Source organism: Gossypium hirsutum, chromosome D11 (genome assembly GCF_007990345.1).
Source record: "Gossypium hirsutum isolate 1008001.06 chromosome D11, Gossypium_hirsutum_v2.1, whole genome shotgun sequence".
NCBI classification, from domain to species: domain Eukaryota; kingdom Viridiplantae; phylum Streptophyta; class Magnoliopsida; order Malvales; family Malvaceae; genus Gossypium; species Gossypium hirsutum.
Genome location: NC_053447.1, coordinates 51717516 through 51789604, shown reverse-complemented (window position 1 = coordinate 51789604; position 72089 = coordinate 51717516). Strand labels below are relative to the sequence as shown.

The window sequence follows — 72089 nt, the reverse complement described above, 5'->3', positions numbered from 1 at the left end:
GGTAAAAACTAACACAGTGTTCGTACCATTCTTGTCATCAACTGGCTGCCACCCATTAGGGCTCAGATCTATAAGGCAATGATGAAAAACATTTCTAGCAATTAACACCTCTTCAAACTGTAAGGTACGACCACAATGAAGTCTAGCAAATTGAGCCCAGCCTACTTCGGATGTGGTATCTCGCTTTCACAGGCACACACTCTTGCTAGGTATGGACCACTCAATTGAAAAATCAAAACCAGCTGCAAATTTATTCCTCACTCCCAAGTACTTACAACGATTCAGTCGAAGGTTCAAAGACTAGTTGGAAACAATCAACTCGCATCCTTCGTGAGGAGTAAAATAAAACAAACCCAAAGAACCTCATCGATTACAAGATTTGAGTTGGTACAAATTCTAGAAAATAGAAAGCAACGACGCCTTTTCTCGACGACTACACTCAATGAAATAGGCAACTGCGACCCACCATGAGAACCCAGATAACTGCCCTAGAGCTATCCGATACTCATCAAGAAGATGGCAGAAAAAAGGGTGTAGAGAAAGGTGAAAACCTACTTCTAGCATGTGCAATGGAAGTAAGAAGCCCCCTTTGGTATCGCCCAATTGCCTCAACCTTTGACAATTGAGAAGCCATGTGCAAAATTCAGCAGTTGAATACCCCGAATTGCCAAATGACAATTCATTTCTTTGGGCTTTTTCGTATAGGCATAAGATTTCGCCTCTACTGAGACACCAGCTTCCCGGTGCTGTGAGTGCTCACCCCTTGAACTACCGTGATTACCCTAACCATTACAACCACCTCCTCTTATCGTCACCATTATACCCAACTAAACCTAGAATGACTAGAATGAGTATTTGAAACTTTTAAGAAGTTTACCCCTGAATCACAACTGTTCTTAATGGCATCTCTTCCTCGAAAATTTCAAATCCAAACAGTTCATGATTTAGGGTTAAAACCATGTCCTTTTAAAGAAATTCAAAGTCTGATGATTAGTATGTTTAGGAACAAAAGCTCAATCTGCTCCATACAGTTGTACCTCCCCTTAACACTTGGTAAAATGTATACATCAATTTTGAAAGTTGTATACAGCAAGTTTCACTCTAAAAAATCCTCCACTTTGCTTAACCAAGTTCTTAGAAGAGTCACTTTATAACTCTTCCTCGAACTAGGTGGGGGACAAATTGTTATGGTGTTCGTCATTACGACCCGTTAACCGATTACTTGACTAGGACCAACTCGATCCGATAAGAATGTCCTCCATAGTTCACTTACATGGGTTCACACATGATAGATTTGCATTGTCACCATGAGTTCACATCACTATGCAAGCGAACTCACATTGAGAATACACTTGTTAATCTTAGAATAGGATACATGTTGGCATTCATAAGGATCTACCTAGAATATCACATCTAGAAATCGTATCATATAAATAGGAAAATTTGTCTCCCTTAAAAATATACACATAAAAATACTCAACACATATTATATTCTTTGCTAGGTTTTAATTATTTTTATTTATATAATAAAATCATTTTATACATTACCTGTACCGCTCAAACACTTTGATAATGACAATATAATTATTTTAATACGCCTTATTAGCTGTACAGCGTAATAGACAGTGATATTATATGCCCCACAATTACTTCCCACGAATTGGATGCACAACTACCCAATAGAAAGGAGGTGGCACAATTTAATTTGCTTTAAACGTTTTTAATTGAGGTTGAAATTTAATAAACTAAGAATATTATCAAATATTTAATTCAAATTAATTAACTAAATAAATGTAGAGGAGGTTTGATATAGGATTTATACATAATGGAATTTAGATTTGGACACTCAAAATTCAAATACCTACGTCAATTACGGTTCTTTAATAATACATGAGAATATCAATTCTATTTAGTTTATTTGTAAAAAAATTATAAGTAAATGTAATTTTTAATTATTTAATTTTTATAGAAATATTTTATAGTAAATTTTAGTAACAAAATTTTAGATTATTTAAGATGAAATTTAGTAATAAAATTTGGTTTATTTCCAAATTGGTCTCTAAAATATATCTTAATTTTTAAATTAGTATTTAACGTTTTTTTCATTAGAAATGATGTTTAAACTATTAATTTTGTTTATTTTTTTCAAAAAAGTTTACATTTAATAATAATGCCATGTGTGTTACGTTTTTATTGGTTAATATTATTCTTTAAATAAGTTCTGAAATTGGTAATTTAAGTATCATTTCTAATCAAAAATTCTTTAAAATCAAATTGACAATTTGGATATTGTTAAATGGTTAATGGAAGTAACTATGAAATTTTAGTCTTTTGAATTTGTTTCTAAGCTCATAAGATAATTTATAACAATTAAGCTAGTTAGCATTTACTAAAAATTAAAAATATATATTATACAATTTTTATGCTTCAAAAATGTAAGTTTTTTTTTGTGTGTGTAACTAAGGTATCCTCCATATCTGTTTTATGATTCATGAAGATTAGTCATTTTAGGGTTTTTGGTTGCCCCTCCTAATAATGTCATTTCCAAGATTTAAATTTGAACAACACTTGTTGATAACAAAATATTATTTATTTGAACTAAGTCATTTAAAATATATTAAATTCGAAAAGTAAAAATATTCTTAAGTTTTCCCCAATATACAAAAAAGTCAATTATTTAAAATTTCATAATATTTATAACGCCCCAAATTCTTTAATTTTTGGGTAATTATTTGTGTCATGTAATTTGATTTGTTTCAATGGTTAAGTGTTATGGTTGTGTGATTGAGGTTCTGTGTTTGATTCTAGTCTTTTGAAATTTTTGAGTACTTTTATCTCTACATTTAGTTGGTCACATGTGTGTTATCTTTAATTTTCGATAGGTTGTTGGCAAGAATGAGCTTGTTGGTTCAATGGTTAAGACCTAGCATCCATTTTGTTCCTAAGTTTAAATCTCGTTGTGCCCATGTCCCCCTCTTCCCCTCATTCTTCATTTTTTGTTTGTTGAGTTTTTCTCTTTGACGCTTTTCCTGTTGCCTTTTCCCTTTCTCTTTCATTTTGTCATATTTCTCCATTAACAAACCTTAGTGATTTTTCTTTCTTTGATCCTTCCTCTGTTGTCGTTCCTTTGCTACTATTTTATTGTTGCCCTTATCTCTATTGCATCGTCATTTCTATTGTGCTATCTTTTGTGTCGTATCTTGGAACAAGCAGTTAGTATCTTTGTCTCTATGTAAGTATTGTATGTACCTTTTCCCCGGTAGTAAGGTAAATTATATATTTTTCACTTGAAAGGTAGGAGGTTTTAGATTGATCAATAGTCTTCGCTTTTTGTTGTTTTTAGGTTCTTTTAGGTGAAGATTTTGCGATGATTACCCCTTCGGCGAGTTAAGTGTATCAGGAATCACTCTTTTCTTTGGGTAAGTGGCTGAATACCCTAGATTGGAGGCTGATTTGTGTAGGATTTGTAAGGGCCGAATGACTTAACTGTATGTTGGCCAAATACTCTAATTGAGCATGTAACACCCCAAACTTAGCCTAGGCGTTATGGTCGTAACTGGTAATGTCACACGATAGTGTTTTTGAAACCTCGTTATTACGTTGAAAACATTCCATGTTATTATCTTTAGTAAACCTTTGTTAGAACTTCGAAAGTCGTCTTTATTCATTTAAAACATTTGTTTTGAAACATCCCACGTTGCGGAAGCTTTAATAAAACAGTCTAAGTGATCATGCGTTTAGAATCTACTTTAACTTTTTGAAAATTGAATTTCCTACGACCAGTAGGTATAAATCCATAAAGTAAAATAAATAAATAAATAACCAAAATTTAAAACCAAAGTCCCAGAGGGTCTTTAAATTACAACCCAAATAATCAATAATAATTAAATCATAAAACGTAAATTGAAAACCATGAAGTCTAAAAATTTCTATGGTCACCGCTTAGTCCTCCGTCGCACTGATCCGTTTAAGTTTGGGGACTACCTGTGCACATTAAACAAAAAGGGTGAGTTTACGTAAACTCAGTGTGTAATCCCGCAGAAACAAAGAATCAGTATTCATAGTGCACAATTAAATAGTATTGGGCCTAAGCCCTTTTCAGTATCAATGACAGTTTGGGCCTTAGCCTATCTCAGTACAGTGTCAAAAATGCAGTAGGGCCTTGGCCCATCACAATACCAATAGTAGTAATAGTTATGCAGTAGCAAAATCCTACCCATCCAGCCTCTACACACCATCTCCGTCCAACCCTACATTCCATGTGGGGATATAATTAACCCACTCATCCCTACACTCCAAGTAGTACCGAATGCGGAACAAAACAGTAGTTTGCAGCTGAGCTACCAGTAAATTAGGCTTAAAGCCTTTCAGTACACTCCCTCCAATAACAACCCCCAACCCAATGCAATGCAACATACCATGGATGATATGCTATTATGCAATTTCAGTACATATATTCAGTTCAGATATTAACATGCTCGGTAAAGATATCATTCAGTCAATTTCACATATTTAGGGGTCCAAGTAGCGCTTACCGACCTTACAGTAGGTTCACAATCAACTTGGGTGACATGTGCAACCTTAGAAACATTTCGGTAAAAATGGGTCCATACGCCCGTGTGGGCCCATACGCCCGTGTGGCCCACTTAGCCCAAATTGACCTTGGCCATGTGATCCATTTTTAATGTAACCCATGCTAGCTAAATATTAATATATGTTTTTACTACTTAGTTATATGTTCATTCAAAGCTGTCTACTTGAGTCATTGTCACTAAATTCTTTATATCTTGAGCTACAAAATTCCAAATTAAGATCCACTTGATGTTTTCGAAACTTAACTCAAATACCTTTCTACCATAAAATTTTCAGAATTTATAGCTTATCAAATAAGTACAGTAAAATCTTCAAAGTTATCCCTATTCTACAGTTTGACAGCTTCAACCTTTCCTTACTAAAAATTATTTATCTCTTAGTACAAAATTTGGATGATGTTTCCATTTGTTTCTCTTGAAAATAGACTCATTAAGGATTTAAAAATATAAATTTAATCCCCTAATTATTTTTTTACAATTTTTGATGATTTTCCAAAGTCAGAATAGGGGAACCCGAAATCATTCTGACCATGTCTCACAAACTTTATTATATCTCATAATTTAAAATTCCATTGCTTACACTGTTTCTTCCATGAAAAACTAGACTCAATAAAATTTAATTTCATATTTTATTTACCTCTAACTCAATTTCCATTATTTTTGATGATTTTTCAAATTTAGACTACTGTTGCTGTCCAAAACTATTTTAGTGCAAAATGTTGATTTTCAAGTTTATAACACCCTTATTTCCTTTCTCTACAATTTTCTTCACATCATTTTCTCTTATTAATCGATAGCAAGAAATTTTAGCTTTTCACTGAATCCTGTTTTCTGCGTTTCGGGTACACACCTAGTATCGTTTCTGATGCGTAAGCACTCCTAATCCTCTAGAACCTAAAAATCAACCAACAAACCTCCAGATTAATCACTTAATTCGTTTCTAATCAACCAATTTTGGAAGGAACTCGACTAAAAACCTAACAAAACCCTTACATCGCTTGAGTAACCATGACTTCGCACAATCACAGCATCGATTCAAAACCACCAACCCCTTGATTAACTCCTAAACACCAAAAAGGAATCCCCTTTTCAGAGATTAACCAATAACGATTAATAATAGACAAAAACATTACTTATCGAACACACGCAACCAACGATGAACAACCAAATCAATTGGAAAATAAAGAAAGAAAATGAAGGGGAAAAATAATGGAAATTTCGGTAGCAACAAGGGGAAAGAATCGGCAGAGGAGGGAAAAAATAAGAAAAATAAAACGTCAAAAAAAGTTTGGGTAATTGGATAGAAAATCGAAACTCTACTTTTTTTTTAAAACAAAAAGATAATCAGATTATTTTTTGATAACCTCTCCCCTGTTATCTCCTAAAATCACTCCCTATTAACCCATTAAAACATAACTACTCAGAATTTTACCCCAACAAAACTCTTAGCTAAAATTGGAGCAAAAATACTGTCTCCATGCCATCACAGAGAATTGAACACAAGACCTCCCTCACACCAACACTCCATTTATCCACCAGACCAGCAGGCTCATTCTATTAATTATTTGTGAAATTTTACTTAAAAGCCTATTGACCAAAGATAGGGCTTATTCATAAAAAATACCAAAATTTACCCAAGTCCTGACTTGAACTTGGGACCTTTCACACACCCAGAACACTTAACCACTGAAGCAGATACACAGTTGTGTTACACCTTTGTAAAAATAGAAATAAAAATTTTAGGGCATTACAGAGTAAGGGCCAAATGCATGTTTGGTTTTGGAATCTGATTGTTTAATTGGTTAAGTGGATGTCGTGTGTAGGTTTCGGCTCACTGTGGTAGTAACGGCATCTTAGAAGCATTCAGGTGTGTGTTCTAACCCAGAAAAACTTTGAAAAAATCCTTGGAAATCTGAAAAATGTATGAAAAATCGAAGATGGCAGTCAACGCCACACGGTCGTGTGAGCCACACGATTTGGACATGTAGGGTGTGTAGGCCACACGGTTTAGTTAGGTAGGGCGTGTGGGCCTCTGTTGAACGGTTAATTGGTCATGCTCGGGTCGAATGTGAAAATTTTGGATTCTGATACTTAAGTAACATTATATGTAAGTATTCTATAAGCATGCTAGATCATGTAAACCCGAAGATTTGTATGTACATATATCAGCATAAGTATGTTTCTGATTAGTAAAACTCTGAGTAAGCTAATTAGTATGCTTTTGTTCTGTTATCTCTTACATATAAAAGGCATATTTTTATTTTTTATGAGTATATGTGTCATGTTAAGATTATTTTGCATGATCACATAGTATGACTTTGCTTATGCATTAGGGTGCGATATGGTTGTGTTATGGAGGAAGTTTGATTCTGGCAGTTAAACTGCAATAATTAAATCTGGTTGTATATTCGCAATATATCTAGCAACACAGCTGCATAACATTTGAGTGGCTTATGACCACAATTTGGTGTGTTGGATGGATGGGTTCTTGTAACCCTAATTGGTGTAACTGGATGGACGGAGTTGGTGTGTAGCGGATGGGGGTAAGATTGTTCTATATGATATTGCTATGTTAACCATATTATAATATATGACTTGTTTGTTCTAATACGTGCATATGTGCATGATTCCATAAATAATTTTCTGGTTGTGGGCCAAGGTACACATTGAGCTTTCTAGCTCACCCAATTATATTATTTTCTCAAATAATCCACGGACTTAGGATTAAGCAGCATTCGGGGGCATGGATTGATCATTCTCTCATAAGTCGATTTAATTTATTTTTAATTAAACTTGATGGACTTTTTATTTGGGACGTTTTATCAATTTTGGACATTATTAACGCTTTGGGTTTTTGATTGGTTTTATTAAACTAAAACTATATTCTAGATGATCTTCGTAAACTAAATCTGAATGTCCATTTTTTTTCAAATTAAACGAGTTAAGGATTTTTCCGCTAAAAATGTTTAATTAAGGAATCAAGTTTTTATTAAAGAAATAAATAAAGTGGATAACATGATTCTTTTCCTAAACTTGAGAATATATTAAAATGTTTTGGAAGACACTCTTTAACAACTGTCAAGTTTTCTTAAAAATAAAGTTAGACAATTTTTTTTTTGAAATTACTGATATAAGAATAAGATATGTTTAGAAAGCAAATGATCAAAATTTTGGGAAATTAATGTGACCTTCAAGATCCGGTCATAACATCTAGATCGGGTTTGGAGTGTTATAATATTTTTCAAATTTACAAAAAAAACTAATTATTTAAAATTTACTACCAAAAGAAAATTGAAATAGTATATTTATTAATGTGCTATTGAGTTGGAATTTTCCATCGTACTTCAATATAGTTTATTTTTGTCTCCTATTTATTTTTTGGCCTAAACCAATGTAAAGAAAATTTACATTAACATAATATTCTAAATTGTAACACCTCAAACCTGGCCTAGATGTTATGGCTAAATTTGGAGAGTTACAATAACCATTTTTGAAAAGTTCGACTTGTATTACTTAAAATTCAAATAGTTTAAAAGTCACTAAAACGAATAAAAACAAACCATGTAAATCCAATCTTTAGAACAACAATCCAAAAAGTTAGTACTAATATAAGTCCAGATAAACTAGTAAAATAACCAAGCTAAAAATGACTGAGCTCCTACTATGCCGACCCACCTAAGTTTAAGAGTTACTTGAAATTCAAACAAGCAGACAAAATGAGAAATAAGCTTAGTGTGTAACATATATAATCAATTATTCGGAGCAATATCAGACATACTTTCCGATTTTCTATATTCAAACAATTTTCATAATCAGAAACAGAAGCAAAGTATATCAGATACAGATTCAGATGCAGAGCATACCAGATACAGATTCAAAGTCCTACCCTCAACCGCTACACACCATCTCCGTCCACTCATTCACACCAGATAGGGTATCAAGTACCCTTCTATCCCTACACACCGCGTAGTGACTGTAAATCACATTTCAGAATAATTGTATACTAGCTGCCAGTTCAAAGTGCGATAAGTCACCAGAATCATATATATATGTGGCTTAGCCACCAAAATCAGTAGATGATTAACTGTTCACACTTCCTCCTTTTAACACAAATCCCACCCCAATGCAAATGTAGAACTAACAAATATCAGAGTCGTATATGCAGTGATACAAATTCAAATTATATCCAAACAATACAAACCATATTTTACTCAACAGATATTGTATCAGACATATGTACAGATAACATATTATACAATAACAAATCATCGTATATCAAGTTTTATAGCTTAATTCAAATCATACGGACCCTACGAAAGGCCTACCTTTGATCCGAACAATTTTTACGGCTCTAGGGCTTTATTTTAGAAATTTGGCCCACATGCCCGTGTGGATTCACATGGCCTACTAGGTTGGCCCATGCGGCTCACATGGCCTAGAACATGACTGTGTGGCTCATGTCAATGCCTTACACGGTTTGTCATATGGCCTAGCACACGACCGTGTGACTCAAGTCAGAGAGTTACACGGTCAGACACATGGCCTGACATACGCCCGTGTGACTCAAGTCAGAGAGTTACACTGTTTGGACACGGCTTAGCACGCACCCATGTGACTCAAGACAAAGAGTTACACGGTTTGACACACAGCCTGTCACAAGGTCGTGTAGTGTCAACAACCCCAATTTCGGCTTTCACCGATCATTGATTTCTCTAGTTTTCGTTACACACCTGATACGATTTTAATGTAAGAGAAACACTGACGATTCTGGAACCTAAAAATGACAACCAATTGTCCAATCAAATGATTTATTCACAACCAAAACGTTAAATTCACATCTAACACCGAACTACATCGAATAACTTCGACACAAAACCCCAACTTGAAAATCAGACACTCACCCTTGTACGTAACAATAATACACAGATCTAATTCGTTGTAGGAACGTTATCCTCAAGATCTTTGCCTAAAGAAAGTCAAATGAACACTTAAACAGATAAATCGAACAAAACCAACAAAAAAACCAATTTTGAAAAATAACAAACAAGAGCGAGCGTTAATAGAAATTCAACAACAGAACTTATGCGGTTAACCTTTTAGCTGAAAACAATGAAATACGCAATTCCCCCGACAGAACAACAGCAAAAATTAGCGGTAGGAAATAAAAGAAAAAGGTAAACAAAGAAGAAAAAGAAACGATAAGAAGAAAGATAAAAGAAGAAAAAATTGTAAAATGGAAGAGGGAAAAAGAAAAACAATTTAAATAATTTAAATAAACTAATTTTACGGAGTAGTATAAAAATATATTTCCTTATTGGATAAAGGTTTAGACAAAACAAATAGCAAATTTTTTCAAAAATGGGACTTAAATCTCAAATCTCAAGCACACAATTAAAGCTCTAAACCACTAAAATAGATACTTAATTTATGATAGAATTTAATAAACCAAGAGTTCAAAATTTGGGCGTTACATAAATATTTCAATTTTTATTTTTATCAAAAAAAAAGAAAATTAAAATACGAGACAATTTGTTTATTTTTAGATAAAAAAATTTAGTTGTTACTCGTTACTATCTTAATTTTGCAATTTTGATAATTGTAGCCTAATTCTAATGAATATAATAAACATTCTTTTAAATAATTTAAAAACAATGGACAATGGTGTTAAATTTTATAATTAAATTTAACTAAAAACTTTTTTAAGTTGTGATCGTATGCTAACCTAAACTTGTATATTAATATATAACCATCTAAGAAAATTTAAAATTTGTAATAAAAATATCAAAAAAATAATATTTTAAAAACTTTAATAAATTTTTTTAGACTAACATTATAGTTAAAAATTAATTCACCCTTACATGCCAGGTAATCACCAAATCTTTTGTCTAAAGGCAAAATATTAACACCATCATGACATAAAAGATGCATGAATTTGGAGGAGAAGGATTGAAACAATATGATTAAAGTTTTTAGTTAAAGTGCCTTTACTTTGATTATTTAAATAATATTTATTTTAAAATAAAAACCATTAATATATATGTAAAAACTTTGTTTAAACACCTGAAAGAAAATAAAAACAAAAGTTTGTTTTAAATTAATTGTAGTAAAAGAAGAAGAAGAAATGATTGTAAATGTACGCGTCACCTCAAATGACTGCTCAAGTAATGCCAAGGCTTATCATTTGGGCGTTCGGGTACTTGAACCCTGCTTCTAGCAAATAACTCAAATTCTGTATAGAAAGATACAATCTAAACCAGAGGAGATGGAAAACATAATCTGTATCTCAAGGAAGAGTTTATGTATAACACCAATAGAAACAGAAATAAAACACCATACTAATGATAAGTACCACAACCCTCTAGAAATAGCTCATCCATTTAGTCCTTTACCTGTAGATAATATGATTTTATTTTTTGAGATAAAGAATGAGTTTTAAAAGGATGAAAATCTTTGGGGTTTTAAAATTATAGGTTACTTTCATAATAAATAGATAATAAGTATGTAACACACCAAATTCAGCCTAAACGTTATGGTCAGATCCTAAGCTATTATACTTCCCGTTTGAAAACTCAAACTAAAATCTAGTTTTGGAAACCATGTGATCTGGAAATATTATTTTTGGCAATACTCTTACATGTTTTTTCTTTTACGAAAATCGCGTGCAAATCTTATTTATTTTACGGAAAAACAATTAATTTGATGCTTAGTTTTTGCAGTAGAAATTTCGAAGTTGATAATTGAAAACCGTGATTTCCATAAGTGAAAACGTACAATTTTGCCGATTGAACATATTCTGAAACTTTTGTTATTATCTTTTGTAAACTCATTTCAAATTTGCAACAGAAAAATCCTTAGCTTGTTTAATTTTGAAAACCAAGCATTTATTTTAATTGACAGAAATCATGCAAAAATCTTTAACTAAACAACAAAAACCCGAAACCAAAATTTAATCCAAAAATCAAAAGTCCAAAAATTTAATTATTAACAATTCAAACCATCATATGCGAGGAAATCGATCTGAGTTCCCAAACACCTACCACTCCTAATTCTGTCGATTACCTGAAATGGTGAAATGAAAGGGGTGAGCTATAAAGCTTAGTGTGTAACTTAACTCAATCAGAAGCATAGATAACAGATCAAACAACTCGGAATAATGTAGAGAATTCATCAAGTTCAAATGAGCAAAATTGTGCACACATGATTATGCCAATGCAGTATTTTCGGAAAACATAATGCAGATTTTTTTTCAAGAAAACTTCCTACCCAACTCCGCTACACACCAATTAGAATTCCCCAGAACTCGTCCAGCCTAAAACACACTAATAGATAATTATGGAAAAAGCCAGTTGCAGTTAAACTGCCAAATCAGATATATGTAGTCGAGCCAATATATTTGCAGTCAAGCTATCAGAACAGATATGTGGTTAAACCACCAGATAGTGCAGATCATTAAACTGTCAGAACTTCCTCCTTACAATATTATCTCAACCCCATACAATGTGACATGGCGTGCAAATTCAGAATCAAAATGGTAAGCATGTTGAACATGCAATTGTATATTTAACAGAAATCAGTAGGCATGAAATTTCATGCTTTGTAGAATAGATATATCCAATTTCAATAATAATAAATCAATTTACTTAGAATAGCCACAAGGTCACATGCCATGTGAATTGGAACAGAACATAACTAATCAATAATCGTATATACTTAGCTAATCAAAAACAGGCTAACGATGCTCATAGATTTACATATCAAAACCACAATTTATAAGCCTATAAACCTCTAGAACCTATGCAATCATATCAGAACAACAGTTTTCATTTAACAGACATCATACATATCGTTTATCAAGACCTATAAAATCATTGGCCTCAAAATGCACCTCAAGACACTGCCTTAACTAAATTTATAGAAAATGGGCCCACACGGTCTGATACACGGTCTGGCATATGGCCGTGTGGCTCACTCGTTTTGGCACACGGCCGTGTGGTGTCGACAGTGAGTTTTTTGGCTTCATGCCATTCATTGTTTTTCTAAACAAAAGGTACACACCTAATCGCTTTTCGATGCTAACACCATAGCGAGAATTCCAAAACCTAAAATGACATTTAAGATCTATGAATTATCAGTTATAAACTCAATTCCAAATCACTAATTCGGCCGCAAGTGCTAAACATTCGACCTTAACAACACTATTTAGCCACTAGACACAACGTTTGATCACTTACTCAATTAGAACAGCAACTCCTAACAACACCTAGTATGTCGGTGGATTACTTGTTACAAAATTCTCACCTAAATCAAAGATTTCACATGGTTAAAACTATTGTCACATAACAGGAGCTGCTTAAATCGACAACCTTACCAAATATTGTTACCCAAAAACGTGAAAAATCCCTATAACAAGATACAAAACTTAAATCGACAACCTTACCACACATGGTTAAACAACAAAACCCTTAACAAATATTGACGCAAAGCAATTCGGCAACAAAAGAGCAGGGAAGTATAGAAATCAAAAAGATGAACAAATCAATAAGTAGAATGTTGGGGAATTAGAAATGTAAAGAATAAGATCAATAACAAAGAGGGGAACAATTTAACAAGAAAATAACAAGAACAATTTTACTGTAGTAAAGATGATGGAAAAAAAAGAACAAGGGAAACAAAAGCAGAATGTGAGAAAAAGAATGGGAGAGAAGGACAGCAAATATGGAGAAGTAAATAAACTAAATCTGATTATTTATCCTATCAAATTTTTCCTAGAGTTTGAATTCAAACCAACTTCCACCACATGGACGACACATGCAGGAAATTGCAAAAATATTTTCACTTTACACTCACAAGATTCAAACATGAGACCTCTAGGTAAGCTGAAGTTTTACCACTAAACCAGCAAGCTCATTTTTATTAATATTTGAGCAAAAATAACTAATAAGCTAAATATTCAAAATCAAAGGTTGGAACAAAGATAACACAAATTTAAGAAAGGATTTGAACATAAGACCTTAAACACACATCTAGAACATTTAACCATTAAACAAGATTAATTACTTAACACAATTTCTACAACCTTATTTTAAAAACAGGGAATGACCACTCTTGGTTTACTTACCCCAATTTCTACTAACTCGATTTTTGGGATGTGGCAAAGTATCATTAAATTAAATCATGTTATTTGTTAGCAACTGAATACTGAAATTGACTTGTTGATTGATTCTTAACTTGATTGGCATGGGCCTTATTGCCAATACAGGAGGAAGTGGGTTCGAGTGTGCTAAAGAGCATTATCCTCCTATTTAAGGGTTGGGGAGGAGTTATGGGTAATTCTAGGTGATTGTATAAAAAAATATATTGAAAATGACTTTGATGTAAAAAGTAACTGTGAAATGTTAAATTTGGAGTTTAAATAGAAAAAAATTAAATTTGAATTTGAAAGGTAATTCAAAAAATCCTCACCCATCTATTCTTGGATATTTCATAAAATCCTTATTTTATCCTATTGCTTTTTTTTTATTGTGAGGTAAAATATAGTTTTTTTTAAAAAAAACATTTTTTCAAGATAACGTCCATTTTAGGCTCATTTAAGAAAGTTATAGTTTAATATATAAAAATGGAAAACATTTAAAACAAAGTACATGAAAGGATTGTTGCATATGTATTTTTCATTTTGAGTTGTGGCTATAGTTTTAAATTTAAAATTGTAGGTTACATCCAGATAATAAGTATACTTATGTTAAATTATGTTGTTGATTAACAATTAAACATAAGGCATCAGTAGTATCTAAATTTAACATACCTATTTCGTCATGTTATTGAATCTATTAAGTCATCAAGATGGAAGCAGTTGTGGTCATTAATGTAGACTATTGCTTCATTATTTCATAGATTTTTTATTTTACTTTGAGGGGGAAAATGGAAGAGTATGGTTTCAAATTTATATGAATGATGTAAGTGTAATAGGTCCAATTTGCCCAGTCCGCTATTAAAATAAATAATAAAAAAACAAATAAAATAACAGTCCAAATTACAAACAATTTCACCAAACCCAATTTGCCTAGACTCTAGCCGAAACCTAAACCTGATTCTAAGCCCAGCAAACCAACTCAGCCCAAATGGCCCAACACCAGAATGCACAGCAGCAAACCCTAGCAGCATTCAGCCTCTAGCGCCGCAACCACGCCTCCGAGCCGCTCCACGCCAGCCTCTGTCTCCGTACGCGTCGCGCCACGTCACCGTACTAACGTACCTGCAAACAAAGCAAACAACGCAGCAGAGACAAAGAAAAACATTGTATTTCTATTATTTTTGGATTTTTTTCGGCTATAAAAAAAGGGCCAACGAAATCTGTAAAAGGATCTTTTTTTTCGTTACACACATATTGAAATACAAAAACAAAAGAAGAAATCAAATACCAGTATTTTGGAATGTGATTCTCAGTTTTTTATTTTCTTCTTCGTTTTTTTTTATGCAAAAATAATAAGTAGAGAATAGAGAAGTGAAGATTCACCTTTAGGTCGACCGTCGGATTCCTGTTCGCTTCGTCGCGATCGGAGTTTGGACGGGGATCGTGAGTTTCCGAACGGTGGCATGTTCGAGCGGCGGCAGAAGTTAGGGCAAAACCCTAGCAGAGGAAAGGGCAGCACTTTTTTTAGTAAAATGAATGCTACTTACGTTTTTTTGAAATGTTTTGTTTTCATAATGACGCAATACGACACCGTTTAGCGGCCTTAGACCCGCGCGGTGACCCGACCCGAAGGCAGGATCCGCGCGCTTTCGTTGATTGGTCTATTTGCACGACGAGCCCCTCTTGTTTTGTGGTGTTTCGATTTGATTTTCTTCAATCTTTTTTATTTAAATCGCATATTTGATTTTGTTTTCAATTTGATCCACGGTTATGCGGTGCCATTTCCTGTGTTTGATTTTGATTATTTATTTTTGCGTTTAATTGCCGTTTTGGTCCCTTAAATTTGAATCGATTAATGATTTAGTTCGTTTTTTATTCTATTTGAAATTTATTTTTTATACATATTAATTGTTAGATATATTTAATTATTATTTTGACATAGTTATTTTTAACATTATTTTAATATTTTAATTTAATATTGTTTTAAGTTTATTATTAGTATAATTTAAAATATAGTATTATTATTTAAATTATTAATTATATTATTTAAAGTTATCATACATTAGCTTTTTATTCACTATGCGTTCTTTCAATTTTAGTATATTAGTATTTAATTTATCATTTATCAATACATATTTTTGTAGATTGGATATAACTTATATATTTTAATGTTTTTGTATTTACCTTTTAATCTTTTGCATATCAAATATTTATGTGATAGTATTTTTTATATAATGCTATTTTTCTTACATGTATAGGTTACCAAATATTCTTTTAAAAGGAAAATAAATTAATGTCTTCAAACCCTTTTAATGAATTTTCATATGTATTTTAAATTTATTTTATTATCATGTAGTTTATTTTTTTTACTATACGCATAATATTTACATTTTTTTACATATATTATATTTATATGGCATATTATTTATGTGAAATAAATAAATGTATATTATTTGCTATAAATTTATTTCAAAATATTGTTTTATAATATTGTTGTTGTTCCATGTCGAGTTTATTTTAAGTTCATGTATCATGTGAGAAAAGTTGTTGTTGCTACTTTATTTATATTCGTTTACTGCTTAATTGGCTATTTTTGTAGTCTAAGTTTGAATTATCATGTATCATGTACATTATATATATTTCTTTTAAAATTTTTCATTTTTACTATTCAATTTTACATTAAAAAAGCCTAGCATTCATAATTCTCGAGAGAATTGTGCCCTAACTTACTGGGTTACAATTTTTCTCGATGAATTTAAATAGCTATGTGCTTATTTTTTTAAAACCATGCAAATTTAAAACTAAGCATTTAGGATTTCAAAATGTTAGATCCTAACTCACTGGATACAACGTTTTGTTATCTCGTTTTTAAAATAAAGGCAATGTTTGATGTTTAAGAATTTCGAGAAAGTGAACCCTAACTTACTGGATTCGAATTTCTCGATTGACTTAAATAGTCAAGTATCCTTCTAAAAACACATGATTTTCTAAAAAGGAACAAATCTAATTTCAAAGATTGAATGTTCGCACCCTAACTCACTGAGTGTGACAATTTATCTCTTCGGAATGAGTGTGTCTTATCATTAAAGTTTTCTCACCAAAGGATCGTATCTTAAAATCTTTCAAAATTTCGACACTAAGACGTTGGACAATCAATTTGGTACCAATTTTGGGCGTTACGAGGGTGTTAACCCTTCCTCGTGCGTAACCGACTCCCGAACTTGTTTTCTCAAATTTCGCAGACCAAAAATCATTTTCAAGGTGAACCGATCACACCTCAATAAAAGATCGGTGGCGACTCCAATTTTCATTTCATTCTTAAGTCGACAGCCAAATTTTTATTTTACATACAAAAAATGGTTTCGGCAATAAGGGTAAATTATTATTTTAACCATACCTATTAAATTTTATTAACTCTCAATTGGTTTAAATTTTCTCTCTGAATAGACACTCTAATCAATTTTCAATCTAATTGATTTAACTGATCAATCCGATCCAATTCAAATAATATTAAAGAATGGTGCCCATAAATATTTTAATTTTTTTCCCTCAGATCTTGAGCTTTAGGCCAGTTAAAATGCAAGTTTTATTTTGGTGATGTTGATCATTATTAGGTTTCCTTATTGATGATAATCAAGTGAATATAGAACCCAACTTGATGTTATTTAGTAGACTAAATAAGTAATTTATGTAAATTAATTAAGATCTAAATATTATGTAAATCAAATCTCTAATACTATATAAACAACAATTTTAGGATTTTTAAAATAATATGATTTCCACATGTTTAAGAAATACCTAATGCGGAATTTAAGTTGACCACTAGACTTAACGAATAACACACAAAAATTTGATTTCTCCCTTTTGACCTTTTTCCTTTAATTATACAAACCCTAAGCTATGGAAGCTATAATCCTTATTAGTAATTTTGTGCGTGTAACCCTAATAGGTAGTGGGAGGATCAATTTATATAAACTTTTAATCCAGTACGTCCATCAAGTAACCAAATGAATGGATAGAATTTAACTTCTATTAAAAGTAAAAATCATATTCCTTTTAAATTGGACCACATTTTTTTAGTCTTAATTGGGTCCACATAATAATAGGCTAAAAATCTTACATTCTCCCACTCGGCTTGAGTTAAAACATAAACTTTAGAACAAATGTTGGGCACGCATAAAAATAACACTCATCATAATTATCACATTATAGTGAATTGTAAATGTGAGTTATGGCAATCGTACATAATTTAAGTCACATACTTCCTTCCATATACTAAAACATTACAACTCAATACAATATGTCTTTAAGTAACTATAAAGATTTTCATGTTTTAAATAATTTCAAAATTTACGTGCACACAATCATAATAAACAAGAAATAAGTTCATTTTATTTTAAAAACTCTATAATTGAGTTCAAAGGGTCACAATATCATAATGTTTCATTCATCAATACAACCAAGACTAATTTTATGTACATGTTCTGAAATAAAGTTTCACAACCATAATGCATGAATAGTAGCCTCAAAATATGCTACAAATTTCGCTTCCCTCATAGATGATGAAATGACAAATTGTTTAACACTTTTTCATGATACGGCTCTTTCAACGAGTAAAAATAAATAACCAAAAGTGGAATTTCTACTACCAAGACATCCAACAAAATCTGAATCTAGGTATCCAATCACTTACAATTGATTAGATCTCCTATACATGGACATGCAATTCTTTGTTCCTTGTTGGTACCGTAAAACTTTTTTTGCAGTCTTCCAATGATCAATTCCAAGAATACTTTGATACCTTCCAAGCATCCTAACTGCAAAGCTAATGTCAAGTCTTGTGCAGGTCTAAACATACATTAACTTGCCCACAACAGAAGCGCAAGGAATTGATTTCATTCCCCATCGCTTTTTGCAATGGCAGAGCCAGGGGAATTGGCAGTGGCCCTAGCCCCCTAAAATAGAAAATTTTCATTTAGGCCCTTTATAATTTATAAAATCTTAAATTAGTAATGGTAAAATTTCACTTTGACCCTCCAAAAATGATAAAATTTTGATTTAATCTTTTAAAAATGATAAAGATATAAACTATTGAAATAGTGAAATTGCATTTTTACTATCATAAAAATATACAATTTAATTTCTCTCCCCAAAAAAAAATTCTAGCTCTGCCACTGATTCTTTGGACACTACATAGGACTAAATTTTCCTGCTTTTTGCATGGGACAATTCATGTTGAACAATTATGCATATTAAATCTCTCTAAAACTCTTTCTATATAGTTTTTCTGAGACAATCCTAACAATCATTGTGATCTATCATGAAATATTTCAATTCCTATCACATAGAATGTCTCTTTCATATCTTTCATTGCAAAGTTATTCAAGAGAAAAACTTTTGTCTCACACAATATATCAAAACCATTTGCAGTAAGCAAAGTATTGTCAACATATAAAACTAAGAAAATAAACTTGCTCCTACTGACCTTTTGATATATACACATACCAACGATGTTTTCATGAAAACCAAAAGACTTTATGGTATCATTAAACTTGATGTACCATTTCCATGAAGCTTGTTTAAGTCCATATAATTGACTTCTTAAGTTTACGCGCCATATGACATTTTCCTTCAAATTTAAAACCTTCAGGTTGGTGCATATAAACTTCTTCTTCAAGATCTCCATTTAGAAAGGTTGTTTTCGCATCTATTTGGTATAACTCTAAATCATAATAAGCCACCAATGTCATAATAATTCTTAAAGAGTCTTTCTCTCTAGAATTTTTATAATATAGCTGTTCAATCTTTTGACACTTTCAAGTAGGTCTCCCTATTTTGGTAACATCTCTTCTTTTCTTTTCAAGGTTTAATAATTAATCTCTAGAAGATTAAGATTATAGCTTTTCTTATGATGTGACATCCCATTTTTTAGTGGTGTCAGAAATAGTGGTTTTGGGACCACAATTCCAATAAGTGAGTCTGTAAATATTATTATTTAATAGTTAAGAGTTAAGTACAGTGTTATAGTGAATTTTTTATTTGATAAATTTTGCTAATTGGACGATTAATTAAAGTACAGGCGAGATGACCCTAAAGTCAGTGGTTTTAGAAAATAAGGTATCAGGACCTCGTTTCCATAAATCGAGCCTATAAATATTTTTATTGAATATTTACTAATTTTTAATATTGGTGAATTGAAGTTTGTCCCAAAATTTTACTGTTTGGATGGTTAATTAAGGAGAAAGGATTAAATCGTAAAAGTTGCAAAGGTTAATCGGTATTGATTTTTATTTGCTAAAATGTATGATTAATGATTTGTTGAGGTTTTAAAATGCAAATAATAGGTGAGCATGAAAGGTCAAGCATATGAATTATTGTGAAATTGTGTTTTAATTAAAAGGGTAATTTAGTAATTAAATAATAATTAAACATAATCAAAAGAAACAAAAGGCCATCATCTTCTTCATTCCATTTTTTGACCGAAAAACCATTTTTTTCTTAACGGAAAATTGATCAAGATTATGTCTCTTGCATGTAAGACAAAATCGAGCTCGTTTCTTGTAATTTTTATGTTTTTGATATCATTGCAAATAGATCCAGCTAACCTGTATTTTTGTTTTCAAAATTGTTAAAGATTTCTAAAGTTTCCTTTGATAAAAACTGAAAAATTTGATGTTTAATAGTTTGATTATAAGCTTAGATATGTTTAAAGACTAATTTGTTAAGTAAATTTTGTTAGTTTTGTGTACAATGACCAAATTGTAATAATGTAAAATTTTTCACTAAATTTTTGCAAATTATGCTTTTAGGTGGTTGTGCAGTGATGAAATTGTAATTGGATTGAAAATTAAAGTTGTAATTTGAAACATTTAATAGTTTCAATTTTAGGGACTAAAATGAATAAAATGCAAAACTTTAAGGAAATTGCGTAAAAGAAAATTAAATTGTTATATGCATATAATAAGATGTTATAAGGCTTTTGGATTTGATAAATTGTAATGAATTATTATAGATTTGGAATTAAATCAAACGGAAGTTAATCGAGAAATAGGAGAAATTGCATATTAATCCCTGACACTTTGTGGTTGTTGTTTTTCAGGTAATTTTGTATGGGACTTACTATATTTTCTTATTATACTTGAATTGTTAGTTGTATATATATTAATTATATGTATATAATTTTAGATTTAATAACTTTTGACATCAAATAGATTAAATCGTAAAATATGAAATACTTGATAAATATGAAAAGAATCATGACATTGAATGGATGTGGGAATGGTATGTGATTGGATAACATGTATATGATGATGTTTCAAGTTTAAAATGTATAGAGGATTATTATTCAAAATGATAAATGTGTATATGGCTACAAGGTTTTGAAATGATATGGAATTAGTAAAAGAACCTGTATGAATTTAATAAATGGTTTAGACATGAATGGAAAGTCATTAGGGTTCAAAAGAGGAAAAAAAAGGGAATTATGATTAGATATTTATGCGATGGCTAATATCCAGCATAAATTGTAGATTCTCGACAGCTTGGGTGAGCAACATTGAATTATTATACAGTGATTTGTGATGGTTGAGATCCAACATAAATTGCAGATTTTCGATAGCTTGAGTGAGAAGCATCGCATTATACTTTATTGATGGTTGAGAATTTTCATGTGTTGCAGATACTCGACAACTTGAGTAAACAGCATCGAATAAAGCTTGCTTAAATAAATCAACTCTATAGCTCATGGAAGCAAAGTAATTTTGTATATCTGAAGTTAAATTACTATAGTTCTTCGAATGAAAATGTTAAATCAATAGAAACAAAATGATTGTAACGATTGAACATGAATTTCATTATCACATTACAACATGAACATGACTCGCAAGTGGATTCCATTGATATGTTTACACACCAAACAAGGTTGAATAGTATGACTAAAATAGTTTGGTTATACATGTATATGTATTTAAATGTTATGACCCTGTTATGTGAAATACTAACTTTTTTGTTGTTTTGTGGAATTGTATACGAATGAGTAAGGATGTCAAGAATATGTCATTTCGTGTTTTTGAGTTCAAATACTTAAATTGTTACAATGATAAGGTATGTTAAGTAAATTTTCATATAAACTTACTAAGCTCAACTGAAGCTTACTCTACTCCGTTTTCCTATTTCTTGTAGTTATTGTTTTGCGAAACTTAGCAATTAGATCAACTTGAAGATCACACTATCCAACCTCAATTTTGGTAGACTTTTAATTGTTTATTCAGGTTATGTGGCATGTAATAAGGGTTAAATTGTATATAAATGTTTGTAAAAGCAAAGAAAAATTTGTGATGTATATAGTATATGTGTTAGATAACCTTTTGATATGTTTGGCCATGGTTTGAAATGGTGGTTTTGAATATGGTTGTTAAGCATGTTTAGTTTGTAATGGCCTAACTTCAAGGTTATCGAAACAGTGGTTTCGTAGCCACAAATCTGGTTTAAAGAGAAATTTATTTTAATATTTTTGCATGAATATTGATATGATAGGAAAATCATATGAAAATACCGATAGAAAAATTTTACCAATTTAGTGGTTAGTTAGAAAAAAAATTATTGAAGAAATTAGGTAAAAACAAGGTATCGAGACCTTGATCTCGTAAAACTGAGTCAAAAATATTTTTATAAATATTTATGAAATATTAGTAAAATATGGTATTAAAATTTCGTTAGAAAATTTTAATGTTTGGGTAGTCAATTAAGTGAAAATGACTAAATTGAAAATGGAGTAAAAGTTACTAGAATGATTAAATAGCTCAATTGTTAAATGAGGAGGGACATAAATTGCAAATAAGCCCACAAGGTGATATTTTGGGCGGCATAAGCTCAGAAAAATCAGGAGAATTAGTGAAATGAGGGTAAAATGGGAAATAACAAATTTGACTAACATAAAAATGGGACCAAATTGGAATATCTAGAATTCTCTTTATATTTTCTTCATTATCATCAGCCAAAAAATGTCCTAGGGGTTTATTCAAGCTGGTTTTTCATAATTTTTGCACCAAATCCAGAAAATTCAAATACAAAGCTAGATCGAGGAAAAGAAAAAGTTCAGGATTAGCAGATTTTTGTTTACAAACAAGTATCGAGGTAAGTTCATGTAACTTGAATTATATTCTTAAATGCTTGAAATTTTTGTTATTGATGTGAACATGATTTGAATGTTTATTGTATGAAAATTGATGAAACATTGATATATTTGATAAGAAGGGGAAGAAATCCCGATTGAATGGAAGGAAAATTCGATGGATCTCTGAAAAGGAATTGACGATAAAAAGGATCTAGCTCGGATCGGTGATCCTATCCTGATATAGCCCTCCCAAAGAATATGTGGAAAATATATTTAGCCCGAACGAGTAATCCGAATTAGGGTCTGAATTTAGTCTGGACTGGTAATTCAGATCCAAGCTCATTAGAGTAATTGTCGTTGCAGGGGATTTAGCCTGGACTGATAATCCCGACAATACTCTATGAGTTTATATTATAGGGGATTTTGCCTGGACAGGTAATCCCACTGTAAAGATGAGGTTCGCGGGAGTGTGCTCTCTGAAATGGAAATGTGCACACATGAATATGAATTGACGGGCCCGGATTTGTACACTAAAGTGTACCCCTAAAAATCCATCGAAATTCTAAGAAGTTCAACGGGATAAATATGGAAAAATAACAAGGGAGTGAAAATCATGGTATTGATGAGCTCATCAATCGTGATATATATATTATTGATACATGGAATTATTGAACTAACTTAAATGTTGAGTTTGTGCATGTTAGGGGAATAATGTATTGAATGGATGTATGAATGTTTATTGCATTGTATTGAAAATATTAGGTAAGTATATTTCTTGTTACATGAGCTTACTAAGCACAAAGTGCTTACCCTGTTTCCTTTTCCCCTATTTTGTAGTGTTAAGAGCTCGGAGGTCGGATTTGGTCAGAGACGCGTCACACTATCAACCTCAAGATCTCGGTATATAAAGAAACTTTATTTTGGAAATCAATGGCATGTATAAGCTAGTAAAGTAAATGTTAATATGAAATGAATGTATGGTTAGCCATTGGTATGGCTAACAAATTTTGGTTTTGGTATGTGATGAGGTTATCTTATGAATATGTTAAATCTATCTTGAAAATATGTTGAAATGGATTGTTGTGTTAGATTGGTCTCGGTTTAAAATTGCAGGGAAGATTAGATATTTATAAAGGGGTTATATTGAGTTCAAAAAAAAACTTTGGGATTTTGCGAAAAATTTCTTATAGTTTCGATTTAATCCTGATTTGGTCCCAATGTATGTTTTGGGCTTCGGAGGCCCATCCAAGGGACGTCATGATATGTTTCGATAAATGAATAGTATTTAACTCGTAAAAACAAAAAATTTATTCGGTAAAATCTGGTAATGCCTCGTACCCTATTCCAGCAATGAATACGGGTAGGGGGTATTACATAGTTGATGTGTGCTTATCCTTGAAACATGGAAGACTATGATTTGGTAATGATTGATGAATGGTTGATTATTAGATATATGTTATAAGGTTAGTTGTTTGCTTGAAACCTATATGGTCAACATTGGTATGTGTTAAGGCATATTTTAGGTTTGTTAAAAGGTAAGGTTTGGTTGATTTATTTTGGAAAAAATGTACCATTTCATTTTGAGATACAATGCTTGAATGAATCATTGGAAAGAATCATGTTGGTATTATAAATTGTTGGATGTTTTGGTAATGATTTATAACTTGTATGTAATAGTGCCAAAATGGCATATTGGTTAGGCACTTTAAGTTGTTTTGTACCATGATTTGGCTTGATCACTTAATGTGTTTTAGGCAAGAAATTTTGAAACATTTAGGTGTGTGTTTAGAATGCTTAAGTGTTTAGGTTGGATGAATTGGAAAAATGGTCATTTTGATGTCACACGGTTTGCCACACGATCGTGTGCCACGTAATCTAAATGCATGATTATTGGCACAGTATTAATTTGTTACACGGCTATGTGACTCAATTTTACACGGCTTCAGTCTTTAGCACGGTTGGAGTACATGGCTATGTGATTCAGCACCACACAACCTCAACCTGTCACACGGTCGTGTGACCCCTGTTTAGTGTTTTTACCTCACTTTTATGTAAAGTTTCAAATTAGCCCATGTTTAGTTCTAAACTATTTTTAGAGCTTTCATAAGCTCGATTTAAGTTCGATCTCGTATGTATAACATGTTTTAATTGAATTATTGATATTTAATTATTGTTTTAAAGAAGTTTTGAATTGAAATAGCATTTTCCTGTTCTGTTATTTGTTATACCATCTCGTAACCCTATTCCAGTGGTGGAGACGGGTAAGGGGTGTTACATGTGATAGATCACATATTTATGTAATATTTATTTTTATTTATTGAATGATTTTAGGATATTGATTTTGTATGAGAATCCTAATATCGTTATTGAGTAATATTTTTTAGAGGAAGAACAACAAGAATGAAAATATTTTAAAAGAAAGTATACTAGTGAAGTAGAGGAAGAACAACAAGAAAAAAATATTATGCATTAGTTTATATGAATTTTACCCCTAATAATAGGTGAGCATGACCCTTCTTAAGGTGAGAAAGGACTTAAATAGGTTGATCTTGAGGGACATGTAACAACCCTGGATTGGCTAGTTGGTCTATTTTAAGATCTTTGTTAGGTGGGACTATGACATCACCTAAGTTGCAAAGTATATGAGTAACAATCTAAAACCTTTTATGATAGATTTCGTAAAATTTCGATAAAATACGATGAGATTTATCAAGAATTAGCTTGTTAAATTAATTTAATACTAGAAAATAATTCTTGAAGTTAGAAATTATTTTAAGAATTCTAGAAATCATTATAAAGCAAGGAATGTTGCTGAATCGTCTAACGCTAAAGGGAAAAAGGGCGTACCATTTTGGAATTGTTGTAATTAATTTAATTGTTTAGTATTCGAAATATGTTGAAAATCTTTTAGATATAATCTGCATCATAAAGTATATAAATCCTGGAAGTATTGTTATTGTTGTGTTTTGAATATTTGATATTTGGTTGACTAAATCACATTTATTGCACACCAAAGATTACTATTATTGAATTGTGCTATGTGCTACCTACATTTATTCTAATTAAGAATTTAATTGGATGTTCATGAGTTATTTAATATTTGAAATATGCAAATTTTCATATGTAAGAAATCAAAAAGTTGGTTGTTGTTTTAATGGTTACTTATATGATTTACTATTCTTTTAAAATTAATTACTTGCATTTAGTAATTTTATAATGTTTTAGATCATTGTGCATTTCGAGGTTTTTTCTGTGTGTGTCTTCAAAGGTATCGTAAAAGAAATTCATTCAGCAATAGTGATGGAAAAATCGATTTCAAAAATGGTTTTATTTGTACAGTGAAATCTTTTTCTTTTTTTCTTTTTGTAAAAACAAGTCTTTGTTAAGTTATCTATGATAATAAATTTTATCAAATTTAGTACTTATGTTATTTTCTTAGTGGGATCTGTCAATTCCTGGCTTTCAATCAAAACAATTTATTTTTACTATTTTCGAACCTTCGGTTGCTAAGAGAGTACGATTTTAATCCTGAACCGATCACACAATGAAAATGTTAACTTTTCGATAATGAAAGCTAATTGTCTCTATGAGTAAAGTGAAACCAAAATCAATAACTCTAGTTCTCACGAAAAATAGAACTTATTTTGGAAAAATAAATCACTAAATTTCAACAGAGTAACTACACTAAATGATGTGTATATTTTGGCTTAACCCGTTGTCTCTATTTATAGGAAAAAACACAGAGTTAATTAGAAAAAATAAAATAATAATATTTTAATAAAAAACGCAAAGCCCTTTCTGAGATAGTAGGCGGCACACACACTAGGAATACCCAATGTGCCACCCACCCCATGTCCAAGTGGTCTCCTTGAGCATTTCTTTGTATTTGGTACAATTATATATGTTCTCTAGACTTTAAAATAGACTCATATGATTTATTCAACCTAATAACCAGTTTTCTATTTTCAAAATATTTTTTTTTTCTTATAAAACTACAATGTCTAATTAATTTAATTTTCACTTTGAACTCACTTATTTAATTACAATAAATTAAATAATATTTCAAATAGACTAAATTATTTTCAAAGTTTTCTCTTGTTCCATTAGAAAAAAAATACATTTATTGTGCATAGTAATCAAGCAATTTATTTATCTTCTGTCATTTTCATTCACTCATTCGCAACAATTCAAATTTCAATTTGTTACGGGTTGTGTTAAGTTAATGAAGGGACCAACCAGACATATATAATTAGGATTTAATTTATTTGTAATTAAGTTTCTACTGATCTTCTATTACTTACAACATTTTTAGTCTTGAAGTCATTCTATTAAAAGTGCCATGATAGAAAACTTCCTATTGTATAAGAGACCTAGGGGACATGGTAAATTTTCAATTTAGGCTTTTTATAATTTATAAAAATTTAAATTAGTCATGATAAAATTATATTTTGGCCCCAAAAATGATAAAAATTTGATTTAACACTTTAAAAATTATAATTATATAGACTATTAAAATGATGAAATCGCATTTTTACTATCATAAAAATATACAATTTAATTTTGGCCCCCCAAAAAAAATTCTGACTCCGCCACTTAGAATTACAAGAGCAACTTATAATTATATTTGTTCAATGATCTTATCATAAGTGTGTTACCCTTACAAGATATCTTTAATTTCTTTAGGTTAAAACCGCTAACCCAATATAATCATATTTTATTTCATGGTAACTGTTGCATCTTCTATGATGAAAAAGATAATCACTAAATATTTATTTTATAACAAAGTAATCTTGTTGATGTCGAAAAATTCAATTTGGAGTACTAATTTTCTTTAATAGAGATAGTCTTGAGTACTAAATCGATCGAGAAGCTCATGAGTTGATTAAGGAATCAGCAATTAGAAAATATAAAATGATTTACTCGAATAACTGGTGAAAATAGTAAAGGACGCAAAGTGGTTAAATTTGTGAGATTGGATTAAGGAAAAATTAATGTCTTAATTTACAAATTTACCAAGGACTTAAGATTAATAGAATAATTATAAAATATTGTTAGTGGACACTCATGATCACTACCATTTAGTACAATTATCAATTATCATGTTAAACCACAACCATTGGATTTTAAGTTTCATAATCTTCTTCTTCCACCATATGTTCAAGGGAAAGAAAGTTTTTCTTTCTCCATTCTTGCATGACGTGACCTAGACTAGAGAATTCACCAGTTTTCTCTTCAAATTTTAATTAGATTTTTAGCTAGAAATGTTAGATAAGTATATTGAATTGTTAATATTTTCCTAACTTACCATTGTTAAATCCTGTCACTACACCAAAACAGGCTTTTAGCGGCGCTTTTTTAGGCCTTTAGCGGCCCTTTTTAATTTTCAGAAGCGCCACAAAAAACGCCGCTAATGACAGCGTCGCTAACTTTAGCGGCGTTTTTTGAAATAAACGCCGCTAAAGACCATGATCTTTAGCGGCGCTTTTCCTACAAACGCCGCTAAAAACACTGACTTTTATTATTTAATTGCCACGAAAAATGTGGTTAAAAAAATTATTATTTAGTTATAGCGAAAGTTTAAAAAAATTTTAAAATCGAGTCGTCGTGTTATTTATAGCAATTAATCTAAATCAAACTTATAGATGTGTTTTTTGCAAGGCGAACTCTAGTTGATCTTGACTTTCAACCGAATAGTTTTCTCTGCTATTCTTGTACCATGAACTGCGTCGAGTGTGGGTCCAACAACCCGAACCAAATCATAGGAAATAAACGATTTACTTACTTTTAGTAGGAAAGTAAGTTCTCTCTATAAATTAATAAAACTCATAATTTCTAGAAATAGAATTTATTATCTATAAATAAATTATAACTACTTCCTGATAAAATAACGATGTATGAATTGTTGTGTGTCAATAGTTCAACCGGTGCTCTTTATTTATAAGAAGAAGCACAATAGATCTGGTTAAATAAGTACTGACTAAATAATCTTATTTAAATAGAAAATACATTCCTACTCTAACTAGAGTATGAGGCAGCACACGTTTGTATTTTCTACTAGTTTTGTTGCCCCCATGCTATATGAGGGCTAATTGGGTCTCTTATATATTAGATCTAGTTATATGTGTTTTCTGAATTTTTAACTTAGTATTTATAATTTAATTTAACCTTATATTTATTTTTATTTCCAAAAATAAATCTTATTTAATCAATTAATTTATTTAATTAAATAAACTAAATTAATTTCTTAATTAAATAAACTTCTCAACTCAATTTTAATTAACAATTTTACCATAATAAAATCTATGAGAAAAAATATTTAATTTCTTTATTCAACAAATCTCATAATGACAGATTTATTTTATTTTATTTTTAAACTTCAATTATAATTTGAAAAAATTTAAATTAATTATCAAGTCATTTCTACACTTAGGAAGAATATGCATTACTGTTGATAGTAATAAATGCAATCTATTTCTCTTACTTCATTGTTTCCATTCATTTCTATTTATTGGTTTTACATGCAATTCATTTCAAGTTATCTGGAGTTAGAGGAAGAGACAATTGGACATATATAATTAGGGCTCAAATAATTTATATTTAAGTTTCAGCTTTTTCGTCTATTAATCATAACATTATTTAATCACAAAATCATTCCACTAAAGTATCGAGTTCTTTCTTATTATATATTATGACGAAAATTACTTCACAAAAAATTATATATCTTTATTTTTTATTTTTTAAAACGAAATGAAACAAAAAAAAATTAGTTATGGTAAAATATTCATGCAAAAAAGGTGTTTCAATCTATTTAGCAAAAATCAACATCACATGATAGTCAATTTTTATCCCAAACAATTAAACGAATCAAAATCATTTTTTATTGAAATCAAGCCATGAAATCAAAATTTTCCTAATGCCTAAATGCTTCAAGGAATGGAAATTAAATTAAAAAACCCAAAATTAGAATATATATATATAAAAGAACAAACTCAAAAGCAATGAATATGGGTAAAAAAATCAAATTACCATAAACATTTCAAAAAAAAATCGGTTTTTTTTATCTATTTAAAGCGATTTTTGATAAATCCAATCATACAATAATTATTGAAATGTGGAATCAACTGGTTTTTAATTAAATCTGTTGAAACAATGGTTTGTTTTCATTTTAACACTTATTCCTTTAAAAGTTAAAAACACAAGAAGCTTGGACCAATCTTAACTTATAAGGAGAACTTTCAACTACTTACTCTCAACTCCTGCTCCAATTTTTGCATATAAAAAATAGTTTTTGACGAGGTAATTACTTTTTACATAACGATAATTAGAATCTAAGCTATTTCTGAAAAGGTTAAATATAAAATTAGTACTTGAATTTGTCTATTTTTTTAGATTGATACTTAAAGTTTTTTATCCTAAATTAGTATTTAAAATTTTTTCCGTTCACTATATTGGTTTCTGTGCCTAACACTATTAATTTTTTATGGCGTCGTAACATTGGCCAATCACGCGATGTCACATGGTGTTCTATTTGTACCTCCTTTTCGTTTTACTTCCTTTTTTATTTTCTCTCTTTTTCTGCACTGCTTCTACACCATTGCTAGGCCACCGTTCGGCCTCCTCCAGTGAGCTTTCTGGTGAGCCACAAGATACTAATCTGCTTCTCCATTGATTTTGTTTTCCGCAAAAATATAAACATTGAGTGTTGCTATCATTTGGAGAATGCCATCAAGACTAGGATACAAATTTTAGACTTTCAAAGCAAATTTCTTTGCTCCATTAATATCCTTTGCTATGAACTTCTTCTCATTAAGTTCTTTAGCTCTAGTGGCCTCATCCTTATTGCACTCCATTTCCCTTTCCCAACGTTGCTCTGTGATAAAAGAGTCACCAACAGACAACTCTTAAATATCTCAGCCACCCTCATACTCTTTCCCGTACTTCACAAAAAAAAAAAGCCCAAAGCTCAATGAAAAACATCATACAAACACTACCCAAAATCATCAAAAATAGGTGCAAACAATACAAGCCAGGTCCTCCATCGAAGATTAAAATGCAAAGAAAAAACTAGGTCAAATGCAATAAAATAAGAACTTTCTCCTACGCCACGCCAATGTCAAGACATCCTTCGATCTTTATCACCCCTTTTGGTCTTCGTCGCCAATACGACCTTTAGAAAGTAATCGTACCCGAAAAAGCTGATATTCGTGTCTTTGTTCATCATTGTGTTGAATACTTAGTGGTTTGTGTTTTACAATAACTTGTTGTCGTTGATGATGGCACCCTTTTTTTGGGTTGAGTGGGGAATGTGGTGAGCTTTTCGCCACAGTGAATGGCAGCCAGGATTCGAACTGATGGTGTTTGTTGTTGTGTGTTTGTCTTGTTTATTTGGTTTGCTTATTAGTTTCTTTGGATTCGCAACTAGGAAAGCAATCTCTGCTACAACATTTTACTATCACTGGTGTGGTTAATAAGTTTCTTATTGTTTTGATCAATGTATTGGTTTGGGATAAACATGCTACTCCAATTGGCTTGGTTTGTCTCCTTTTCACATTGGCGGGTGGGGTTCTTTATCAGCAGCAGTATAGAAGTAGGGAAGAAAAAGAGGGAAAATATAAAAAGGAGAGAAAAAAAGGGGAAATGAAAAAGGAAATAGCAGCCCACATGGCACTGCACGATTGGTCAACGCTACCATGTTATAAAAAAAGTAACCACGTTAAAAGGAGGTATCAATATAGTGGACGGAAGAAATTTTGAATACTAATCTAGGATAAAAAAACTGTAAGTATCAATCTGAAAGAAGTGGACAAGTTCGGGTACCAATTTTAAATTTAACTCTTTCTAAAATAGATAAACATATGATCTTAATGACTTGAATCCGCAAGATCAATGATGTTCCTTTTTATCGCCCTACCTATTTCTCGAACGTGGCACAATTTAATTGTTTAAATAAAATCTACACCAAAATAAAATCATTTTATCACAACGCATCATTACAAACATTAATATTTAATCATCTCATAGCCTAAAACTCTAAAAAATGCTTATTATAATTTTTAGTGGCTTCTCAATATAGTATAAAACTAATTAAATTCATTAAAAAATAATATTCTTATCGAGTATACAGATAAAATCATGGAAACAGTCTTGTGCGAAATATTGAAAAGTTTTTACAGCCTTACAAGATGATAAATACAATATCTGTCCTTGCTGGAACTTTCTTTCACTAAAACTCATAAAACTTAGATTGAATGTGGAAGAGAATTCATGAGATTACTTTCTTTCTATATGACTTCATCAAAATCTTAATGTTGGAGAATACAGAACCGATCTCATTCTTCAAAAAGAAGCCCAGTAGACCAAAGGGCCCAAGTCCACCTCTAAGCCCACCATTTAAAACAAGGGTGATCAATCACATTATTTCATTGCCCCAATGATCCTAGCTTATTTCAATTATCAAATATTTCATTCAAATACCTTTGTGTAACAAAATTATCATTTTACCCATTTTATTAGATTTTTAGATTTTTACTCATTTTCCAGTAAAAATGAGAAATTTATAATCTAATTCCTATACTTTTAAATCTTGATCAATTTATTCCTAATTCTTGATCCAACCTATTCTGATGACAATTAATCAATACCAACTCATTTTTCATATTTTGGGTCAAAATTGCACATTAGTACTCATACTTTTCAAAATTTATGATTAGGTCATCTTATCACATTTTCACTTTTAAAATTCTTTTCTTTAGGGATTCTTTATCTATAGTTTAAAATTCTTCACAAATCCAAACAAACCACCCTTTGGGATCTTATACTCTAGCCACCGAGTCTAAAGTTTTACTTTGACTTCCACAACCGCCACTCATAACCATAGTGACACATTGAGTGATAATTATCTAAAAGGTGCCACTAAAGTTTCGACGATCTCCACAAAATTGATAGGGTACAAATCCTCTAAGGGATGCAATTAAACCTCGGATACCCTCCACATCTTCAATCTACATATTTAGTGATATATTTTGTTTGTCTTCATCTTTCTCATTTATCTCTTATACCTCCATCTTTTTAGTTTATTCCTTTGCCTTCTTCCTTTATCAAATACTTATATTAACTTACATATTAGAGTGTCTTATAGCACAAATCTCAGCACTCCGTAAACTTACTTTTATTTTATAGAAACCTGAAAGCATTTAAACTCATTATACCTTTCTTGAAAGACATCTTTAAACTTGATCCGTGATAATAATAAAAACATACAAACAAAGGCAAACCATAGTTAAAAGGCCAAAATATAAGGAATGAGAGTGAAATTAAAAATTTTGTTCAAAAAAAAACAAAAAAGAGAGTGAAATTAAAAAACCAAAAATTAATATATATATATATAAGAACAAACTTAAAAGCAATGAATATGGGTAAAAAAATCAACCCATAGATAATTCAAAATTTTTTTATTTTGTTATTTACTTAAAGGGATTTTTGATAAATTCAATTATACAATAATTATTAAAATGTGGAATCTGTTATGAATATAAATTTTAATAGTTATTAGAAGCAAAGATCTACATCCCTACTTCATTTATACTTCTTATGTCTATAAATAGAGACTAGGGAGAAGCTTTATATATATTCTGGTTGATCAATAAAATACGTTCTCTCTTTGCTCTCCCATTCTCTTTGTTTTTTTTATTCTCTATCTTTTATTTTATAACACGTTATCAGCACGATTCTATTTTATTTTCAAATACGATTATAAGGCCTAATATTTGCCCGGACCAATAGATAATAAAAAAACCAAACACCACAGTTTGTTAAACAACCCAATTAACCTAGCCCAGATGCTAAACCCAATTAGCCTAAACCTAAGCCCAATACCCTGGCCCAACACTAGAACACACGGCATCAGGAAACCCTAGCAACAGCCCCCTCCCAGCGCCGTAGCAGCCTCACAACACATCGCCTTCGGCCCTCCCCTCACACGTACTGGCCTCCGTATCCGCCACGTCCACAGCTCCGTACCCGTACCTGCAAAGGACAAGCAAACGCAGCAGAGACAAAGAAAGGCAAAAAAATTGTATTTGGGGGATTTATTTTTATTTTTATTTTTATTTTTATTTTTCTTTGTTCGGCTATAAAAGAGCCTTTCAAAAAAACCTGTAAAAAAAAGGGGAGAAAACAAGGATATTGTATCAAAATTTTGAAAAGCAATAGAAAAATAGTTTCTAAAGGTGATTTCTTTCGAGCTTTTTTCTTTTTTAGATCATCGTTTCAGATATATTTTTAATAATAATAAATAGAAGAGAAAGAAAGGAAGTGAGAGGCTTACCTGGTCTCCGTTCGCTCCGTCGTAATCGGGGTCGGACGAGGCTGAGGGTCCCCTGAGCAATCGATCCGCAGATACGGCGAGGGGGGATCATCTCTGTTAGTTTTTTTCCTTTTCTTTTTAAAAAATGGAGGAGTCTACTTAGGCTAGGGTTTATTTTAGCTTTTATATGGTGAAAAACGGCGTCATTTGAGACCGAGTTTGATGGTCTCAAAACGACGTTGTGAGGGGCTGGTATTCGTACGGTAACCCGACCCGGGGGAAGGATCCGCGCATTTTGTTTGATGGTCTATTTCCTCGCACAGTTCCTCTACTTTTCAAGCGCGCTTCAATTCAATCCTCTTATTTCTTTTTAAATTTAATCTCTCATTTTATTATTGTTTCATTTTAATCCATATTAAAGCGCTGCGTTTTGGGCAAGGGATTATTTTCCTTTTTGGTCCCTAATATTACGCGCGTGTTTTAATACAACCTTTGGATATTTCGAATTGCATTTTTTGTCTTTACATTTGGTTTTACTTTCAATTTAGTCCCCTTTTTGCCCTTTTTATTATTATTAAATTATTTTTATTACCCTGGTTATCATCATTATTATTAGTATTATTATTTATATTAGTTTATATATTTATCTACATATTTTTTATGTATATACTTTATTATATAATTTTAGGTGTTAACATTTATATATGATATTATTTTATACATATATACAATTTATATTAAATCATTTTGATTATATACATGTATATATAACATGGTATTGATTGTACATTGTATCTTTTTATTTATTCATACATACATATTTTTTTTTAAAAAAGAAAAAACAAAAAACAAAAAAAACCTACTTTAATATATTTTGCTTATTTCAACTTTGTATATTATTAGGTATATATTGTCATTTATATTATTATTAAAATTTTCCTTCCATATGTATTATTTATTTAAATTAATAAATGTATATGATGTAATGCATTTTGATTTTTTATATAGTGTTTATTTTGAATGTTGATGTTGGTATTGGCATAATTGAGGCTATTGTTACTATGTTTGTTTGTGTTTATCTATTGATTGTTTGTATTCATTGGCGTATATTTAAATTTACAAATAATCAATTCGCGTTGTACATTATCATTCTATTGCATTTTATTTGCTTAAAAGGTTACGTTTCATATCATTTAAAAATCGAATGCATTTTTATTCAAAAAGCCTTCAAAATAACGCGACACTCGAAATTTAGGATCCTCGAAAAGATTGTGTCCTAACTTACTGGATTTCAATCTTCCTCGCTGTATCCAAGAAATCGAGTATCCTTTTTAAAGCATAAATAAAAAGCTCATGCTCAGGAATTCGATACGTCGTATCCTAACGCATTGGATATGACGTGTTGTTTTCTCGAGACGAGGATTTTTCTAGTAAATAATAATAAGGGCAATATTCAATGCTCGGAATTTTGAGAAATTGTGCCCTAACGTATTGGGTTTCGATTTTTCATCTGACTTAAGCAATCGAATAACCTTCTTAAAGCACATGATTCTCTTAAAAAAGGAGACAAATTAATTTCGAAGATTGAATTGTTGCACCCTAACTCACTGAGTGTGGCAATTTATTTCTGCGAAATAAGTGCGACTTACCATTCAATTTAGTTGATTCAAGTTTTCTCACCAAAGGATCATATTTTAAAATCTTTTCAAAGTTTTGACATTAAGACATCAAACAATTAATTCGGTACCAATCTTGGGCGTACGAGGGTGCTAACCTTTCCTCGTGCGTAAGCGACTCCCGAATCTATTTTCTCAAAATTTCGTGGACCAAATTTGTTTTTAATGGTGAACCGGTCACACTTTAATAAAATATCGGTGGCAGCTCTCATTTTCGTTTTTAAGTTGACAACCAATTAATTTTTTGTTTTTCAAAAAGTGATTTCGACAGCTTGGCGACTCCACTAGGGACGATAAGAGAGGCAGGCCGTAAAATTGATTATTTTTGTCTTATTGTCGAAAATTAAAATTTTGATTTGAAAAATTACGATCTTCTCTTTGCATTTGTTTACATGATTACTATAAATTAAGTTTTATATTTTGTCACCATGTTGCATAAAGATTGTTTAGTATCACCTTTTAAGTGGGAGTGAGAAGCTACTCCTTCGTGAGGTTTTCACCTCCGTGCAGGATAGTAGATCACTTTCGGAATACATCCGTACCTATGTCTTCGTGAGATTTTCATCTCCGTGCAGCCATAGGGAAATGTATTCCCCTGAACCGAACACAGTCTGTATGAGCCTATAATGGGTGAAGATCGAGGAATCTGTTGGTTCGGGTACCTTGACTTTAGAGCCAAACCATATGTAGAAAACCTTAGGAACCCATCCTAGGTAGAGCCACTCCAAATCCTTAGTGGTTACCTGACTAGGTACTTTTGTTTTCCTTGCTTGCTTATGTTTTGTACTAACCCCTCTTGTTGTGTTTTGATTATGATTGCATTGCATTTGCATCTTTGGAAAGAGATATTGATTCAAGTCTGATTACTAAATTAGAAAGCTTGTCATGGAATACGGATTCCTTGATAAAGTGGAAAATAATACGGCTGCCTGAATATATTCTGAGAAACAAAAGAAGGGTGATGAAAGAGTTCGTGACCTTTACTTCGTGGCCTAAGGGTTCGAGACGATTGTCTAAGAGCCTTCGACGTTTCAACTCCCTTGAAGAAGCTGACAAGCTTTATGAAGATGGGTAGATGATGGATCGCGACCAAGATTAAGAAAAGGAGCTAGCAGTGGCATCTATTGGAAATTGGCGAGATTATCTCAAACATGCGGATGAAGAAAAAGATCGATGTTGTCTCTTGGAATATAAGGGCGAAGCCGTACATGCCTCTGCTTTATGTAAAGGAATTTGCCTTCTAGTGAAGTTTTCTAAATGTAATTGAATCAGAATCAACATCTCTTTAGGCATTCATTTCATGCTTTAGCATTACATGCATTAAAGTCCATTGAAAGAGTCTAATTGAGTAAGTTTATTTTAGCTAATTTGGAAAACTGACCAATCAAGCACCCTTACGGTACTCGTCGCAAAGCCAAAGAAATGGATCAAAGATTAGAGAAATTGGAGCAAATGCAAAAAGAAATGCAAGATCAGCTACAGAAACAAATGAATGAGCAATTGGAAAAAATTCAACATGATATGACGAAAAAAATGTGAGAATATCAAAACGACATGATGGCTAAGCTGACGCAACTATTGACTAATGGAGTAAATAAGGGGAAAGGTCTTATGGTTAATAATGAAGAAGAAGACAAGGATGAACCTCTATATCCTCCAAGCTTTACGCCTCCGCATGTGCAAACTCAAGCTGAGGTGCATCCGCCCAGATCCTCTGTGTCAATTAGGCCTCAGCAGTTTCAAGCTGGTGTTTCAATGCCAATGAACTTTCAGGCTGGATCAGGCTCTAATCCTGGAGATAACTCAGTGAATCTTGTTATTCCTGATTTCGATGAAATAACTGAAAAAGAGAAGGCAAAAGTCGAACTGTCAAAACAATGGGAGGATAGGTGTAAAATGTTAGAGGAAAAATTCAAAGCCCTAGAAAGCGCCGATAGTCACCATGGAATCGATGCTAAAGATCTGAGCTTGGTTCCAGACTTAGTACTTCCTCACAAGTTCAAGATGCTTGAATTTGAGAAATATAGTGGGACCAGTTGCCCTGAAGCCCATATCACCATGTTCTGTAGGAGAATGACTGGGTATATTAACAATGATCAGCTATTAATACATTATTTTTAGGATAGTCTCATTGGAGCAGCGTCGAAATGGTACAATCAATTGAGCCGTACCGAGATTGGTTCATGGAGGGACCTAGCACAGGCATTCATGAAACAATACAATCATGTAACAGATATAACCCCCGACAAAATCACCTTGCAAAATTTAGAAAAGAAATCGAATGAAAGGTTTAGACAGTATGCACAGAGGTGGAGAGAGGTTGTAATCCAAGTTCAGCCGCCACTCCTAGAAAAGGAAACTACGATGCTCTTTATCAACATATTGAAGGCCTCATTCATCACGCACATGTTGGGAAGTGATTCAAAGAGTTTCTCAAATATAATCATGAATGGTGAAATGATTGACAACGCCATCAGAAATGGAAGAATAGAGGGTGGAGAGAGTAACAAAAAATCAGTCTCAAGGAGAAAAGAAGATAAGATGAATAACATAGGTTACTCAAGGTCAGTAAGTCATCCAAGTAAAGGGTCGCTAGTCAACAAGGTTCATTGAGACAAGAATCTGGAGTGAAACCAAGTACTGAGAAGCTTCAGTTCACACCAATTCCGATGTCGTATAAGGAGATGTATCAACGCTTATTCGATGTACACATTATTGCCCCTTTTCTACTCAAAACCCTTGTAACCTCCGTACCCTAAATGGTATGATACGAATGCACAGTGTGATTATCATGCGGGAATTTGGGGACATTCGATAGAAAATTACACCGTCTTTAAAAAGCTTGTTGAAAGGCTCATTAACATGGGTGTTGTCAAGTTTGATGACTCCAATGCAGAAAATCCGTTATCCAATCATAATTGATAATGGAGTGAATGCAATGCATAAAGAAGAGTGGGAAATATTCACATCGAAGAAAAGCAACTGAAGAAGGGACCTTGTTAGATATTCGCCCTTATAAATTTGGAAGTGTTCTAAGCAATTGGGCTGCAGAAGAAAGTCCTGTAGTTTTTAGAGCTTATTTAGAGTAATGTTCAGAACATTTTTGTTGTTTTTAGCCTAAAAGTGATAGAAATTCCTTAGTGAAATAGGCTAATGTCTAAACATCATTATTCTAATGAAATACATCCTTGCGATCATTTTTGAGCCAATATTCTTTCATTACTCATTTATTCTTTTAAATTGTCTTCCACATCATTCTTTCATTCATAATTATATTGTACAAATAATTATTCATAAATTCACACATTCTTTTGTATATTCTTTGGTACTTGCTATGGGTCCTCAGATATCAATGACATGAATGACACTGCTACAGACTCAGATTTTCCTCTTGAGCGAGGCATGTGTTTAGACGGATCTCATGACTTTGGAAATGACATAGATCGTAGCTTATCTCCGAACTTGTCGAGGATGGTAGAACAAGATGATAAACAGATCCTACCTCTCAAGAAATCATTAGAAATTGTGAGCTTGGTAAAGATTAGAATTGACCTGACCGCAAAGATGACACAATACCTAGAGTTTTAAGATGTCTTTGTATGATCATACCAGGATATGCCTGGGTTAACCGCTGATAATGAAATCTGCACAACAACACGATGTCAGAAATTTGCAGTATGAACAATGCAATTCTTTGTCGGGGCAATGCCTCTCTCGTTGTCTCAACATAGCTTTACCCATTTGAAGTCGAGTTTCCATCCCTTCAAGATGTTGATTGGAATTTTCTGTCGTAGTTGCGCCCCAAAAGGCTCTATGAAAGAAATCTGATACCAAAGAAAGTTTCGTATACAAGATGAAAGTGAGAAATCTTATGTGGAAGACTTTATCTATAAAAATATTGATTTTGATCGAAAGAGTTCAGATTCAATAAAAAAATTCAAAATCAAAAAATCAAAATCAAAATCAAAATCAAAATATAAAAAAATGAAAAAATGATTTAAATAAAAAAATGAAAATGAAAAAGAAGAAAAAGAAAAGAAAAGGAGAGGCCAAGGCGAAAACCCGCAAAGGGCGCTTTGTGACCAAATGTGGTTTTGAGTTGAAAACCCAAGAAGGGCAACTCAAATTTTGAGCAAAATAGGGCATGGCCGTCATCATCATCGAAGGCTTCTAATGGGCATTGCTTCATTTTTTAGATCATTAGAGGCTGCTTCATACGCTAATGTCATCATATGCTTATATAGAATTCCAGAGAAGATGGTATTGGAAAACGTATTGAACTTGAACAATAGCACGACAGTTGAGGTCTGAGATCAATTTAGAAGTAGACACCACGTCTCGTCACTGAATTGCCTAGAGATGAACAAGGACTGACATGGGAAATTACCATTGGCCCTTATTGCTTGCCAAACATCTTCGACTGGGACAACACCTTTCTCTTTAGTTTACGAGATTGAGGTAGTTCTACTTATTGAAAACCCCTCTCTCCGGGTATTAGTTGAGCTAAAGTTAGAGGGATCCAATCGTGACGAGATCAGTTGGACCTAGGAAAAGGGTTAAAAGCTACTCATCAGGGTCGGGTGTACTAGAAACAAATGATACGAGCCCATAATAAATAGGGTCATCTTAGAGAATTCCACAAGAGGGCTGGATGTTGAAAAAATCTTTTCTCAACAAGAGGATTCTAGATGGAAATTAATGCTAAGCCAGGGATGTCCCTGTGTTGTAAAGGAGACCTTTTTCAAAGGAGCACTAATCATGAGAGAGATTGTTAATCCTATAAACTCGGATCCAGTCAAAAAACACTTTGTTTAAATAGGAAGAAAGGACCAAGGTGAAAACCTGCAAAGGGCACTTTGAGTCAAAAAAATGATGAAAAATGAAAACATGAAAAATGAAAAAATAAAAAAGTAAAAATGGAGAGGCTAAGGGGAAAACCCGCAAAGGGGACCTTAGGCCAAAGGGGATTTGAGTTGAAAACCCGAAAAGGGCGGCTCAAATATTGATCAGAATGGGGCATAAAGTGATCAAAGCAACTCGTATCTTGATCAGATTGGGGCATATGGTAATCTTGTTATATCTGAATCAACAGGAATGGGTAGGCGACATCTTGGGGCATCGATAAAGCACTGTAGATCTCCTAAACACATGTCAAACTCAAAATGGTCTTCAGAAAGTTTGTACAGAGAAGTTCAAGCTACGATATTTGGGGCACCCAATTCTCATATTATTTACATTGAATTTGTTCTTTTCCAAGATATACATTCCCGATCAATTTCTTTATTATCCTTCTTTACTATTTATGACAATTTATTCATTTTAAGCTATGCCCAGAACCAACTTTATTCTTATCCATTGTTATGACCCTTTTTGCAAGCGTTGCATTGGAATAATGATTAATGGACTAATAAAACTTTCACAAAGGAAGTTTTGTATAATACTCTGAAAAGTTTCTAAATAATATAGGAACCTGAAACAAGACTATTGTTTATAGCACACCAAGTTTAATGTTGGAAATTTGAGAAGGGAGAGTCTAAATTTAGGCTTTCTCTTTAGATTTTGTTGTCAAAAACATTGATTGAACAAAATGACAAGGATGTGGTATGGACGATAGATAAACAAGCAAACAATGATCATCAGGTTACCTCGGAGAAGAGAGCCTTAATTTGCGCATGAGCCTTTGGTACGACACCCTGAGAATGGTGTAAGAAACCAGAACGATTCAGATCTTGTATCCTTGAATTGTGATAAGAGAGGATTTGGGAAAAGCCACATATTTCTACCATTGGATTACAGTGGGAGAATGATGGTACAAATTTTGTGCCCTAATGGATTAAACTTTGAGGTTTATAATGGGGGGCAACCTGGCTAAATGTTTCTTCAGAAAAGCCGGTCAAGTAAGAAGGCATGTAGCACGTTAGTGATAAAGCCTTAATAAACTTCGAGTAATGACAAAGCGGAATCATTATCGGAAAAATAAAATTCTGCATTCATGCAAACACCATTCACACATGTCTAGTTAGGAGCATTTGATTCATTTTGATCATGACATCCTAATCGTTAGGCATAATTAGGTTCATTATACAGGTCGTGTTCCCCAAAGAACAGATCAGTGAATATAACAGATCTTGTCTCCCTGAGCAATAGTGGAGCAGATCAAAAATCGTGAATCTTATCTCCCTGAGATTACAGCGGAGCAGATTGAAGCCAGTAATCCTATTTCCCTGAGATTACAGTGGAACGAATTAAAATAAAAGATCTTATCTCTCTGAAGTTACAGTAGAGTAGATCGCATCAGATTTTATCTCCCTGAGATTACAGTGGAATAGACCGAAGAATTACAGATCTTATCTCCCTGAGATTATAGCGGAGCAGATTGAAGCCAGTAATCCTATTTCCTTGAGATTACAGTAGAACGGATTAAAATAAAGGATCTTATCTCTCTGAAGTTACAGTAGAGTAGATCGCATCAGGTCTTATCTCCCTGATATTACAGTGGAATAGACCGAATAATTACAGATCTTATCTCCCTGAGATTACAGTGGAACAGATTAAAGTCACATCGATGAATCTCGCTTCCCCGACGTTGCAGTTAAAAAGATTAAAGCCACAGCGGCAAATCCTACTTCCTTAGCGGTGCAGTGAGCAGATTAAAGCCACATCGGTGAATCTCACTTCCCCGACATTGCAGTTAAAAAGGTTAAAGCCACAGCGACGAATCCTACTTCTCTAGCGATGCAGTGGAGCAGATTAAAGCCACATCGATGAATCTCGCTTCCCTGACATTGCAGTTAAAAAGATTAAAGCCACAGCGGCGAATCCTACTTCTCTGTCGGTGCAGTGGAGCAGATTAAAGCCATATCGGTGAATTTCGCTTCCCCGACATTGCAGTTAAAAAGATTAAAGCCACAGCGGCGAATCCTACTTCCTTGGCGGTGTAGTGGAGCAGATTAAAGCCACATCGGTGAATCTCGCTTCCCCGATATTGTAGTTAAAAAGGTTAAAGCCATAGCGGCGAATCCTACTTCTCTAGCGGTGCAGTGGAGCAGATTAAAGCCACATCGGTGAATCTCGCTTCTCCGACATTGCAGTTCAAAAGATTAAAGCCACAGTGGCGAATCCTACTTCCCTGGCGGTGCAGTGGAGTAGATTAAAGCCACATCGGTAAATCTCGCTTCCCCAACATTGCAGTTAAAAAGATTAAAGCCACAGCGGCAAATCTTACTTCCCTGGCAGTGCAGTGGAACAGATTGAAGCTACAACAGTAAATCTTACTTCCTTTACATCACAGTTAAGCAGATTAAAGTTACGAGTTACGAATCCTGTCTCCCAGATGTTACGGTGGAGTAGATCGAGGCACCAATTCCTATACCTCTGAAGATGCAGTAAGATGGAATGAGGCTACTCGAAGAAAAGGAGCACCGAGGTCCGGTACGACCGGGCAAAATTAGCCTTTTTTAAGTCTTTGATTCATTCCCGTTGCACGACAATGATTAAAGACGAGCAGCTGTAAGGCCTAATATTTGCCCGGCCCAATAGATAATAAAAAAAACAAATACCACAGTTTGTTAAACAACCCAATTAACCTAGCCCAGACACTAAACCCAATTAGCCTAAACCTAAGCCCAATACCCTGGCCCAACACCAGAACACACGGCATCAGGAAACCCTAGCAACAGCCCCCTCCCAGCGCCACAGCAGCCTCACAACACATCGCCTTCGGCCCTCCCCTCGCACGTGCTGGCCTCCATATTCGCCACATCCACAGCTTCGTACCCGTACCTGCAAAGGACAAGCAAACGCAGCAGAGACAAAGAAAGGCAAAAAACATTGTATTTGGGGGATTTGATTTTTATTTTTATTTTTTATTTTTCTTTTTCTTTGTTCGGCTATAAAAGAGCCTTCCAAAAAAACCTGTAAAAAAAGGGGGGAGAAAACAAGGATATTGTATCAAAATTCTGAAAAGCAATAGAAAAATAGTTTCTAAAGGTGATTTCTTTCGAGCTTTTTTCTTTTTTAGATCATCGTTTCAGATATATTTTTAATAATAATAAATAGAAGAGAAAGAAAAGAAGTGAGAGGCTTACCTGGTCTCCGTTCGCTCCGTCGTAATCGGGGTCGGACAAGGCTGAGGGTCCCCTGAGCAGTCGATCCGCAGATGCGGCGAGGGGGGTCATCTCTGTTATTTTTTTCCTTTTCTTTTTAAAAAAGGAAGGAGTCTACTTAGGCTAGGGTTTATTTTAGCTTTTATATGGTGAAAAACAGCGTCGTTTGAGACCGAGTTTGATGGTCTCAAAACGACGTCGTGAGGGGCTAGTATTCGTGCGGTGACCCGACCCGGGGGAAGGATCCGCTCATTTTGTTTGACAGTTTATTTCCTCGCACAGCCCCTCTACTTTTCAAGCGCGCTTCAATTCAATCCTCTTATTTCTATTTAAATTTAATCTCTCATTTTATTATTGTTTCATTTTAATCCATATTAAAGCGCTGCGTTTTAGGCAAGGGATTATTTCCCTTTTTGGTCCCTAATATTACACGCGTGTTTTAATACAACCTTTAGATATTTCGAATTGCATTTTTTGTCTTTACATTTGGTTTTACTTTCGATTTAGTCCCCCTTTTGCCCTTTTATTATTATTAAATTATTTTTATTACCCTGTTTATCATCATTATTATTAGTAGTATTATTTATATTAGTTTATATATTTATCTACATTTTTTATGTATATACTTTATTATATAATTTTAGGTGTTAACATTTATATACGATATTATTTTATACATATATACAATTTATATTAAACCATTTTGATTATAACATGTATATATAACATGGTATTGATTATACATTGTATCTTTTTATTTATTCATACATACATATTTTTTTTTAAAAAGAAAAAACAAAAAACAAAAAAACCTACTTTAATATATTTTGCTTATTTCAACTTTGTATATTATTAGGTATATATTGTCATTTATATTATTATTAAAATTTTCCTTCCATATGTATTATTTATTTAAATTAATAAATGTATATGATTTAATGCATTTTGATTTTTTTTTATATAGTGTTTATTTTGAATGTTGATATTGGTATTGGTATAATTGAGGCTATTGTTACTATGTTTGTTTGTGTTTATCTATTGATTGTTTGTATTCATTGGTGTATATTTAAATTTACGAATAATCAATTCGCGTTGTACATTTTCATTCTATTGCATTTTATTTGCTTAAAAGGTTACGTTTCATATCATTTAAAAATCGAAAGCATTTTTATTCAAAAAGCCTTCAAAATAACACGACAATCGAAATTTAGGATCCTCGAAAAGATTGTGTCCTAACTTACTGAATTTCAATCTTCCTCGTTGTATCCAAGAAATCGAGTATCCTTTTTAAAGCATAAATAAAAAGTTCATGCTCGGGAATTCGATACGTCGTGTCCTAACGCATTGGATATGACGTGTTGTTTTCTCGAGACGATGATTTTTCTAATAAATAATAATAATGGCAATATTCAATGCTCGGAATTTTGAGAAATTGTGCCCTAACGTATTGGGCTTCGATTTTTCATCTGACTTAAGCAATCGAATAACCTTCTTAAAACACATGATTCTCTTAAAAAAGGAGACAAATTAATTTCGAAGATTGAATTGTTGCACCCTAACTCACTGAGTGTGGCAATTTATTTATGCGAAATAAGTGCGACTTACCATTCAATTTAGTTGATTCAAGTTTTCTCACCAAAGGATTGTATTTTAAAATATTTTCAAAGTTTTGACATTAAGACATCAAATAATTAATTCGGTACCAATCTTGGGCGTACGAGGGTGCTAACCCTTCCTCGTGCGTAAGGGACTCCCGAATCTATTTTCTCAAAATTTCGCGGACCAAATTCGTTTTTAATGGTGAACCGGTCACACCTTAATAAAAGATCGGTGGCGACTCCCATTTTCGTTTTTAAGTCGACAACCAATTAATTTTTTATTTTTTAAAAAGTGGTTTCGACAACGATCACTCCAAATTTGTTGCTCAAGTCGTTGTTGATTACCTTCTAGAGCTATTGCAATTTCACTCTTCAATTGATGTCTGTGCACTATGAGTAATCATTAGAGCTTTTAACCACTCAGATATTCAAATATATTTATTATGATTTATTTAATATATCATGTTTAGTTATAATTGGAAACTTATAATCATGACAACATGAATAAAAAATTTTGAGGAGGAAATAATTTTTTTATATAACGATAATTTGAATCCAAACTATTTCTAAAATAGATAAATATTTTACCAATAGGTCATAATTTGAGACTCTTGAACTATGTCAATATGAGTTTGACTTAGATAGGTTAGGATAATTCTAGAAAATAATTTTTTAGGCAATCAATAATAACATATTGCATTTTTTTTCAAAGTACATGAATAATATAATACATAAAAAATATTAAATCAAATTTTATTGTTATTTTTAACTTTAAAATTAATAAAATTAATCTATTTTTTTAGATTTAAAATATTATTAAGAATGAATGATCTTATGTTAGAAAGTGTATATATTAATTAGAATTTTTAATATATATATATAAAAACTAGACATAATGTTTTATTTGGCTCTTCAACTTTAAAAAAATTATTTTAGATATTTATTTAATTTTTTGTCCTTTTTAATTCTTGAATTTGTATTTTTTGTTAAATCATACTAAAATGAATAGAAAAATTAATGTTTTTTAACTTTACTAGTATGATATACACGGATTGGTGGATGTCACATTAGTAATTAATTATTTTTATAATTTTTTTTAATTTTTAAAAAATTATAAAAATTAATTTTAAAATTATAAAAAATTAAATATTTTTAATTTTAAAAAATGAACAGTATATACCACATCAATGTTAAATTTTTCAGTTAATTTTTGGTGATTTAACAAATAATATAAATATAACAGGTAAAAGAGAAAATTAAAAAAAAATTAAAATTTTGTAAAGCACTAAATTGCTGGTTTTATGGTGGAGTGATTGCAGGTAGGACCACGTAGTTTAACCAAAATGCTTTGTAATTGTATCAGCGTGCATTGCCATTGATTCAATGAAATGCAGAAGTGGCAATTCCACATCCATTTAAATCTGATGCTAATGTTTGTGGTTGCAATTCATCCAAATGCATAAACTTTTGCTACATGTATAAGATTTTTACACCCAATCCCATGAATAACAGCGGGAATAAAAATGGCGTTGATGAAATTTCTATTCCCACCATCTCTGTTCGTCACTGCAACGTCTCTGGCATCTTTTACGTTAATGGCAACTTCTGGGTTATCGGAATTGAGAGGAAAGAATCTTGAATATTCTAAGTTTTTCAACATTGGTTCAAAAGCTTCTGATGTAGAAAAATCCAAGTTAAAGCTCCCTAGTAGAATCGCCATGGCTACGCTTTATACACCAGCTTTTCTTGCTGGGGTTTCTTCGTTTGCGATTTTCCCAGATGAGAATCTCAGGTTTTTGTTGCTCAAATCCACCATTTCCATCCATTTCTTTAAAAGAGTTCTTGAGGTAATTACTTCTCTTTCTCTCATAAATCATAATGATAAAACAAAAGTGACGGTTATTTATTTATTTATTTTTGCAGTCCTGTTTTCTTCATAAATATAGTGGCGAAATGGGACTGGATACAATGATAGTAATACTCTCAAGTTATTTCATTTCCAGTGCACTCGTGATCTTTAACCAGCAGCTAACAGTGGGGCTCCCAGAGCCACTAATTGATCTGACAAACCCTGGGATTCTTTTGTTTTCCATAGGAATTAGTGGCAATTTCTACCATCATTATCTTCTATCCAAACTGAGAAGCCAAGGTCCCAATAAAGAATATAAGATCCCAAAGGGTGGTTTGTTTGGATTTGTGATTTGCCCTCACTATTTATTTGAGGTTTTAGTGTTTTGGGGGTTTGCCTTCATTTCTCAGACTCTGTTTTCATTTGCATATGCAATGGGCACTACTTTTTACTTGTTGGGTAGAAGCTCTGCCACTAGGAAATGGTACCTTTCAAAGTTTGAAGATTTTCCCATGAATGTTAAGGCTATGATTCCTTTTCTTTTCTAAATTCTAGATGTTGAGACTTTTACAAAATACTTAAATTCAGCCTTGTTTTTGCAGATTTGAATATAGGGTTTTTTAGTTTTGAAATTCATTACTTGAATATATTCCAGAAATACAAAATAGTTGGTAAAAAATAGAAACCAAGAAAGAAGGAAATAAATTGGCCTCAAGGGCAAATCATGCCTAACAAATATATCATCAAAGAAACAGAGTTATTCAAATTGTAACACAGAAATTTCTTTCAATTTTAATTCTTTCTCGCCTTGGGTATAAATCATTAATGGAGTAAGGATCTCCAATCTCTCATCATGAGCCTCTCACTTGGCACTGGCAAGTTGGGTGCGGAGCAGCTTGGCCGCAGCAACCATGTTGTTGAGGGCCGGTTTCACCTCAGCATACTTACGAGTCTTGAGCCCGCAGTCAGGGTTGACCCACAAGATGTTGGTCTCGAGCACAGCAAGCATCTTGTTAATCCTGTCTGCTATCTCTTCGGTTGATGGTATTCTGGGAGAGTGGATATCATAGACACCAGGGCCAATTCCAGCACCGTACTTGACTCCCTCACGGAAGACTGATAGGAGCTTCTCATCAGAACGGGAGTTCTCGATGGTGATCACATCAGCGTCCATGTCAATAATTGAGTGGATGATATCATTGAAGTTGGAGTAACACATGTGGGTGTGGATCTGTTACAAGATTTCAAAATGAAATACCGATGAGAACTACAGTGATCCAAGAGAGTTCGTGTATAAGAAAGTTCCAAAGGTTGAAAGAAGCAAATATAAAACCTGGGTGGTATCCCTGACACCACAGTTAGTGATCCTGAAGGAGTGGACTGCCCATTTGAGGTAGAAAGCATGCTCGGACTTCCTAAGAGGCAGCCCCTCTCGCAAAGCAGCCTCATCAATTTGAATAACATTGATACCAGCCTTCTCAAGATCCTCGACTTCATCCTTGATAGCCAAGGCAATCTGGTAGCAAGTCTCAAATCTGGAAATTTGGCAATTGAAAGATGTTTATATTGCAAAGCAAAAACCGCAGGTAGAAATACAGATTATCGGATCTGCTTTTTTTTCCTTAATTGGCTTTCTCCTGCATACCTGGGCTGATCATTTCGGACAAACGACCAGTTGAGGATGGTAACAGGGCCGGTAAGCATTCCCTTCATTGGGCGTGAAGCCATGCTTTGGGCAGTAGATGACCAGAAAACAGTCATTGGTTTGGGGCGGCTAACATCACCATAGATGATTGGTGGCTTGACGCAGCGAGATCCATAAGATTGCACCCACCCATTAATGGTGAAAGCAAAACCAGACAGCTGCTCACCAAAGTACTCAACCATATCGTTTCTCTGCATAATTTAAAGTAATACTTAGGATGCTTCCAGATAACCAACCAATTTCAAAAGGCCAAAACAGAGTGGAGTACTCACCTCAGGCTCTCCATGAACAAGGACATCAATGTCGAGCTCTTCCTGAAGGTCAACAACCTTCTTAATTTCCTCCTTGATGGCTTTAACATAGTTCTCCTCAGAGATCCTGAAGGGGATGAGAGAGCATTAATTAAAAGAATGGTCGCATTGACATATTATAAGAAAGATAAGGAAATTTTTCCGGATCAACTCACTTGTTAGCCTTGAATTCACGACGAACTCTCCTGAGTTCCAAGGTTTGAGGGAAAGATCCAATGGTTGTGGTGGGGAGGATTGGCAGATTAAGCTTTTTCTGCTGGGCATCCAGCCTAGCACTAACGTTTGTTGCACGGCGGTGGTCAGAGCCCTTCAAAGCAGCAGCCTGAGAATGCAAGCACAGTAAAACATGGTAAGCAAATAAAGATTTCAATGATGGAACCGATTACCAGTTGCTTGAAAGAAGAAAAATGGAATTTTAATATATCAAAACACTTACAGCCTTTTGAACAGCCTCATTGGTCACTCTTGGGGAGGACTTCCTTGAAGCCTGAGCAGTGGCATTGGAAGCGAAGAAGGCCTAAAAATTGGATAATAACTAGTGAGTGACATGGTGTCATCTGACTCTTGAGAAGCCCAGTTCAGAGAAGCTACCCTAGTTCATAGAAAACTAGCAAAACAGGAAGAAAAATTACAAGGAAATACCTCATCTTTCTGACCAGCCAATGCCTTGGCAAGTGCATTGACCTCGACAACTTTCTGGGCAGCAAAGGCGAGCCAGGATTTGATTTCATCATCGAGCTTAGTCTCATTTACTAGATCAACAGCAGTATGGAGAAGTGAGCAGGAGGTGGACACCACAAGGTTGTCTGCACATCACAAACGAGTCAAAGATATTAGTCTACAACAAATAACAAAGTTATAATACTCACCATTTACGAACGCCATAAAATGCAATTAAAAATAGAATACCTTTCCCAACAATGGCCTCAAGCGCCTGCAAGGTGCCAAGAGAAGAAGCAAGATCATTGGCCCAAATGTTCCTTCCATCAACAACTCCAGCAAAGAGGAATTTGCCCTTGGGGAAATTAGTCTTGATCAAATCAATGGTCTTTGTTCCGCGAACCAAATCCAAACCATAAGCAGTGACACCCTTCAATTCAATGAGGGTCTTGTACGCACCAGAAGATAGATCGGCAAAGTAGGTCTCAATCAGAACATTCAAACCAGAGAGTAGATTCCAGATCAGCATAAGCTGCAGTGAAAGCTTGCAATTGATGAGCGTCAAGGTCCAAGACAAGGGTGGGTTCATCAAACTGAATCCAGGAAGCACCAGCAGCCTTAAGCTCAGATATCACTTCCCTGTGGAGAGATTCAATGTTACAAAGGCAAATTGAAGCAGCCATGTTAATGAAAACTTGGATAAAAAGAAAACCAAGCCTTACTTATAGATAGGTTGGATAAAAAGAAAACCAAGTCTTACTTGTAGATAGGGAGGATTTTGGGGAGGAGAGAGAGAAGAGAGAATGTTTTTTCAACACCCTTTGCAGGTTTAGACAGCAACAAGTATGAGACAGGACCAACAAGGACTGGCACGGTGTTGACTCCAAGCTGCGTTTGGGACGGTGAATCAACATTCATGTTTCAGAATGACTCAGAACATCAAATAAGAAGTGCATAAAATAAAGGATAAAAGTGGAGCACCATAATCAAATGGGTCTAATTAGTACTCAGTCTCACTCGGAGAATTCTCAAAAAAGGGGTTGTATAAAAAGTAGAATTCCAGGGAGATATAAACTATTATTTATAAAAAATCAGTCACAATAATAGCAAACATGAGACCATCACCCAGTTAACCATAGGCATTAAATAAGAAAGTATGCTAAAAGATTTTTTATCTAGGTCCAAAGCTTTGAAACCATATTTGGGTCATCATAAATCTTCATACATTAAGAAGACTTATAAATCCTAATATTTTCATAAAAATCTTCTTATGTCATGGAAAGTTACTCATGCATGCATCTCATTTCCCAATTTTCAGGTGACTTTTATGCTTGCAGGATCTTAACATACAAATTATAGTACCTTACCTCAAATTCCAAATGAGCTGCTAGTATAAGTACACATAACAGAAACTAAAATCTACATTGTGATAATATATAGAAAAATTAGACCCAAAGAACATACCGCCTTAGCTTCCTTGTACTCATCCACTGCCTTGTGAGATGCATAAGAGAATCTAACATCAGGTCCCAATTCGGGAACAATGAAGTGGCTGAAATGACACATTGCACAGAATATAAGTCAATTTCAGAAATTTCTGTGTGCACAACAAAGTAAATAAAGCATGACCAAGAATGGCAACTTACTAGTTGGTGTCAAACCACTTGGTCATTTCCATTGCAGGCACGGAGGCATTTCCTCTGGCCATGGAGAAGTAAGTGTCGAATCCGATCTCACCACCATTCCAGCCATATCTAGGTGGTACAGCGCCGAGCAATGCTGTGGTATCGAGCACTTGATCATAGTAAGAGAAAGTATTGCTGGGAATGTACTTGATCCCAGCATCAGCCATCTGTTTCCAGATGGATGACCTGAAACCAGCTGCAACCTTCTGCAAATCCTCAGCACTGCTCTTCTTATCCCAGAAAGATTCCAAAGCAAACTTAAGCTCTCTCTTAGGTCCCATGCGGGGATATCCAACAATGTGTGAAGCCATTTTCTGAAATAACATAAAAGAACAGATAAAATTCAGCTTTATTATATAAAATCAAATGCAAAAAGTAACAAGTTTGCATGTCCTATATTCTTAAACAGAAAACCATCACAATCAAAGCTAAGATCCATGATATATCTGCAACTCAAATGAAGTCCATAAAAAATAATTGATATCTTCAGATCCAAATGATTACACCCTATGTTACTGTGAGCTTAGGATGTAAATTTCAGATATAGGGAGGCCATTTATATCTTCAGATCCAAATCTTAATATGTCTAACAGAATAACATAAATAACACCCAATAAATTGCTATCATAAACAGACTAAATATATAAAAGCCAAAAGAATATAATCAAATGCTAACTCTAACCAACAGATCTCACTAGAATAACACAGAATCTTGAATAATTCCAAAAAAAAAAAAAGAGTTAAAAAATCAAACACTAATACATAGCAAAAAGATAAATCAACTGAAATTGTTAGATAACAAAAGGAAGCCGTCAATGCTTACACTTTCTAGTAGATTTAGCAAGAAAACAACACAAATAACTTGATTTTCGAAAACCCAAGTTGAAAATATAATTGTTTTAAATCATATTAATAAAAGCCCACAAAGAAAACCAGTAGGAAAAGTAGAAACGTTGACACTTGCAGGTAGGTCAAGGTGAAAGGGAAAAAAGAAAAGAGTTAAAGCTTGAGAGAAGTTTAAATATTAAATCATTTAACGACCCAGAAAGGAAAAAATCAATAGAATAGTACAAAAAGGAAGGAAAGAAGGGTTAGAATTTAATTAAGGGATGATAAAGGAAGATGAATGGGGAAAGGGCAAATAGACATGAACCATGAGAGAAGGAACCGAACCGTACCGTAGAGTTAAGGGAGGTGGAACCAGAGACAGAACTGAAAAAGAGTTGCTTGGATATAGAGAGGAAGATAGAGATACAGAAGAAGAAGCGGCACGAGTTGAGGCAGTGGAGGAGTTGCCTATTTATAACCAAAATGGTGCTACTGCCTACCAACCATATCTGGTTTTTTTTTTTGGTGATTGTGAATTTAAACGCACGCGCGCGTGGCATTTTCAGGCGGCGTGTGGAACTGTTTTGGGGTGTTGGTGGATGGGGGGTATCTAAAGGGTGAGCATCATTTTTTTTATAATTTTCCGTGCCAAATATTTTTCTTTTTATGAAATCTAGGTTAAGAATTATTTTTTAGTTATAGGATTTAAGTGATATTTCCATTTTATGGTAGATTTATTCTTTTTTGGTATTTACGGTAGAAGGTTTTTTATTTTTTTTAACAATCGATGATATTTGTTTTATTTGATATAATGTCTAAAATTACTCATAGTTCCTCCTTAATCTATAAATAGGAGGATAACGTACTTTAAAACACTTGAACTCATGTCTGCCTGAATAGGCAATAATATCCATGCTAATTGAGCTAAGACTCAATCGGCTTTTTTTTGTATAAGGAGAAAATGACTCAAGCTTAATCAAAAACCATTTTAATTATTGTACGTAGAGGTGAGTATTCGATCAAATCGAGTCAAATTGAGTAAAAAATTCAAGTTAATTGATTTGACTAGTTCTATTTTATCATCCTAACTCAATTTGAAATTTTTTCGAATCAAGTCAAGTGAAATGAAATTCGAGTTGAGTTAAATCAAGTGAAACTGTTCGAGTCAAGTTAAAAAATTAAACATATCAAATTATAATATAACTAATTTCATGTTAGAGTAGATAAATTTGAAACCATATGTATTATATTTTTTTTGTCAAATTAAATGAGTTACTTTAGTATGATAAGTTGAATAGTTAATTAACTTATTTAGGTCCCCAAAATTATTATCTGACGTTTTAAAATTTTAACTTTTTTATATGTTTTTTAGATTTTTTTTAATTTTTAATAATTTTTAAAAAATATAAAATTTGGAATTTATATAAATATTTTGAATTTTAAAATTTATTTTGAAAACTTTTTGTAATTTTTGTTGAGAGAGACCAATTTGCTTAGTTTCAAAACTAACAGAGATCAAAGAGTATTTACATCAATCTATTATTCGATTTTTTAGAATCGAATCGAATTTTGTTCATCATCATTTGTATGTCCCTCTAGTCTTCTTGAATAAGCAATTGCGTGATAGAAGGTTTTTCAACACTTGAATAAATCTATATATTCTGTTATTATATTTTAAAAGATTATGATTTTAAGAGTTTATTTGGGTATAAATAAAATATTAAATATTTACTTAAGTAAAACTGAAAAATTAGGAATTGTTTGATAAGTGGTAAAATTAAAACATTCAGTGCTTTGATTTTCTTGAACTGCTTTTGATAATACACAATAAAATCTAAATCTCCTTATATAATTTTGAATAAAAAAAATTGTTACAATGATAAATAGAAAACAATATATATAGAGGGGAAATTTTTTAATAAATTATTTTAACTTTTACTTAATATAAAATTTTGAACAAAATATGTTTTTATTAGGTAACTTCTTATCATTTATGCTATATTTGATAGTAGTATTATTTGTTACGCATGTTTTAATATGCGAGTTAGTAATAAACTAATTCAATTGCTAATATTTAGCCACACTTATGACTTATTTTTAACAAAAAAAAAAGAGAGCTTTTTTAGTTTATTTCGAAGATACCTTATTTTCTTAAAGAGTTATTACTCATCTTTCTAATTTTAAGTTTAAATTTGTAATAACTATTCTTTATTTTATGTCTAACTATTGTAATACATAAAAAAATTTCTCACGTTATTACACTAGTACCAAACGAGACTTTAATTTTGAAAATAATAATTTTATTTTATTAAAAAAATTATATTTGAAATAAACTATCCTTTTAAAAAGTGATATATTCAGATTATCATATATAAATTTTATTCAAAATAAATACAAAATATTATTTAATAAGATTAAAACTAAAAATTTAAAAAATTAATATTTTCTTTTATCAAACATTATAATACTATTCCTTAATTTTTACTAAGCTTCCAAATAATTTTCTAATATGATTTCAACGCTTATAAAATTCAGTACTAAAAGTTCAATTTATCAAACATCACCTTAATCACTTTTATTTTATTATTATTATTATTATTTTCCTTTTAAGACTATATTAACTTGAACTTTATATTAATTTATTTAAGAGTAAATTGTTATGAATATAATAATTTAATAATATATTATGGAAATAAAATATGAAATTGTCCATTACATGAAAATTGAGTGAAAAAATATGAGGACATGTACATTTATTTTTACAACATAATATAGATTTAATTTTCCTTTATTTTAAAGTTGAATCTAATTGCATGAATTATAGGAACACAATTCTTGCATAACAAGAAGTCATGATTTTAAGGTATTTTTATATTTAGATTACAATTTTAGTATTTTTTTAATACACGATGTTTTATTAAGAATTGCAAACTTGAAATTTGAATTCAGATTATTTGTTTTCAAATTTAAACAGTATGTTTCGCACTTGTTAAATCTAATTTTTTATTATTATATTTTAATTCTGTACTCAAATTATTAGTCAAATATTTAAAAAATTAAAAATTTTATAACAGAAATGAGTTAATACATAAATCAACTCATGCATCCCGCGCGATAAAAATTTAGTATAATGTATATTATCCAATTCTTTAATAATTATTTTGCATTTTGCATTTATATTTATAAAGATAAATTTTACTTTAATAAATTTTATCATTCATTTCAATTATTTTATTTTGACAATAATTAGTTTTAAACAACGTGGTTTAAATCGGAGCAGATCTGATGGTCAATCGAATCAGTTGAATTGAAAATTAATCGGTGTACAAATTCGAAAAGAGATAAAAATCAATTGACTTGTGAACTGATACGAGTTAATTAAAGTAGACTAAAAATTGATTGAATTGGAAGTTTAATTGGATTATATATATATTAATACTTTTAGTATTATTATATGGGAAAGTATTTGGTACACTACAGAGAAATTTTTGAACTCTATAAGCACGATTAAAGGGTTAACAAATATCCTAAAAAGATATAGTAAAATATTTTAAAAAAAGAGACACGTGCTAAATTTTTGAGTCTATATTTAAAATAAAAATATATATTATCAATTTACCAAATACTCGTCTTAAAATAAATAGAACACATGATAATTTATAAAGTTAGAAAAAGTATGTTGTACTAAGTAGTGAAAAATAATTAAAATTTATTATTATTATTTGGAGAGTGAAACATTTGGAGAACCTAGGGAGTTGGTGGTGGCTAAAAGTTGTTGGGGGTGGTCCACTTTTTCAGCAATATGGTTTAGTTGAGGAGAAACTATAAAATTTTACTGAAGGAAAAAAGAGAGGGTAAACTATCTCAAATTCCAAAAGGACTCATTCATTTATACACAAGTGATTTGGTTTTGTTGGGCGAGTAGGTGAAGTCACTCCAATTATTCCTTTATTTATATTATAAATATTTTTGAGAGAGATTATAAACTTTATAATATTAATAATACATATTATATAACTTCCTATATGTTTTTATATATTTATTTTGAAATAATATGCTTGTACATTGATTTTAAATATTATATTTTAATTATAGAATTTTTAAGAAAAAAATTGTTTTTCTTGTTTACTTCCATTGATTTGCAAAAGGTGAGGAAATTCCTAATATGTCCTTTACTGATACTTCTATTTAAGCAATTTCATTTTCCTTTTCTCTACTGTTTGGAGTTAGAAAGGGGATGAGAGTTGTATTGAATTTACGAGATATATGGTGGTGGGGAAGATTCATTTTTAGAGGATACTCAATTAGTTTCAATAGTGGTCGAGAGATGTTGCATTGATGGTGTAACAGCCCAATTTTGACCCTAATCGGAACAATGGTTTCGGGACCACAAATTCGAAATAGAAAAAAATATTTTAATATTATTTTGTGTGTTTATGATGTGTGAATTTAATTGTGTGAAATTTTCGTGTTTTAATTTTGTCGTTTGAGAGATTGATTAAAGAAAACGGCTTAATCGCGTAAAATGAAAATTTAGGGGTTAAATCTAAATGTACCAAATTGTTGTTGTCTTTATTAAATGGAGGATTTATGATGTAATAAGGCCAAAATATAGTTAGTGGGCGGCAAAGTACAAGTATAGCCTTATATATATATGTATATATATTTATATAAAGGTTAATAAAGTAAACTAATTATTAATGTTAGTGCATTTTTAATATATTAAAATTAAAGCATTATTTCTCCATCTTTTGGCCGAAACTAAGAACAAAGAAGATTGTTTAAAAGCTTTAGTATATTCGGCACTTGCAAGCTTGATTGAGGTATGAATTTTGTTTGTTTTTTTGATAATTTTTACGTTTTTGATATCGTTGCTTTGAATACTTCAAAACCCATGTCTTAATTTTGTGAATTGTTGATGATTTTGAAATGTGCCATTGATGAATGTTTGAGTTTCATGATTTTAGTTGATGAAATATGAAATATAATTGTTAGATTAACATGTTTTGTCTTTGAATTTTTGGTGAATTTGAGTAATTAGGGCTAAATTGAGAAAATAAATTTTTGAAGGACTATAATGTGAAATAAATGAAATGCATGAGCTTGTATAGACACTAGGAATATTCGGCCCTTAAGGAGTGTAGTCAAAATTGGTGTATTTTGTGTTTTGAGCAAAAAGGATTAAATTGTAAAAAGTGTGAAATTTTAGAGGCAAAATTGTAATTTGCCCATTCATGTGTTTTTAGGGTAAATTGAATAGAATGGTGTTTAAATAAGCTTAATTTGAATATTTTTAGATCAAGAATTAAAGAAATCGAATTTGGATCGGGGAAAGACAAAAGTGGTCGAGTAGCCGATTTAGCAGTCGACGACATCCGAGGTAAGTCGATAAGCATTTAAATGTTGTTAAATTCAAGAATATATAAGTGATAAGTGATAAATTAAATTATTTATTTGTTATATGTTTTGGCCGAAAATTATTATTAAGATAGGATTTTTCTTTCGAGTTCGATTCGATCGATAATCAACGCCTAAAAGCCCCGTACGAACCCTAGGAATAGATAGGATACTTATGTCATGACATAGGACTCTGATATGTGTTTTCGTGTAAGACCACGTCTGGGACGTCGGCATCGACTTGTGTTTTTGTGTAAGACCCTGTCTGGGACAGTGGCATCGGTATGTGATTACATGTAAGACCACGTCTGGGATGTTGGCATTGCACTAGCTTTTTAATTATCCGTGTATCCTTTTTAATTCCGAACGGTTCAATGGGCAATGTTAAGTGAAGACCGAATGTGAAATCGAAACAATAATAGTGTTCAGGTGTGTATTTATATCATGCTATGAAATTAAGGTAAGTTGTATATTGAATTGATGATACAAAGTTATTTGATATATGAACAATATGTGAGCATGTTTGTGACAGCCCAAAGTTGACCCTAGTCGGGAAGTGGTTTCGGGACCGCTAAACCAAGTCACCGAAATGTTTGAATGTGATACTTATTGTCTAGAATATGTAATTAAGAATGTGTGAAAATTTCAAGCTTCAATTTGGTTGATTTCATGTGAATTTAGTCAATAGGACTTATGTGAGAAAATTCTAAAATGTGATAGGTCAATGTGTGAGGACCTATTAGTGCATGTGGACAAAGGGGGGACTTGCATGTCAAATTCCCCCCCCTAATGAGTAGTGGCCGGCCATGACAAGGAATGATGGGCAAAACATGTCATGAAACATGTTTTGTTAATGGAAGAATAAAATAAGGAGTATGGGTAATAAAGAAATGGAAACAAAAGAAAAAAAAATGTGTGGTTGCCCCCCCATTGCCGTGAGCTAAAGAGAAGAAAGGAGAAAAATTTGTGTTCATCCTTTCTCACCTTCATTTAGCCTAAATTAGAAAGAAAAACAAAGAAAAAAATTTCTCATCCTTTGGTTCATCCTTGGCCAAAAATTTTAAGGAGGAAAGAAGAAGAAAGGTGAAGAGATTCGGCCATGCATGTAGTTAGGCTAAGGTATGTTTGATGATGTTCCATGAGATGCATGCATGTTTTAGTTGTTAGCTTGAGTTCTACCTAGCCCATGGTCTAAATCTTGCTATGTGATGGAAATGGCACTTGACCATGGATGCATCATTCTTGGTTGATGTTTGATGTTGTGGTGATGAGGCTTGAGGATGAGTTAAGATTCGGCCTAGGTGGAGGTTGTGTTAATGCCATTGCATGCAAAATATGAAGCTTGTTAATGATGCATGTGATGATGGCTTGATGATTCTTGAACCTCCTTTTTAGCATTTTTGTGTGAGCACATATGTGCATTGGTTGCTAAATGGAGAAGAATCGGCTAGCAAGATGTGTGCTAAGGCCGAATGTAACTTTGCATGTTAATGAGCAATGCATGTGTTAAATTGATGAAAAGGGGGAGGATGCTTTACTAGTGTGTATATGTGTGTATTAAGTGTTGAAATCGACCCCAAAAATAGACATGCATATTCGGCCAAGGGGAAAGAAATTAGCTAATATGTTGTGTTGATGCATGATTTTTGCATGTTTGAGACTTTAATGTCAAATGTATAAATATGGGCTAAGTGCCTTGTGTTCATCTTTTTGATGCCTAAATGATGAAATCAATTTATTTGTTTGATTAAGCTCAAGAGCAAAGGGGAAATAAATCCGATAAAGGGAAGGAAAAAGTGGTTGAATAGCTAGCGGAATCGTTCGACAACACCCGAGGTAAGTTCTTGAGTAAGTGAGCTTAAATTACGATGTGATTAAATCATGCTCTATGTGAGGCTATTGAGCCGAATGTGCAAGGATGATATGTGCCTTGTGTTTGAGTTTCGCAAATGAAAATGAAATATGAATGTGCCATGAATTATTGTTAGATGTGCATGATTAATTGAATGCTGTCCGGGCTAAGTCCCGAAGGCTTTGTGCTAAGTGAATATATATCCGGACTAAGATCCGAAGGCCTTTGTGCGAGATACTAAATCCGGGTTAAGTCCCGAAGGCATTCGTGCGAGTTATTAAATCCGGGTTAAGTCCCGAAGGCATTCGTGTGAGTTACTAAAACCGGGCTATGTCCCGAAGGCATTTGAACGAGGAGCTATATCCGGTTAAATCCCGAAGGTACGTGATTTGATAATGAATGAGCTTGCTGTAAAATTCCAGCGAATACTCGAAAAACATCCCAATATGGGGATATGTTACGTATGTGTTGAATTTAATCGAGCCCTTACAAATAAATGTTCGCTCAGTTGATAAACGAGCTACCGGCCTTCGGCTAAGTTAGTCTATTGTGTATGTACATAAGGGTTGTTAATGTTGTGAAGCAAGTTTGATATCGGTAAATTGCGTATTATGAAATATTCCATTTAGCTAAATGTGTGTTATTCTTTGTTTATGCTGGAATTTCTTGCTCAAAACTTACTAAGCATAAATTGCTTACTTCGTTCCATTGCTCCTCTGTTTTATAGATTTTTTGGTTCTCCAGCTATCGGACTCGGGATCTTGACGTCGAAGTCGCCCACACTATCAAAGGCTCTTTTGGGTACTATTTTGGTTGAATTTTGATATGGCATGTATAGGACTACCCATTGTTGTCTTTCGAGTACTTTATGAAATGTATAAGTGTACAGCCATGCGAAAATGGCTTGTAGAAGTGGAGTATGGCATTAGACCATTCGTGTTTATGAATGTATAAATGGTTTCATGATGTAACTATAGTTGGAATGGAAGTGTTGAGCAAATGATCAGCCACTGGAATGGCTAAGTATGATCATATGTGGGCTTATGTTTGACAAGGCCCTAGTTGGTCCATGAAACCCCAAATTAGGTAAGGTTTACTTTGAAAACAGAAGCTGATAGCAGCAGTGGTGTGGATTGGAAAAATCACAAGAATTCGCAGGAGTGGAATTAAATAGTGATTAAATTATGTAATCGAACCTTGATGAATCTACTTTCATATGGAAGTAACGAAACAATCATAGGAACAGTACAGTAAGAGATATTCGGGTTCTTGTGGAACAGGGCCAGAACAGTTTCTGGATTCCCTGTTCCGCCTTTGGAAATTCACTATAAATTGACCAGAGATAATTAGGGGTCATACCATATATGTATGGATTCCTCTCTGAGTCTAGTTTCCATAGAAACAAACGGCATCAGTATTGAAGCTCTGTGCAGAGAGATATCCAAGTCGTAATGGGAAAAGGTCAGTGTAGTCGACCCCTGTAACATGGGAGACTTTGACTAATAAACTGTACTAATTGACCCGACCAAAAATTCTAGAAAAAAATACATAGGTGGGGACATGAGTCTAGTTTCAGGGAAAAATCACAAAACTGAATTTCGAGTTGTGAATCTCAAGATATGATTTTTGAAGCGACTAGTACTCAGACTGGGCAGTGTCTGGAAAATTTTTTCAAAGTTTGTTAACATCTCGTGTCCGACTCCGGTGTCGGTCTCGGGTTCGGGGTGTTACAATGTTTGTGCTTATAAGTAATTGGTAGTTTGGATTATTATTGTAGTTTTTTTAAAATTATATTTTGATAAGTATACAATAATTGGAGTATTTGTGCATTAAGCTATTAAAGTTAAATGTTTATTTATATTTGATTTGGTTGGTTTAATATTAATGTTAAAATGAATAATGTTTGCTTATGACTTACTAAGATTAAATAGCTTACTGTGTGTATGTCGTTCTTCGTTTTATAGATTTTGGAAGTTGGTTACGAGCTCAGGGATCGTCAGAGAAGATTATCACACTATCGACTCCTCTCGGTATTTTGTAAATTTTGAATTCGATCTTATGGCATGTATAGCGTAGCTGAAATGCTTGAATTTAGATTATGTAATATTAAGCCATGCGAAAATGGCTTAATTTTCTTGTTTGTGTTCGATTTTGGACTGAATTATGGTTTAAGCATACTTTAATCATGGATTAGTATTTTATGGCTAGTATTTATATGGTAATGTGTATATATATGTGCATGGTGATTTCATTCAAGTGTTTCGGTAATTATGTGGTTGAAGTAATTAAGTTGTTATATTCATTAAGATAAGTAATGTTAAGTTAAGTGTCTAGGTTATGTATTATATATTAAATATATATATATGATTTGGTTGGATTTAGTAGTTAAGTGAATATAGGGGATGATTTATAAATTGAAGTATGCTTGTAAATGTTAGTGATAAATTACGTTTGGCTTATTGATAGAGTAAATGAATGTATATGCTGTCAAATTTTGATGTACAAATGCAGTCCAATTATATATGTATATGCTGTCAATTTTTGATGTATAAGGCAGTCCAATTATATATGTATATGCTGTCAATTTTTAACGTATAAATGCAGTCCAATTATATGTGTATATGCTGTCAAATATATGTATATGCTGTCACTTTTTGACGTATAAATGCAGTCCAATTATATATGTATATGCTGTCAATTTTTGATCTACAAATGCAGTCCAATTATATATGTATATGCTGTCAATTTTTGATGTACAAATGCAGTCCAATTATATATGTATATGCTGTCAATTTTTTATGTACAAATGCAGTCCAATTTTGTATATATGCTGTCCAAATTTTGGTGTGAAAATGCTATTTAGTTTGCTATATAAATGCTGTTCAAATTGATGTATAATAGTTGTCCAAATAGGGTGTACCACCTATCTTGTAATATGTAGTATAGTTAGTAACTTGAAATGAAATATGTATACAAATAAATGTTTGGATATATGCTTGGATTTTGATATATAATCATATATGTTTGGAAATGTTTTAAGAATTTGAATGATATTAAATTTTGATTAGGTAAATGATAATGATATGGTTGAAATTTTGAGACATGGTTAGTATATGTAATTTGATTTATGATGCATGTTTGATTTTAATTGGTTATGTGTTTATATATATATGTATATATATATGTGGAATGAAATTTCGTGGTTGAGTTAGTATAATTAAAAAAAAATTTGAGTTGGGTTTTGATCTGTAATGCCTCGTAACTCTAATCCGGCGACGGAATCGAGTTGGGGTGTTACAGATGGAATTGGATTTCTTCCAGCATGATCTGCCGATGGAATGGCTATCCAAGAAAAATGTGAAAAAATTTGGTGAGTAGATTATTCAAAATGGTTTTGGAAAAGGTTTCTTTAGACTGAGGGTGGCATGGGACTTGCAAATATCGCTAGTGGAAGGAATTGCGGTATGAAAAGCTCTTTCACTATTGCTATAAATCTGATTTAATCGGGTATATCTTTAGGCAATGTTAATTAAAAATTAGTGTTGATGACAACAGTATGAAATGAATGAGATTTGCTTCTAAGCTTCAAGTACTTGCTCTAAGAGGGACTGGTGAGTTTGAGAGGGTAAGGTTTGTTATGAAAAGAGGAGATCATGGATAGAGAGGTAGGAATGAGTTGGGATTAGAGGGTGGCATGCCAGAGTTCGTGCGAGGGAGATCTGAGAGTAAGGTGGAGGGAAGGTAGAGTGTGTTCTATCTCATGCTGTCACATATCTAACAACAGTATCTCGATAGTAACAAGAATGAAACGAGAAGAAAGAAAAACTTATATGTCATTATTGTGGTATTCAGGTTATATTACACTTCCATGTTAAAAGTTTATTAATGATTTGAGATGAGAACAAAATTCATATATGATATAAGGTGTTTTAACGAGGCAAACCACATTACTTATGTAGCATATGTTACAACAATCCTACATTACTTCTGCTGCCAAGGGGAGTAAATTTCATTAATTTGTTTTTTATGGTTGTCTTGAGGCTTATTTGACTACATGTTGAGTCTTTGATATAATATTGCTTAGGGTCTGACTTGATGATGGTTAAGACTCTATATGATGATATTGTTTATCACTCTCTTTAATTGTGTGATAGAGAGAATAGTTTCGTATGTTTGAACTCACTTGTTAATTCTGTTATGGGTTAAAAAAACTACGGAACTTGAAGATCATGTGACACTTGATGTTGGCAACCTGCTATCATATTTACTTTGATTTTTTTCTAAAAAGGGGGAGATAGAGGAAACTATTATTTAAGGGGATACATTATTTCTATATTATATTTTAGGTTTCATTCATTCGTTAAAGTTTAAAGTTCTTTTAGCATGTGATTTATATTTCATTTCCTCTCATTTAATTTATGGAGTGATTGTTTTTGTCAAGGTTTTCACAGTTGAACTGATGGTCGAACCAAGAAAGCTATTGGTTCCCAGTTCGTCCAGTTTGATCAAGCAAATTATTAAAAAAATATAAAAAATAAAAAAAATTAAAAATAAGAAGAGAAAATCGGTTGAAACACTGATTCAATTGGTTTTTAGCTTGGTTCAATCAATTTGTATCGATTTACGAGTGAACCGGTTCAACTCATCTTTCCAAACTAATACCCAAACCGGTTCCCTATCCAACCAATTTGATCAGTCATTCGAGTTAATTTATGAAAATAATGATTTTTTATGCAGGTGTTTTGTAAGAAAAATGTCAAAGGGGAGTAAATAATGGTTTACGAAAATAATAGTTTTTTAACACACCCTTAATTTACCATCTATTAACACATGGAATGTAACACCCCTCACGACCCGATTGTTAGGTTCGAGCTAGAGGATGCTACATTCGTTGTCGAAGTAACTACATTTAAACACAACATAATTTCCATCAATTCAAAATTTTAAATTCATTAACATGATCATTATATCATTATATCATAACATTTATTCAATTTTGTCCATAATGTTACAAAGCTAACAAACAAGCTTAATTAACTTTACAATTTAGTCCTTTTCATAATCTAAACTCAATATCTATCAATGCCAAGCATCTTTCATCAATTTATGAACAACGTCAACTTCATAGAATTTTCAAAAATTGCACAAAGTGATACATGTACAGCTAAATCAAGCTCTCATGATCATAAATCTATAAAAATTACAAAAAAAGACTTGATTTTCATACCTATTAAATGGATGAATGTTAAATAAAAACCCTTGAAGCTTTTTGACCGCCTCTCTCGCCACCCTCGTGAACGACGAGAGAGATAAATCAACAATTAAAGACAAGGATCGAATAAAACTAATAAGTGAGGTGTTTGTAAGTGTAACAAGTCAGTTGTAATATATTTGTACAACGAGGTACAAGAGTACTCCGAGGATCGAACCTAAGAGAGTTGGAGATTGAACAATTTCTACTAATAAGCATGCAAAATAGAGAGTCTAACCAACTAATTGCTAAACATTATAGTACGAAAAATCATGAAGTCGAGGATAATTATACTAGTCTAAAATCTAGCTAACAAGGACTAAATTGTAAAAGGCGCAAGATTACAATATTAACAAACAAATAACAGATAGTGGTTGATTGATCTTGATGTGGTTCACTCATCCTTGAATTAGGGTTCCAAATTGCTTAAACTCCTAAAATGGTTCCATTTTTCCTTTCGGTATCAATTTTATCAAGTTAGACAAGTAAGAATTTATTTTCTAAGCATAAATTCTACTTTTTGTGAATAACAATTCTACCGGTTTCTATTAAGAGGGAATTATTTTCCTACTGAAAGTGATAAATTATTTCTAGTTCTGTGTTTGATTTGTGATTGTTCGAGCCCACATTCAAAACAATCCGTGGTAAGAGAATAACGAAAAAAGTCGTCGGTTAAAAGTCGAGAATGTCTAGGATCCATCTCGCACAAAGCACAAGTACTTTTCGGGAAAATTTTATTGCTATAAAATTTTCAAATATTTTTCACAATGATAGAAAACTATTTTTAAACAAGATTTTTTCCAACAGTCACGTCATATAATTGGACAAGAAGACCTCTTTTATAAATACCTTGATGAATGATGAATGATGAAGAAGAGATCAAACTTTCAATAGCCTAAAGTTACTTTGTACAACCATCTTCTCAATCAGTTTGTCCTCTTGTCCCAACTTCGGCTCTCGGCCTCTTTAGGTGAACCAACCTCTATTGCACCATCGTGATCTCCTCCTTGCTCCTCTTTATCCTCTTCCCTTGCTGTACACTGTATCAACACATATAATATTCAAATATTTTTGTTGAAAGTAATCGTTTCATATGTTATTATATCATTCTTGATACGAGTCTTAAGGTCCAACTTTAGGCCCATGGATGCGATGGGCTTACACTACCTTAAGGCCCAACAATAAGGTCAAAGGTCAAGAAAATCAAATCAATATTCAACCAAAGCCAATATGTGAGGATGAATCTTTTCGAGGAAACGAGGAATGATACATACATGGAATGAGTGAAATTTATTAAAGACAATTCAACCAAGCTATCAATTTTCAAGCTCAAAAGATTAGTCAATTTTCGAAAAATATTTGTATGGGATCCAAGCATTTATGGATTAAGATGTCTTCATAGTGTTCGAATATTTATCTCTTAGCTTCAAAATGCACTTTGAATCACTCAATTTCGAGTTCGGGAACTCAGGTTATGATAGTTTTAGTGAAGACTATGCAAGTAAAATTTCTGGACGGGATTATGATGAGAATTAGGAGTGTTGGGCTTTTGTTTTGAGTTTAAATCGTATTGGGTTCGAGTTTTAAGCTTAATTTTTATTATATATATCTCAGTATTGTATTTATCAGCTCTTATTATTTTATTTCGATTTTTTTATAATTATTAAGTATTTTAAGTTATTTAAGAATTTTATGTCAACAAGAAAGTTTAGTTTAAAACTACTTATTGTTTAGGTTAATTAGAGTTCTAGTATACTTAAGAGTTTTATCTAGATTTATTTAGCTAGTTTATATAAAAGCCTTTACAATATTTACACAAAAGAATCAATTCATTGATTATTCACTTTGTGTTTATAAAATTCTCTTTAAGTTTCCCATTCAAGAATTTTTCTTAAGTTTTCTTTTAAAAAATTTTTAACAATATTTTTAGATTGTGGGGATCATCTTCAAACTTTTTCTTGTCAAGTTTTCTTTCTTGGATCTAACTTGGATTTAATTGCGTTTTAGGTTGTGTCAAAATCCAAGTATTTTTCCAAACGTTTAGAACCTTAAGTCAAATCCGTGACTTGAACAAACTTATGATCCTCTTCCACACTCATCCCTATCAATTCCAATAACAAGAAAAGTTGGTCAAATTTTAAATTATGATTTACTATTATTTGTTTGTTAAGAAACAATGAAAATTTCCAAGGCAACACATGGATGTCTACTTGTTTCAACAACATTTTTGAGATTTGTGTGAATAGAAATACAAATAACAGTGCGTTTGGTTCGCTGTATTGGATTAGAGGTGTATTGGATTAGAAGTGTAATAGCAAATCAACTGTTTGGTTGAATGTAATGGAATAGAGGCTTAATAGTAATCTTGTGTTTGGTTGAATGGAATAGAGGTTTAATAGCATAATGGAAAAAAACTAAAATGACTAGAATACCCTTAGCATAAATTTGTTTTGGTAAATGATTATTGTTATTGTTATTTAAATTTTAATAAGATTATTATTATCAATAATAAATATTTTAATCATATTTAAACATTATTATTAAACCCATTTTAATTAAAATATATAATTTCATAAAATTCTTAATAATTAGCAGAAATTTGTTTTGGTAATTATTGTTATTGTTATTTAAATTTTAATAAGATTATTAATATCAATAATAAATAATTTAATCATATTTAAACATAATTATTATTAAATATATTATAATTAAAATATATAATTTAATAAAATTCTTAATAATTAATATTCTTATATGAATTTACTCAAATCATAATATATGATACTGTAAAATATAAATTAACATAATTATTATTAAATATATTATAATTAAAATATATAATTTAATAAAATTCTTAATAATTAATATTCTTATATGAATTTACTCAAATCATAATATATGATACTATAAATGAAAATTTGAAATAATTAATATTAAATATATTTTATTTAAAATATATGATTTAATAAAATTTAAAATAATTATAACTAATAAATTATATTTTATGAATTTGTATAATTTAAAATAATAATTATTACATATAATTTAATAATTAATATTAAATTTCATAAAATTCTTGATAATAAATTTTCTTATATGAATTTATACAATTTAAAATAATTAATATTAAATATAATTTAACAGTGATATATAATTTCATAAAATTCTTAATAATAAAATGTTCTTATATGAATTTACTAAAATCAATATATAACTTGAGAATTATATTCTGCATAAACATAATTAACTTATATTAAGAAAATGTTAGATGAAAATGAAATTGTACATCATAATCCATATGTTATATAGTTTTACAACATCAAAAAGTTTGAACATTGATATTTAATGGTGAGAAAGAAATCTTCTGACCCATTCCAATCGGGCAACAGAAGGTAAACTAAAGAAAACGATCATTTGAGTTGGATGATCGGGAATTTTACTCAAAGCATCATACCGCTGATCGTCGGTTAAACCTTTAATTGACCATAAGGCTGAATATAAATTTGAAGCTTTCTCTTCCATCTTTTCCTCTGACTTCTACTGAACTACCACCTCGGAGGCCATAATCCTACTGATTTGATCGCCAACGGCTTGGATTTTTTCCCCCAACAAAGTGGCAGCCTCCTCAAATGAAGAATACACATTATCACGAGCATCAGATTTTTTATTTCTCTTGTTTGAAGATGAGGAACCCCCTTGGTCTCTATCTCCTCGCGGATCTGTACCAGAAACATCCATGTCGTCTAAAGAGACGTTAGCTCGCAGTCATAGAATGTGTTTCTCTCTTCATTCATATCTGTAGTACGTTCATCCTCAGCATGTATTTCTTCAAGAACATCAGCAGCTGTTTGAGCGTCTTTCCCAGTCGCCCGATCTCTTGCGTATATCGCAGTAAGCTGGTTGTAGTAAGGGAAAGAACGATGTCTGAACTGAGAGGCTTCTTTGTGACTCTAAAAAAATGAGGAAATCATATTAGTTATAAGTTTTGTAAAAAAACAAATAAATACTTGAAATACATTTTACCTTTACATAGGATTCCCAAACTGCATCTTCAGCAGCAACGAGCTGCCTATGCTCGTCCCAACTAAAACCACTGTTGTTTTGGCCATTAAGCATGTCGTAGACGACTGACCATTCCCTTTTTAGGCACCTAATCCGAGATTCAGTATTTGGTTTCGCCTTCAACATTGCTCTTGGTAAAGCCTTTTCTAGTATTTTCTCTAGCTCGTTCAAATAACCGGTTTTGAACCCGGTATCAGCATTAAATGTTCCTACATTGTGCAAATCCACCATGCAAGAAACCAAGGCTGCATCCTCTTCTAGAACCCATTTTCTTTTGCTTCCTCGAGAAGCTTGAGAAGAAGCACCCGTTGGTGGAACACCTAACATATTGTTCTTAAGAAAAAAAAACAAATTAACATTATTTACTATTTTGAATATCATGAATCAAAAGGTGAACAATTTATAATATTATATCGGTAGTTCAATACTAAATTTAAATTTATAACACATGCTGAATGAAAAGATAATTAAATTATAATTCAACAAAGTTTAGTACAATACAGAATTTTAATCAAAGACCACCAAAGTTTCATAAACTAGATACATAAAATAACATCAACAAATCAATTCAAACTCAATTTGTCCCTAAACCTAACTAATTTCTAGATGCTTGCCATTCATCGAACATTTGGTTGGCTAGTTCCATCCTCCAAGTAGCCCAAGCATCCGATGGATGAATATTTGTGATATTCGGTTCATCGTCATCCACCACATTAGTAGGTAATCCTTCTCCCACTTCCGCTTCGATGGGATCAATACTCATATGGGTTCGAATAAAATTATGGAGCAAACAACATGCAATAATAATTCTATTGTGCACCCTTACAGGATAAAACGATGGACTCCTAAGTATTCCCCATCTAAGTTTTAATAAGCCAAAGCATCTTTCAATGACATTACGTGCTGAGGCATGTTTCATATTAAAAAACTCTTGCGGAGAACTTGGCTGATAACCCTGACGCCACTCGTTCAGATGATATCGCTGTCCTCTAAATGGTGCAAGAAATCCCTCACAATTTGTGTATCCAGCATCAACTAAATAATAACAACCTATAAAATAATTTTTTATAAAAATGATTAATTCAGCAAACAAAGTTTTATATTCAGCCTTATGGTCTGTAACTCGATGAGGAACTAAATAATTCAAATTCCTCTAACTATACACTGTACCATGAGGAACTTTTAGTCCATGCCTTCTACTAATGGCATCTCGAAGCACCCGTCCATCGGCAACTGAACCTTCCCAACCAGGAAGAACATAAACAAATTGCATCTCAGGTGTACAAACACCTAGCATATTTGTTGCTATGTCACCTTTTCGGGTTCGATATCTAGGTTTATCAACTGTTGGCACCCTAATCTTGATGTGGGTTCCATCAAGAGCACCTAAGCAATTCTATTTCACATGATATAAAACCTTGAGTTAGAATACCAATTTAAATCTAAGTCAACTAAATGTTGTACAAGCTATATATAAAACTCAGTCTAATACCTTAAACCATTTCCACATTGTGTCAGAAGACTCGGATGTAATTGGCTCCGGCTTTTTAAATAAGACATCTTGTAAGCGTATGACAGCATTTAAAACACTATGAAATGCTCTGCTTACAGTTTCCCCGGACCTTCTAAAGTGATGCTTAATAACTCGATTTTTAAGGTGATGGGAGATGATATGTAAAAACATTGCTACTTGCTCATCAACAAGCATGAACCTTGACGACTTCAATCCCCCTATCGATCCTAACATCTCACATAATTTAAAAAAGGCAGTTCTATTCATCCTAACTTGTTCAATACAAGTCTCGTCACTAGCATATACAAGCCTCTTCACATAATCCCGTTGTGCATAAAAATCTACGGTATAGGACCTAATCCTTGGTCTTTAAGTATGTAGGCTAAGGCTGGCACCCATTCTAAATAAGAACCAAATCGCGATTCTACAAATTTCCAACCAAATTGTCAATGCAGCACCGATTCTTTTACGCCTCACACTTTGTGCAATTAAGGGCAAACGAGCCATTACTGCACCATATTAAAATTAGAACTTAGTATCAATCCCCTCACACTTTAGAGATGCAAATTTATTAAAATAAATATCGTATAAGATATCTTTTTCAATTAATAAAATAGATAATTCATTCAATTTTTGTTGAGATATTGTTAATCTTCAGTAAGATTTTATCAATTGTTGAGATATTGTTGAGATATTGTCATTTTATAATTTGATAATTTATTTGAAAATAATATTATAATCAATTTGAATTAAATAAGGAATTTGAATATTATTAATTTAATAACAATTATATAAGCATCGAAATTGGAACTTGATTGATTGTTTATATAAGTACCGAATTATATTTTAATTAAATTATGAAGATTTAATCTTAAATTTGGATATTATATAAGCATCGAAATTGGAACTTGATTGATTGTTTATATAAGTACCGAATTATATTTTAATTAAAATATGAAGATTTAATCTTAAATTTGGATATTATATAAGCATCGAAATTGGAACTTGATTGATTGTTTATATAAGTACCGAATTATATTTTAATTAAAATATGCAGATTTAATCTTAAATTTGGATATTATATAAGCATCGAAATTGGAACTTGATTGATTGTTTATACATAATTTAAAAATAGAGAGATTATTAAATAAAAAGCCTTGTAAATTAATTCAATAATTATTTGAGTCTTTAATAAGACATTACCAGAATTATATTCTATCCAATAATTGAAGCGGGGTGTATTGAAGGATGTTTTATTAGATGGGGCTATCGAAGTAGGCTTTCTTATTTCTTCTAAGGGAGCTTATAATCTTAGAACCATGGAAGAATGATTGAAATGACAATAGGTAATTATTTTGATAACTTGGAGTGCTGCTGGTTTTATGTTCTGGTAATGTAATTTTTTATGGTAGAGTTAACAATCTTGCCAGTATCATATTAGAGAGAATTAAGTTA

General features: G+C 32.1%; 1 protein-coding gene and 1 pseudogene across 1 annotated transcript; one reads left to right on the top strand and one right to left on the bottom strand.

The window, feature by feature from the left end:
* The first annotated feature begins 46909 nt into the window (after positions 1–46909).
* Positions 46910–47971, top strand: LOC107913695 (3-oxo-5-alpha-steroid 4-dehydrogenase 1). Its single transcript, XM_016842354.2, has 2 exons — positions 46910–47368; positions 47445–47971. The coding sequence occupies exons 1-2, from the start codon at positions 47045–47047 to the stop codon at positions 47916–47918; spliced, it is 798 nt and encodes a 265-aa protein (XP_016697843.1). The 5' UTR covers positions 46910–47044; the 3' UTR covers positions 47919–47971.
* An 80-nt stretch (positions 47972–48051) lies between these two features.
* LOC107913694 (5-methyltetrahydropteroyltriglutamate--homocysteine methyltransferase-like) lies at positions 48052–53135 on the bottom strand (annotated as a pseudogene).
* Between the last annotated feature and the right edge of the window lie 18954 nt (positions 53136–72089).

Excerpts from the sequence above, each read along its gene's own strand:
- LOC107913695 (XM_016842354.2), top strand. The coding sequence starts at position 47,045 with ATGGCGTTGATGAAATTTCTATTCCCACCATCTCTGTTCGTCACTGCA. Across the intron at positions 47,369-47,444 it reads TCTTTAAAAGAGTTCTTGAG|TCCTGTTTTCTTCATAAATA; the intron begins GTAATTACTTCT and ends TTATTTTTGCAG.